The sequence below is a fragment of the Lissotriton vulgaris genome, chromosome 7 (assembly GCF_964263255.1).
Source record: "Lissotriton vulgaris chromosome 7, aLisVul1.2, whole genome shotgun sequence".
NCBI lineage: Eukaryota > Metazoa > Chordata > Amphibia > Caudata > Salamandridae > Lissotriton > Lissotriton vulgaris.
In genome coordinates, this window is record NC_141695.1 from 797,983,575 (window position 1) to 798,055,663 (window position 72,089).

Below are 72,089 nucleotides of genomic sequence, written 5' to 3' on the forward strand. Positions count from 1 at the left end.
AAGATATTGAATTGTTTGTAGATGGCTCATGTTTAAGACATAGGGATGGAGGTCTAAGTGCTGCCTATGCTGTGTGCACTCTAGAAAAGACAATAGAAGCATCCTACCTATTTGAAGTAAAGTCTGCACAAGTAGCCGAATTGGTTGCATTGGCAAGAGCCTGTAAAAATGGGAAAAACAAAAGAGTAACCATATACACTGATAGCCAGTATGGTTACGGGGTTGTGCATGACTTCGGCCAATTGTGGCTGCAAAGAGAATTAATGACTTCCTCGGGTACACCTATCAGAAATGGAAAAGTGGTACAGAACCTACTGGAAGCAATCCAGTTACCAAAAGAATTGACAGTGGTCAAGTGTGCTGCTCACAAATCTGGCAATGACGATGTGACAGCCGGAAACAGATATGCTGACCAAGTAGTCCAACATTGTGCAAGACATAGAATGTCAGTGAATATCAATTTGGGGGGAATAGGAAACAGCTGCCAACTTATGGTGTTTGAGGATGTATCAACTTGGGAGGAACTGAAAGAGTTGCAAAGGGCAGCAGAACCAGAGGAAAAGGAAAAATGGGAAAAATCTGGTTGTCGACCAAGGAATGCAGATGGTGTCATTGTCTGTAGTGATGGTATGCCTGTGTTACCAGACAGCTTGATTGCTCCTATGGCTAGACTGATACATGGGACACACACATAGGGAGAGACGCGATGGTCCGTGTTTTCAAACAGGCATGGTACAATTCGAAGTTCAGGAACATTGCAGAGGCACTTTGCCAGAGGTGCTTAACTTGTCAGCAGTTTAATCCTGGGAAGAAAACAGTGGTGTTGCCAAGTACAATTGTAAAGGCAGAGGGCCCTTTTATCAGACTACAAGTTGACTTTATACAGTTACCCCGTTGTAAAGGAATGAAGTACGTCCTTGTCATAGTCTGCCTATCCTCAAAATGGGTGGAAGCTTACCCAGCTAAGAAAAATTATGCCATTACTGTAGCCAAGTTGTTACTAAGGGAACTGATACCTAGGTTTGGTTTTCCGGTCACAATTGAATCAGACAGAGGTGGGCATTTTGCCAATGACGTAATACCTCAGCTCTGTGAAGCATTCAAAATTACCCAAAAACTGCACTGTGCATATCATCCAGAGGCTTCTGGAGTAGTAGAACAGCTGAATGGCACTATAAAATGTGTAACTCTACTGGATTGAATTGGATAGACGCTTTACCCCTTGTCCTGATGGGACTGAGAAGTATTCCAGACCGAACAACAGGCCTGAGTCCCCATGATATACTGATGGGAAGAGTGATGCGGCAGGCATGGGTACCAGGACACAAACTGCTAAGTATTTCTGATGATTTGGTACTAGAGTACTGCAAGCAACTGGGTGACCAAGTGCGTTCTATCTCTCACCAGATTGGGGAAGACGCCGTCGCCAGGCCAACAACTCCAGTCCATAATCTGAACCCAGGTGATTGGGTTGTTTTAAAGAAACACACCCGGTCGAGTTGCCTTGCACCGAAGTGGGGGAAACCGAGACAAGTAATTCTTGTCACCACAACTGCGGTGAAGTGTGCAGGTGTGCCAAAGTGGATCCATGCCAGTCATACCAAGAGGGTGAAAGAAGAAGAAGCAACTGAGGCTGAAGGTTGTGCAGCTGAAGGGTCTCCAGACGTTGGTCCTGAAATAGCTGATGACGAACAACCGAGCACCAGTCAAGACAAGTGGGTCCCAGCAGACGATCTGACTCTTGATCCAATAAGAACCCGAAGATACACCTACTTAGATAGAGAGTGGGAGAGTGAGGACGAGACAGGATTAGAAGGGAATAATCAGATAATCGAAATCCATGTCAAATCTGAAGAGGAGGAAGGTCAGATAGGGACTGGGCAGGTTATCGACACACCTCCAAGAACACCAGAGACTGAAAAGGGACAGTTAGAAATTAGGGCTGAAGTTCATGCGGAAGAAAATCAAGGGTTCGAAGTGCATGAACAGGATCAGATAGAAATAGACGAATGTGTTCAGGAAACAGAATTTGAAACAAACCAAAGTCACAATCAGCTTACCCCTGAACAAGGCCAGCTTAGTAACCAGGCAGAAGAGACTGAAATAAGACCTGGAACTAGTCAGACAGGAAGGGAAGAAGATATTGTTGAAACAAATGTGCCACAACTAAACAAAAATAAACGACCATTAGAAGAAAGCAAAACCATAGTGCCAGTTAAAAGACTTAAAAAGAAGAAGAGTGAACCAAGATTCATAAAAAGACTGAGACTAAGATTGAAAACTGTAGAGGAAAAGCTAGAAGACAGGAAAAAGGCCTCCAGTGAAAAAGAGAAAGCTGGAGCCAAGCCTAAAAGAAGAAGCAGCAGACTAAAAAGGCAAAACGAAAAGTATCGGAGTCCCGAATGGACTTACCTAGTGCTAGAGGAATTTGAAGACCTCGAGATAAGTGACGAGAGCGATGAAGAACTGATTACTGACCAAGTGTCCGAAGAAGAAGAACCAACCTGAAAGTTACCCTGCGTAAGCCACCTGTGTAAAGTTACAAATAGGGGTTGGAAAACTTCTTTTGAGCCACAATGTCTGATTCTAGTGTGAATGGAAGACCTAGACGAAATTGTTGTAAAACATGCTGTAAAATATGTTTGTGTAGTGTAGCAATAGTACTGATATTATGGATAGGACTAACAATTACAATACCTTTCATGATAAGTAAAGACTCTAACCTGTATCCTACTAAACAAGTGACAAAAGACACAGAAGTTCTGCCGACAGAAGAGACACCACGAAGTGTAGAAAGACGTGAGAAAACATTTAGTCTTAAACAGACAAAAATGGACATAGATGCATCAGATGAGGGAGGACTACATTATCACAGAATCAAAAACAGAACACATTTAAATGTATTTGCAAACCTTTTAGTACACTATGTAGAAGCCATGGAAATAGAAGACTGCTATGTCTGTATGAAGCTACCCACTTCTTTAGCTGAAGGTGTGACCTATCGCCACTTACCCCTAACCTATGGAATTTCCTGTAGTATTTTAGCAAGCTTATTTTATAGAGGAACTTTACAGTATTATTATTCTAACTCTGACGTAATCTTTTCGGAACTTCCTATTCGGGGACACCTGAATATTGTACATACTAAAAGTGACATGACACGTTATATGGGAGAATACTTTCTGACAATAGGTACTATAGATTTAGGTGAAGCACACCGAGACAACTTGACCTGTTCATTACATGAACAAGAGAAAATGTTTCTAAACATGGCAGAGAAAAGAAGGGAAAGTTTCCAAAGAAAGGCCAATGATAAAAGACAGAAAACTCCTAAATGGGCAGAAAACATGGAAAGCACCTCAAATGGTGAAGCAAACCCTGCACTGTTACTGGATTTCGAAACAAAAGGGAAACTTTGTCTTCATAGAGAAAAGACCAGTTATTATAATAATATATTCATTGGTTCCAGTGATGCGAACACAATTACAAGGTAATTGGAGGTTGGGGTTTCAAAAATGGGTCAGAACCTATGTTTCCCGGAATGTATTATATATGTGGAAACAAGGCTTATTTCAAATTGCCGGATCACTGGTATGGAAGCTGCTATTTTGGAATTGTCTTCCCGAAAATATACCATGTGAATGACGCCGCTGGAAGCAATGAAAATACTAATGGTTTAGCGCGTAGTAGAAGAGAAAGTGTAGGAGAAATTTTAGGTGATATATTTAGTGCATTGATACCTGGAGTGGGAGTGGTTCTGAATACACACCGAATTTGCAAATTGTCTACAGTGGTGGATCGGTTATCAACTGACACTGCTGCTGGTTTCCTGCTGGTCAATACTGAAATGGTTGCGATCAGATCAATGGTTTTACAAAATCGACTTGCTCTTGATACCTTATTGGCAAAAGAGGGCGGAGACTGTAGAATGTTGAAAGCGCAACATTGTTGCACTTCCATTCCTGATAAAAGTGTTGAAATTAAGAAATATGTGAGAAACATAACTAATTTGGAAAAGGAGCTCAAACCACTGGAGGTTGACAGTGCCTGGAAGAGACTAACTGATGGTCTCTCCTCAGTAGGTAGTTGGTTTTCTAACATAGGTAAAAGTCTTGTGAGTAAAATACTGATGCCAATAGCAGGAATAAGTGTAATTGTGCTAATAATAATAATTTGCTGTAAATGTCAAAAATGCAAAAAGAAGTATGCTGTGAATAAGAGAGGAGTGAAACGGAATGTTGATGAGCTTGAATTGGAAGAGCTGAATAATCAGATCTATAAAAGAATGAAGAATTACCATCCTAATAAGGATGCAGAAAAAAGGCTCAACAAAAAGTTTGTAGAAATTGAAATGGGTGAACTGTGAATGGGAAAAGTTGGCATCTGGTTCAATTAATAGTGATGATAGTAAATATCATCAAAGAGGGGATTGATGGAGCAAGGATTTGCACGTTATGCGACTTGCTTGTATTAATGAACCTCGAATAACGTTAACGTCATAACCAACACGTTTTGTCTTTTTAAATTTTGCACTTTTACACTACACAGGGGTGTCCCAGTGATGCTTGCCTATGTATTTACTATTCCTAACTACGCTTGCATCTAAAATGGTCGCTGCTATGCGGGATTCTAGTCTGCGCATGCGTCGGTCATACCCATGTGATGTGATGCACTCGCAGTTCTGGAGGGAACTTGTCGCTCATGCGCAGTACTGCTAAAGATGGCTGCTTTGTTTCTCACATGCTCTTCGCTTGCACTGCTGCTTTTGCTCAGCCGTTTCGTTCTGCTTAACTCCTAATGCTATCGTTATTATAAAGTAAGGGATGTAGTATAGCCAAACATGGTACACAGTGTATTAATTTTTTCTGTGTTTCTAAATTGTTTTCGCTTACTTTTCATGTATCGATCTTTGCGGGCCTGGGAGAGGTGTGCCACTCCATCTTTGAAGCCCGTGCGGTACTAATCACGTGATGAGGGAAAAGAGAGTCTCGCAGCAGTGGAAATCCGCCAGCTGACTGCTGAAGCTAAGATGCTCCTGGGAAAGTGACCCATGCCCAGCGAGAAGACTTCAACTCGTACCTGCACTCGATACATTTTATGATGTTTTTGTAAGCTCTATTGTATTCTGAATTTCTATGCCATGGGAACTGAAATGTAAGGGGTGGGTTCGAAAATTGAATATTTAATCTGGGAAAGAGAAAATTATAGGTGGTGTCATGACCTAACCACCTATCTTGTCCAATCCGAAGTTGGGGATCCTTTCACTTGCAACATTGGTGGGTGGTACACTGACCCGAAAACAGTATAACTAGCCTAGGTTTAGCTAGAGAAATTGTCCGACTTGTCCGAATAGCTGACCTGTCACTGACCCTACGAACTCTATAGGTGATTGATACAGAGAGCTGCGGAGCACTCTGTCCGTAATTTCCACAAACTCAGTCTGGGGTGGAGAAACCTTAAGTGCTGGCGAAGCACTTTGCTGGGAGATTCGAGAACCCAATCGGGGTTATTGGCAGATTCCTTGCAGAGAGGGCGTAGCGCAGGCGCTGCATCCGAAGCTGCAGGTGTTGGTCGTACCCTTTGATGAGCCCAGTCCTGATCCAAATCCTTGGGTTATCCTGTCCTGACTGTCCATGAGCTGTACCTGCTCGCCTACTGGCATCCAAAGTCCTTGAGGGTTCTTTCCCGCCTTTCCCAACTGACCCGTGGCCAGGGTTAGTCTCCGTCCTGTTCTAGGTAAATATATCCTGAGTGGGTGTTTATCTATCTAAACCCTCTCTCCCATTTCTTAATTAAAGCAATCTTGCCTATGTCAATTTCTCTGTCATTTGACTCTCACGTAAAGTATTTTTCCTAGCATGTTCCATATCTTTTCCCCACCTTTAGTCAAACACTGAACTGTTTTTCAAATTTAGTATGTTCCACTCTTACCCTTCCTATAGAAAATAAGTACATCTTGAAAAGTTTCATTTTCTTCTAAATCATTAGAATAATTCGAAATCAGCTTTGATTAGTATGTTCCTTTTCCTTACCCGCCTTTAGTAACGTTGTGAAAGTCTGGTAGACAAAATTTAGCGTGTTCCTTATTTTCCCCTTTCCTTTATTTTTTGAGTTATAGATGATTCTTACTTTGATTCATAGCTATATTATATTTCTGATCTTAGTTATTGATGTTTTGATCTGTGTAAATGTCATTCTCATGGCATCGAAAGATGAAGATTAATTAGATAAAGATGTTTAAAACTTCTTGTGTTTGTGGTTATTATAAAAGTACAAACATTTTCAATGTTATATGGTATTTTTGGTTTGTGTTATCTTCCTATCCACTGCTAGCTCCTGATCCGTCGAGATCTTAGGTACCTGTGACAAGGAGTGGTAAGTCAGGTACACGGAAATAAAATTAAGGAAACAAGAATTACTGATAGAGTTGTGTAAGTTACCTGACAAATAAAATACAGTGATAAACACGTTATGGGCCCAGAAGTGCATATTTTGGTAAAATAAGAGTTGGGTGACCTGCGCGCTCTAACAAGGGTGTACGACACTGGAGAAATAAAAAAGGCAGGCACAAATAAATATTAGGCATTCAAAACATAAAGTCAAAACTTACATTGCTTTGACAAGGATGATGCATGCGAACCAATAAATATGAAAGGAAAATGTCCATCCACATTGCATTGCGGCTAGGGTGTTTACAGGTTATCTGACTGAGTGCAAACATATAGACATGTCCAGTGTACACAGGCCGACTGGCTGCGACCACACTCATCCATACATTCCTTGGATGCACAGGTCGGGCGGCTATGTCAACTTCACAGACACAACGCCAGTGCACTTAGAACTCCAGGCTGTGCTACTCTCAGTGGCATTCAGTGTGTCTATGTTTCCTGCCAGTTTGCCGACTCACACTCACACACCCCTTCTGTGCAGGCCTCCAAGCTATGTGTGCGCGCACACGCACACACCGAGAGTTGGGAGAGCTCTTACGTTTATACAATTCAATGCTAAATTTGCTTCAACAAGGAAATCATTGTACTAAAGTGAACCAAACACTACTGATAAAAGAAGAAAGAGGAAATGGTTGATTCATCGGTAACAGAACACACATTCCTCTCCATACGTCTGTGCAACATTATAGGAAGTAATTTAACAACTTTGAAGCTGTGTACTTCCGGTATGTCTGGAATATTGCGCCCCAAGTATATCCATAGAGGAAAACATGTTGTCACTTTTATTGAATAATAATTGCGAAATCATTTTAATGAATGAAAATGTCTATTGTACTGTTTTATTGTATGTATTTCTACATGTACGTCTTATAAATAAATATACTATATAGAAATACTAAAACTGGGAATCAGTACATATGAGAAACAGAATCGTATTTAAAAAACTGTAATATTCCTCTAGAAATCCAAAACAAAAATTGAAAAGCAGACAGAAAAGTATGTTTCTATTATTTTTGTTTACCTGTACATAAAAGAGCAGAATTACAGACCTCAGACTTATACTAGGGGAAAACTCCCAGACACAGTTGTAATTCGCAAGCAAGGTATAATCTAAAACATTATATGTAGATGTTAGTCATTAACCGTCTGCAGTATTTTCTATTAAAAAGATGGTGGTAGAAGGGATTGTTTTTAATCATTACAATTATTTTCCAGAATTTTGCCACAGGTGGCCCTTAGGGATACCCCAGGTAAGCACTGCTAAATCTGTACTAACCCGATACCCTTGGACTCAGGGGTCAAAAAGACAGTGGCAGGTACATAAAGTAATCAAGGCTCTAGGAGCTGTGTTCTATTCCCACTAGCTGCTCAGCAGCAGTTAAGAACCTATAGAGTGGCTAAGAGTTGGACAGAAGGCCCACTATGTGATGTCATTGACCTCTAAACAAGACCGAAATTGTGATCATCCGGAAGAGCACATTACTGCCTGGTGGCCCACAGAGCTAGGACCAATATCGACTTCAAGAACCACGGGGTCATAATTAGGCCTGGGTGGTAAATCCCGTTCCGCTTGCGGAATTTGGGTAATTTCACGTTTTACAGACAACTCAGCACTGCCAAAAATTCCACAATTCACAACTTTGCAGAATTTTTTGCTTGTTCGCGTTTTCTAAATGCATGTTCGCAAGATATCCCCCCCTCCCCCGAGCACAAAAACAGCGTTTAGAAAAAAGCAATCCGAATGGGCGGACAAGCAATTCTGCGTGTTCGCAGAACTCTGCATGCTCGCGGAGATTTTTTACCTTTTTGCAGAGCTTTGCGTAGCGCGACTACCCCTAGTCATCATAGACAGCAAACTCGACACAGCTACCGAAATCAATGACATAACTGCCTCATACTTTCATACCCTAAATATGCTGAGGAAGATTTTCAAGTGGCTCCCAATCAGCACGCGGAAAACTATCACGCATGCCTTGGTCACAAGCAACCTGGAGTACAGGAACACTTTCTATGATGGGATCAACATAGAATGTCTTCAGAAGGCTGCAGATCATTCAGATTTCGGTATCTAGAATCAAACGCAACCTCCTTCTCTACACTCACACCACACCTGAAGGAGTGCCACTGGCTACTCGTTCCCAGACAAGCACAATTCAATCTCCTCACACACACATTCAAGGCATTACATATGACAGGCCCGCCATACTTCAACAATTGCATCTGCCTTTATAAATCCTCCAAACACTTCCTCTCGTCTGGACTCGTACTTGCAGATACCCCACGTATACGGAAAACAGTTAAGCGGTCGAACTTTCTGCTGCATCACTCCTAAAGCATGGAATGACCTGCCGCTACACAAAGGAGCCTTTCACAAGAAGCTGAAGGCCTGGCTTTTCAAATAGCACCAATAGGCCCTAGGTTTGGCTACATTCCTACCTGCTCAGCACCAGGATACCATCTCAGGTGATAGTTCGCCCTACAAAGCTGCATAACATAACATTGAGAGTGAAGCCGCATGTAATGTCACTTCCAAAGCACCAATACCCTGGTGGGTGTGATACCTGAACATCTTTGTCAGAATATCGTCTGACGTAAATATTGTGCTCTAAATGTTGTCCATAAAGTATCTCCTCATTGGAGTTAATAGCAGAAAATCATCACCCACTATGACAATATTTTTGTAAATGACATTTAGGGCACACTATTTAAATCAGAAACCATTTCTGTGAATAAGTGTTCATTCATTTTGGTAAACAGGTTGAGCTGAAGAAACAGGGGTCTAATGAATTTAGACCCTTGAATCTATGTCTATGTCGGGGTATTTGTAAAGCGCAGCTTCTACTCCAAGAAGTGTCCTGGAGCTAAAATGTCAGAAAGTAGCGATGGAAGTAAGAGGGGATTATGGGCAGGAGAAAAGTCATGTTTTCAGCTTCTTCTGAATTACGAGTGATGACTTAATACTTCAAAGATTCAGAGGCAGTTTGTTCCAATAGGACGGGCCTAGGAAGGAAAGGGACTTTCCCCCTGACCTAGTCTTTTTGATACGTGAGTACTGGCCAGGAAAAGATTAGAGGAGCAGAGATTTCTCAGAGGGGCATGGAACAAGATCCTGTTTTTTCAGGTGGCCAGGGCCCATTCCGTATAAGGCTTTCTGAGTCACAAGTAGTATCTTAAAGATAAATATTTTCCTTACTGGAAGCCAATGAAGACTCCTCAACAGACGAGACACATGAGCATCCCCGGGGAGCTTGAAGATAGTTCGGGCTGCAGCATCCTGGACAAGCTAAAGCCTGTCCGTCAGATACCTAGGCATGCCTAGGTAAAGGCACTTCCCATAATCAAGGCGAGATATGATCAGGGCTTGGATCACTTATTGTCTGCAGCCACAGACAAAAGATACAGAAACTTCCGAAGTGGCGCAGGAGGGCAAAGCAAGAGTCCACTACCGTTGGCCAGGAAACCGGGGTCAATTCTCTATATGACACTATAAGCCCCATTAGAGCCAAATAATGCTCTATAATATATGAGGTTCTTGCTGTATGCCTAGTGCTTTCTATAATTACTATGTCACTGTAGCACTTCAATTTAGGAGCCTTTGAACCAGAACAGTGTCTGCCATTGTTTGATGGTGGATTATTTTTCTTGGTGTTCAGTAGAGTGAGGTTGGTCTATAGTTCACATTTAATTTATAAGGGGTGTGTGCCAGTTGGGATGAAAGAAAAAGGAGTCTCCGAGAGTTCTTTGTAGTGTCTTACAGAATCCTTAAAATGCAATTACAGAGGTGCTGGTACTTACTATGCTAGAGTGTTCCTTGTCCATGAAAGGACCTAGGCCGCTGTCATGAATCCCAAAGGGAAAGCTGCCCTACAGGTACACCGTCCCCTTTGCAAATCAAATACCACCCCCATTGAACTGTTCCATGTAACTAATGATTTGACTGCAATTTGCAGTTACAAACCATTGACATATTGCTCTCGGGAAACATCCTTTACGACACAACTTTTACCACGCAGTACCTTTACAACGCAGATTTTTCAACGCAAGTCATTACAACGACTAGGATAGGTAATAGTTTAATTTACTATCCAACACCTTCCCTACTATCCACGGGGACTGGAGTTGGAATAGTAAATTAAACTATTCACTATCCAGCACCCCCCAACGCAAGTCGTTGTAACGACTTCCGTTGAAAAACCTGCGTTGTAAAGGCATGCGTGGTAAAAGCATGCGTTGTAACAACGTACATCCATTGCTCTCCATATCACATATAGGAAGAGGGCATCAATTTCACACCCTTTCCTATTCAAGATTCTGACACAGTTGCAAAAGACCTTTTACGAATCGGTAATACTTTTCCAACTGGCATAAGAGCTTCTGTAGATAGTAAAAAGGTATTTTGTGGTTGCAAATCCTGTGATTTTGAAAATCACAGGCTTTGGGACCACAAATACCTCTATACATTAAGCTCCATATCCCAATAGAGTGTCCAAGAAAGGATCAGATACTACTTGTCACAACAAGTGTCTCGGTGATGTTGGCACTGTTCTGTCTAAATCAATCAAGCTATCTGAGCTATTAGAATGAACTACGAGTTTGGCACCTCTCTGCAACACAGACACTCGATGCCCCTAGAAAACAGAAGACTAGGCAATCATGCTCCAAACATGTTCATATGCCATTATGATGCACACTCAGACACGCACCCGGTGTGTGGAGAGATGGAGCACTGTAGAATTCACACATTCAAAGGGAGCAGGGACTGGTCAATAGATACTCTTAGAGATACAGCAAGGCCCATATTTACTAAAGGTTTGTGCAAGAGATCTTGTGACACAAGTAGCAGAGTAAATCAATTTTTGCATGAAAAACGCCAATGCAGTCAGGCACAGGCAATCGGTATAGTGGTATATTGCTTGAAGTACCTATTTGTACTGTGGGGTTTACCCTGAATCACGCATCTTACATGTCTGATGTCTGTGCTGCTGTCTAAACATAGGAATGTGTACTGGAGGATGTACAGCGAGTACAAATATATCTAAACCCCGAAACTGTTGGTAGGGAGACCAAACTAACAACTAAAGAGGCCTATCGCACCTGGTTAGGCATGTTGAGAAATAGTGAATGTGCGGTATATGATAAGGGAAGGCTGCAGCAGCAGCCTTACCTATCATACATTATGCATACCCAATGGTGTTTTTACTTGACTAGGTTTCGCCTTAACACACTGCATTTTCTTTTTGCTTTTCCAAAGCAAGCGGGGTGGTGTGAGACTACTCCCTTGCCCCTGTAACAACAAAGTTTCACAAAACACTCATTCTTTTTTGTACCCTGTATAATGATCCAAGATATCGGTTTGCCTGTCTTGTTAACTCTCGGATCTCGCTATTACAAAGAGGGATATGAATATTTATTGTCCTTATCAACTCCAGCCATATGTAGTGCTGTGCTTAGCTTTATTAGACTGGCGCTCACTATCAGAAATCAATATTGATCACCATTACTGGAAACCATCGTTATTTTTTGATTTACATCTAGTAGATCAGTGTATAGATTGGTATCCTTGTGGATTGCACATGCACTTTACAATAATCTTTGTTTATATACGTGACTCCTTTATCCTAAATGTATCCTAAATGTATTGCAAATTTAATCTGGACATATAATATGTTTTATGGATGTCAATATCACTGTATGGTCTTTTTAAAATATCTGTGTAATATTCCTTTTAATTTGTTTATACTTTTATGATTCTATCTTTGAATCGAAATAAAGTTTATTGAATCGAATCGAATCGAGTACAAATCTTATGCTAGGCACTGCTGGCTCACTTTTGTGCCATAGTGCGAAGCTGAACACAATGCAGAACATTAAGAATTATTAAGAGGGCCAAGACACCTTTAAGTGGGATCACTCTACTTCCACAAATGTACACTAGAATCATGAAATGGGTTTCCAAAGAGTGACATGGATGGTCACCTCCTCTGCTGTAAAATATAGGCATGTGCAGTGCTAACCCCCTATCCCACTGGCTGTGTGCATAATCAGACACACACATTATGTGTAGAGGCAGGGTAGTGCAAAATCAGAGACAAACTCGTAATACAGGCATGGTGTAATACAGCGCCTAGTGCTTTTATATATATCAGCAGTGTGCACCCACGTGAACCACCTACTGTATGAAACTCTTGTGGCTGTGTGTATGCTTCCAAACCGTGCAGAATTGGGGTGGCGCACACTCAGGCACATACCTAATATGAACAGAGCTGAGTCAAAGCACACTCACTGTCACACTCCTGCTGTTTGTAAGTTTTTTGACTGTATATGCACACCTACTATGAACAGATCTGGCTCTGTTCACACTCGGGCACATAGTGCACATGCTCAGCCAGTACACGCTTACAGACACACACTCAGTGTGCGCATGCCTCATAGACACACAGCATGCTCAGGGCTAGATAGGTGCTAACTCAACTCACAAACGCAAACCTAGTTTGTGCCAGTTGTGACTGTATGCATTCTCACATTTTCAAACCCAGTGCATGCAGGTATCCTGAACATGTGCAAATCAAGCAGTGTGCACCGGCAATGGTAGGTACCACACAATATGCGCATGTGTCATGCTGTGCACCCAGTTAGACACAGAGTATGCACAGAGGGCTGGAGAGGTGTTAACGCACAAGCAGAAAGATAGTTTGTGCCAGTATTATGAACGTATGCGCCCTCATGTTTGCTCACCCTGTGCATGCAGGTATCCTGACTGTGTGCAAGTCCAACACCCACTGTCCACCAGCAATGGCAGGTACACACACAATGTCTACATGTTTCCTGGCAGTGTGAACACTCAGGCAGCGGCAAAGCATTGCCAGTCACACACAAATCGTACACACAAAGCACTCTGCGAAAGCTGCCTCCCCTAATACTCTGTAAAACAGTGTATTTGCATAATGATTTGCATATAGCTCGCGTTTATAATTACACTGAACACGCTAATTACTGCAGCCGATAGAGCTGGCAGGAGGCGGGACTTCTGTTTAGAGAGCTTCTGTGACATGCCCATCCAGCTGAGAGGAGAGGGCATGGGGGTTAGGCAAATCTAGGTTTTACGTCGGGGCGGATGGGGCAAAGTCACCCTACTCTTCCAGACAGACACACCACCAGTATACAACACTGTGTAGGTTTAACAACGTAAACAATAATCATCAAAAGGTTATTTCGCTGCATTCTATTTGCACAACATGCGTGCACACCCACTGATTACCAGACGCTAACGTGGACAACGAAAAAACGAAATGCACGCAACAGCACAAAAGAACTGGCACACATATGCTTACAGTCTGCGATGTATACCTATCTCTGTGGTCATTGTTTGTGCGTGTCTATTTTGCACATGTGTAAACACAGTCGCAGAAAGCACGCACTCGTAAAAGCGTACGCATTTACATTGTCACGTGACTTCGAAAGACATGACCGGGCGGTAATGTAAGTCCATGTCATCTGTCGCGGAATGTAATGTCATATCGCAGTGTTTGGCTTCTACGGTGCCTGTCACCGCGGAGGCAGAGTAGTGTCGCTCCTTCTTTTCCTCTGAGGTACTTTAAGACCTCCGCCGCACATGTTCGCACAGTCTGCATTATGAGCGTGCAACATTTTTTCCTTTTAAGCCCCTGGGACACCGTGCTGCCAGGCGAGAGAAATGTGTTACATGTTTTCCAGACAAAAGTGTTCTTCTTACAGAATGACCTCGTACTGTGATTGTTTAGTGAATGTTGTAAAAAGAAGCAAAGTGCGCCAAATACGTCTCCATCTGCTGACGTGAGCGTTTACAACGCACTGAAATCCGAAAAGTCGCATGGAGACTCTTGACAGCTTCGCTTTTTGATGAAACGATAGTGCCTGAAATAGCCATAGTTTGGGACAGTCCCGCTGTGTGTTAGAAGGTTACTTCCCCGGCGCCCAGCTCAGCGGTTCTATGGAGTGAGCAAGCCTCCAACACAACTGCGAATGAATGATCAGTGCGTGGATGGAGAGTTCTAGAGAAGTTACCACACGCGCTTGCTAAAAAATAAAAAAACACGAGCAGCAGCACACATAACAAAAACGTGTTAAGCAGCTTTCTCCACTGTTACGGTGGCGCCGAGTGTCTTGTTTAGTGTTACCCAACTCAATGGTAATCAGTTTATCGACTTATGAAGGATAACATACTGAGTAGAACCGCCGAGATGTTTGTCCATAGGTCTAACACAGACGAATAAAAAGGTTGCATTAATCCACTGAGCAAGGAGGCCGAGCCTTACCTACTCGTCTCACAGTGTGCGCCCAGAAGCTGCCTACAGCACAACAAACGCACTCATGTGCTAACCGGTACATGTAAATATATATTGTGTGTACGCGTTTAATCTATATATGTAGCCATTTCTCCATAGTTTTAACTACTCGTGATGTTTTGGTATTTCAGTGGGGCGTTTACTAATAAACAGTGAAGGCACCAGTAAATATTGGGGTACCTTATACCTGCTTCAGGGCATACGTTGAGGTACAAGACCCTGTCGGAAAGCGACCTCATTTCTATGAATCGATTTATGTAAACTATGCAGCGGGTCTCTGAAGTCGTGCTTTTCACGGCTCAAACAGCTCGGTATCTCCCGCCACCCCCCTCGCCCCCCCCCCTGCCCCCCCCCCCTCCCTCCCGTAAGACAACGTTTCAACACTTTATGTTTTGGACTTTGTAAAGTGACATCTCCCCCTCCTTCGGCAAGGCCAGTGTGTTTGTTTGCACGTTATTGCACCTTCTCACTGGTTAGGGTCAGGCATCGGCCATAACCGTCCAAGGAGAGATGTTATTTAAATGTTAATAAACACTTGTGATGAAGCCCTGGGCCCCTCCCTGTTTTCACCTTCACAGAGATGCCTCCGAGTTACGGATGTGACTATAATTCGACTTTTTGGGGGGTGGGGCTGTGGGGTAACAACAAACGCCTTCTCTTTCCTAAAAAGGACACCCCGCCTCCCCCTCCTCGGGTCTCGGTTTCACTTAGAACACGAGACATGTATCTGTTGGGAGAATTATACGGCGCCCCTGCCCCTCGCTCCGGCTGGAGGCGGTTCTCGGATAAACCGATCGTTTGTGGCCGGGCTCGAGGCCTCCGCCGAGGGTTGCACAATTCGCAGTTTCGATCCCATATATGGAGCGGCGCAGGCATCGCGAGATCCCGCGGCCGTGCTCCCGCCCTGCGCCGGCGGCGGAGCCGCTCCAGCGCGCCTCTTTGTCCCCCCATCTGAGGCCTCGATGGGACTGGAGTCTTGGGGTAGGTTCAATCGCGGCAGAGAGGGGAGCAGAGGGGTTTAACCCCCACACTCCGGGTTGTAAAGGACACCCCTCCCTCGCGCAGCAGAGCGGAGGATCCCTGGCAGCAGTTGCCAAGACCAAGAAGGGTGATGAGCCCGGAATAAACAGGAAATACAGCAAAACTGAACTCCAGAATACGCATCCACCTAACGTGCGCACACAAGGAAGACACCTCAAAGGCACTTTTTGATGGTCACCCCAAATGAACTCACAAAACACACTAAACACGTGCGTGGAAAGAAGCACACACCCCGGCTAGCTTCAGACATGGGGTTGCAGCCTTTCAGGGTCCCCCAAATCCTGGAGGTGGGTCATTCTGTCAAACGCTAATGAATAGCTGTGAGATATGCGAGACTCAGAGCCCCCCCCCCCTATACACACACACAGACCACATATTGTCGCCCTTTACTGGAACTACTGCTCTACGGCTAAATACTTATATAATACAATGCACTGTTCCACTCTATGCCGCTTTAATTACCCGTTGATGATTAATTGCTATCACGTGCGAGCTATTTAAAACTGCTTTCATGTGACGCCGTGTAGTTGTGTGCAAGGTAAAAATAACGTCACGGTGCTGGTTACAGGCTAAGCTTGCATGCATCTCTACAGGGGCGTATGATAGTGAGGTCCAGTGTACTTTGTGCCCGGAGGGATACACATATGGCAGGCTAAAGCAGTGCATAAAATCGCTTTAGCAGCATACGAGATGATTTTTTGTGTAAGAAGTACCAAGAGCATGTACAAATATCCCATTAATGGAGCATTGGTGGCTTCAGTGATGCAGGGTTCGCGGCCCGTATAGCTGTTCATAATGTACAAAAACAGTAAGAGCCAATGAAGTATTAGATCGCTTCCCTCCAAGGCATAGAGAGGCCAGTCACTTGTAGTATCAGATACTGCACTGGTTTCCACAAGCACCCAACTGAAGGTGATCTTCTGAAATATTGAGAGATTGAGTTTACGTATTAAGCGCTTTGTGGTTGCCCCCACAGTACAGTGATCGTCCCAAAACCAAGCCAGGGTATGAACTTCTCCGGAAGTAAACTAAATGGGGCGGAGTCGGGCACAGATCGTCTTTCAACTGTCAGCGAGGTGACCAGTACTGTCTCAAGCAAACGCATAGATCGTTTAAGGTGTGCAATCGGAGATAGGAGTGTCTTTCTGTCCAACGCGCTCTATGCCTGTTCACAGTGAGCAAGAAAATAATATGCGCTATAACTGTGCACTAACCCCAGGAATGTCACACTGTAAAGTAGTACATTGATCTATTCAATTGCATATGGAGGGAGGCCTGGTATATAAGGCGCTATAATCCCGCTATATAGATGTCCACAAAGTGTTAGGTTCTAAGTCACTGGAGGGATCACTCCTGGGTACGTGAAGGACGGGCTTTACATAGTTCTAAGAGGTCGATGGATCCTTTGCACAAACCATAGTAGAGTTCCCACTTGAGCCCTAAAACCACCCCTCTCACTGCCCACCACCTCTCTAAACCACTTGCCTCAAACCTGATATCTCACCTGTCTCCACCCTGCCCCCTCGTGTCCATTCGTGTCCCTGTACCCCCGTGCCTTCGCAGTCGCTGTGCCTCAATCCACCCCTCCCTCCCGTATCGCTCCCCCAGTCTGTCTCTTTTATCTCCTCCTCGCTGTATCTTCCAGGGCTGCAGCCCTCCTTCTCTCTCGCCCCCTTCTACCCCTCTGCTTCTCTTGCCTCAACCCTACCCCTCCCTAACCGCCTGACCCACTCCAGCCGCCGCACCGGTCACTACCACCCTTCTTCCTCTATCTCTCTTCAGCACCTTCTCTGCAACCCGTTCCCTCGCCACTGTGTTCGCTTATCCCCCTCCCTCCGCCCTCTGTGCGGTCTACACTGCCCCTTTCCTCTCACCAGTTCCACGTCCCTGTCTCCCGCCTGCCCTGCTTTTCACCACAAGCCGTATCTTATTCCTCTTTTTCTACCCCTATCTTCTCCAGGATACAAGAGACCATCTACCCTATTGCACATTTTCCGCCTCGCACCCCCTTTCTTTCGTATTCTGCTTGTCTCTCCCTCCCCCGCCCGTTTTTTTCTGCGCATGTTTTTCTCCCTATTATGGGCCTGCTCTGCCCATTCCCGTCCTGTTCCTCCCTGTCCCCTCCCCTCACTTCCCTATTTGGCCTTCTCTGCTCTCCTGAATGCACAATGTCAGCTCTATCGGGTTCTTTCCCCGCGTGCCTCTCTCCCTTCTACTTTTCCTTGCCCTCTCCCGCTCTGTAAAAGGCACCCACCTTTCCGAGTCACAACCTCCCCACCTGTCAATGCTCTTCTTATTGTTTTCCAATTTCCGTGTTCTTCCTTCCCTTTCCACGCCTCAAGCACCCCCTCTCATTCCGATAGCACACCTCTATCTTTCTCGTATATTTCCTCTTTACTTCTTTTCTCTAATTTCTATGTTGCTAATGTGCCCATTAGCCTCCGTCTCATTTCAAAGCCGCTCGTGTCCCTGCCCTTTCCCCTAGTTAACTCTCCTGTCCAGATGTCTTATATGATCATTTAAAGTGCGTATCGCCCTTGCATCTTTTTTTTATTCTCTTACCCTCTTTTCAGAAGCGCTATCTCTCCCTTTTGCTCTTTTACATTCCTTTATTCGCGAATATCCTTTTGCTCTAGCACAGTTTTCTGGTTTTGCCTCAAATACAGCACTTTGCCTCCCGTTCCTCTTTTCTCTCATTTGTTTCTCTTTCCTTCTTTACATCACATTTTGTTTACAGCTTTTCTCATTTTCTTCCCATCTGTTGCATCGTTTCTTTTGAGTTCATGATCTCCTTTTTCATTCAATATCTCTCTTTTCAGCTGCATTTTATCCCTCGCTGCATCTTTCATTACATCTTTTGTCTTTTTAGTTTCCAAGCATAACTATTTCTATTCCTCTTGTTCCCTCCCTTTCTCTTCCTTCTTTTCTACATCTCCATCCTCCTTATCTTCCGCTGGCATGTTTCTTTCATTAGTAGATTCCCGCTTTCCTGTTTCCTTACGCTCCTCTTTTTGTTTTCCTTCCCTTCTTTTTCTTTTCTTACTCTTGCTCCTCTTGTACGTTCTTTAATTTCCCCATGCATTTCCTTCTTTTCCTCTTATATCTCTCTTCCCCCATGTCTTTATCTTTCTCCTTTTTGTTTGACCCTCCCGTTATACTTTCTCATGTCTTCTCTTACATTTTCCAAATTTCCCTTTTCATGGATTCGCTTTTTCTTTCCCCAGTTTCCTTCCTTCGTTTTGCTTCTGGGGCGCAGAAAGAGTTGTGTGGTGTACAAAGTGACTCTTCTTTCCTCCCGTCGTGCCCACTTTTTAGTTATTCTATTTTGCTATTCTCTTTTCCAGATATAGTTAACACTCCCCTGTTTATTAGCTTCTTCTTCTCGATTTTCTGCTTTTCTACCTTGCCCTTTCGCCATACTTTATTGACATCCCCCTGTCTTCCCCTGTACTTGTCTCATTTCCTGATTTCCTATCTCGTTGCCATCCTTTCTTTCGCTGAGTTCACCTCTCCATGTTTGACATTTTTTTCTCGTTCTGTCTATCCCATTCCCACTGCCTTCATTCTCCCTCCATCCCAGGCTGTCCCTTCCTTTAGCAACGCACCATCCTCACCACTCTTCTCGCTGCCCGTCCCCGCCCCTTCAGATCAGCGCCTAATCAGCTGCCGCCAAGGCCACGGAGTGACAAGTAGGCGGTATTTTGACGTCACGCGTCGGGTCTGCCTGAGCTGCACTGCAACCGAGCTTCAGACTAGCCGGAGCGCTGCGGGCGGGTTCGAGTCGGTGGGCGCGTTGGACTGAAGGGCAGCGGGCGGGAGGCAGCGGATTACAGTCTCCGAGGGGGCGCGAGCCAAGAGACGCTGCACGAGACACTGCCCCCGGCACGCGTAGGAGGACAGCGGCGGCGACATTCCTTGGCCCGAGCGACTCCAGCCGGGCAGCGGGCTCCGCAGCAATGGAGCTGCCCGCGGCCGGTGAGCACGTCTTTGCTGTGGAAAGCATCGAAAAGAAGCGGGTCCGCAAGGTGAGTCTCCGGATATTTATTTGAGGTGTGGAGCGTGATCGGTGGGGTGGTGGTGGGGCAGGTGCACGGAGGTCATTGGCGCCGTACCAAGTTCCCGGACGGAGTTGTGACGCTGCTTTTAACAGTAAAATACGAACCAGCAATAGCTGCCCTGTGCAGTCGTGGCACTATACAGCCCTTACTGCCTCCATAGTCCCAGAGCCTATTTGTGGGCTACCTGGGGAACGACAGGGCGCATAAAGGGGTGTGGTGTACAGAGTAACTTGTTTTGGGGGAAGGAGGGTGTGTGCAATGCATGGGGGATCCAGCCGGCATAGCGAGAACGAGGACAGGGAGAAAGTGCTGCTGAGCATAGGCGCTGCAGAGGGCGTCCATGGGATGCCCCAAGGTATTTTAAGTGTTCAGAGGATAGGTCTATGATTTGGGATGCGAACGTTCTGGCCTGTGGACAGAACACTCTGGGGTGCACGCATGTTCCAACGACACTGAGGTTAAGGTACACGACTGGGGGCATGGAGGGCGAGGTGGCTTAAGTGCACGCCTAGTGCCGAGTGCATGGAGGAGGTTCATGTGCACAGGCGCATCACTAACCGATTATCGCTTCTCATTGCAGGGCAGAGTGGAATACCTGGTGAAATGGAGAGGATGGTCCCCCAAGTAAGTATGACCTGAGCATTGAGCTTGGAAAGGTTGGGATTAGAGGCACCTCTGCGGCCTTTCGAGGCACTTGGTTTTCTAGGCTGCATACTGAAGAGCTGCACCCACTGATGTTTTTAGAATGGGGCGTGACAAGGTGGTAAAATAGGGGAGGAGCAGTGGACATCAGGAGAACATGGCTTCCCTGCTTGAATATCGCGGCATTAGCTGCGCAGTAACCGTAAAACGGATCCTCTACCATGTAATCCTTAAGGCATCCCCCTGCGTGGGATCCCGCGGGTGTTTCCGTCTTGAGAGCCCACCGCCCCCATTCCTACAGCGGTGGGTGCAACCTCCTTTTCAGTTGATCTTGACTGGTGTGACATCCCCGTTTTTGCTTAGACGTGTATTTTGCGGGAGGGTATGAGGGACCGCCTTGGAATCTGCTGCATAAAGCACGTCACTCTACATCCTGGAGGGTACTGTCAAAGTAAATACACCGGATGGGTAAAGTGATGCATACATTACAATAATGCTTCTTGTTCAATTTAGCTTTGCTGTCACTCGAACCTGCCGCCAGAGGGCACACTCCGCAGCAGGTCACGTGGGACTTTGCGCCGTCATTTAGTGGCAACACCTCGGGGGTTGGCCCCTACATAAAATGACATGAGCGGGAGGGGGTGTGGTCGGCTCGTGATGCAGGAGCAGGTTCACTCGAGGAGAGCAGGATGCTTCTTGGTCATGTGTGAGCGCACAGTGCTCGGGTTGCTTTGAGGGCTGCTTCTTGAATTGAGATGAATTCTTGATTTAATCACGTATTTTATTACCCTTTATCTATTACAGGTACAACACTTGGGAACCAGAAGAAAACATCCTCGATCCCCGGCTCCTCATTGCCTTCCAGAACAGGTGAGCAGCAGCATGCGCCTTAACTCTTCGACTGTTACCAAGCGCTATGCCAGGCTGTGGGTGCTGGGGGGTAGGGTATATGAAATCGAGCTGCGGGGCCGGCTGTAGCTCTGTGCACCGTTGCTGGCGGGTGCAGGTCGGCTGTGTGCTGGGATGGTCGGCGCTGGGCCTGGTGGTTGTATCTCAACACTGCCTTGGGATTTGTGTACATAGGTCCAGAGTTGGTTGCAGAATGGTCCTGTGCTGTGCGGGTGGTTGGTGTACGTCGGCCCAGACGGTGCGTGTTGTCATCGAGCTGGATCCTGTCGCTGTGGACAATGTTAGTTGTGGTGGCGAGTCGGCCCTGTTCTGCTGAATTTTGGCTGCAGCCCCTTGCGCAGCAGGCCGGGTCTGCCCTGCCGTAGTTAGGGAGGATGAAGCTGTGCTGCGAGGGCTGGGGCAAAAAGCCCCCTGCTGCTCAGGGGTAGGCCGGCCGTGCGCTGTTAATTCTGGGGGAGGTAGACCAGTCCTGCACCGGGATTGGCGCAGGCCGTATGGGTGCACGCCTGCCCCGTGCTCCCGCATGTCCTTGTTGCTTTGGTAACCGTGCCTCCTTGCAGTTGCCTGTTTTGCTCGTTGCAGCAGAAGCCTCGGCGCTGGGGCCGGGTTGCGCAATACTCTGCATGTGCTGATCGGCGTCACGAGTGGAGTTAACTCATTCGAGGCTACGTTATCGTCATGCAGCTATCCAGCCTGTCTGTCTGAACGTAAACACAACTGCAGATCGTGTTACCATGGAAACATCCAGACTGTCTGTACCATCGGATCCCATGCAGCAACATCGGCAGACTTTACTAGTTGATTCTGTCGTTTTGGACTTACACATGCGATTGTGCCATCAGCTCCTCTTAACAAGAACTAACTCATTCACAGCCTGTTCCTATTGGATAGCGTAACCAGCGTTCTTATCCTGCACCTGCCGCTTTGGAGTATACTGTCCAGTCATACTGCAACACCAAAGACATTGTGATAATAAATAGACCTGCCAATGTTTTCTACCAAACGCTGTCACCCTCCAGGGATCTCATGTGCCTTTCACCATGGTATAGACCACTGGAGGGATGGTCATGCAATGAACCAGCCTGAGACCGGCACCAATGCCACCCGAGCCTGTGCACATTGTACAATCCGGCGGGCCTATATATCGTCAGAGGTAGTCGGCGTGAAAAAACCTCTCCAACTTGCAAGACCCACGCGCATCAACCTGCAGCGAGCCAGCTGGTTCACCCGTGCCGGGCACCATGGACTTGCCCATCCAGTTTGCAGCATCAAGCCTGTACTCCCCATAGGATGACGGAGCAGCCCGGCTGCGATAAGAGTTCACCGGTGTCATACTCCTGCGCATTCATGTGCCCGAATGACCTGTCGCTACCAGCTATCTGTGCATTTGCTTGCACTGCTCACTGGTTCTTATATTTGTATATAACATTTGCAAAACGTATAATCCGAAAAAATCGCATTTACCTCTTTCAAAATCCTGCCAGCAGATAGCATCTCAGAAGTTATATACCCTTTTATCCCAAGTGGCCGAATCATTTGGGAGCGGTCTGTTGCAAACCGGCATTCAGGCCTTGCTTTCGAAGAATGCGCCTTGAATTCGGGGAAAATTAAAGGAACACGTGTAGTCTGGCCTGCTGGGGATAGACGGAGCTGTCTGTGGGGGAGCTGGGTCTGACCCCAACCCTACTGTATTTTTCAACATCGACAGGGGCCTGTCTGGAAATGCCCCCTTTCCTATAGGAGAAACTCTACTTCTGCACTCTTTGGCAGAAGTGTAACATCACAATGACGGGCACCTGTAGAGAGAGATGTGTGTGCACTGAGACGATTTTCTCTTGGGAGTACCATACCATTTCAGGCTGGGCATCCACTGCATGGACTTAATGTGACCCCTCAACCCACTCTTTCGAGAGGAGCTGGTCTTGGCTAAATCTGCGAATGGTGCATGGGTGTTATTGTACATCTGTAGTCTCTTAACCAGTGTGGCTAGACGCCGCCTCGTTGCTCTCTTAGTTCAGTTTCTGCTGCAGAGATCTGTGTATTGCCTGCGGTCACATGTTATAATCCTGAGAGGGCTCGCTCAACCCTTAATGTTTGCTAGTTTGACAGCATGAAACCGAGGCATACAGAATGACACATTTTAAGAATGAGGTACTGTGTGCAGACATAAGATGGTATTAAGAAATGTGGAGAAACACAAGATATGCAGTTCTTATGGTGGGGGTCTGGAAGGTCAAAGGGTGTGGAGATTCCAGGTGAGAGAAGAAAGATCGGAAGTCAAGTCAAGTCAAGTCAGAGAATTTATATAGCGCACTACATACCCAGAGGGTCTCAAGGCGCTTAGAGAGGGGAGGAGGATTACTTGTCAAATATCCACGTTTTAAGTTGCTTTCTGAATGCTAGGTGGTTCTGGGTAAGGCGAAGGTAAGCGGGGAGTGAGTTCCATGTTTTAGCAGCCAGGTATGAGAAGGATCTGCCTCCCATGGTGGTCTTGTTGATGCGAGGTACAGTGGCGAGGGCTTGGCTGGAAGAACGTAGTTGGCGGGAGGGGGTGTAGAAGGACAGTCGTGAGTTGAGGCATTCTGGTCCGATGTCGTAGAGTGACTTGTGTGCGTGGGTTAGCAGTCGGAAAGTGATTCTCTTATTGACGGGTAGCCAGTGGAGGTCTTTCAGGTGACCAGAGATGTGTTCGTTGCGCGGGATTTCCAATATGATCCTGGCTGAGGCGTTTTGGATTCGTTGGAGTTTCTTCTGGAGTTTAGCGGGAGTACCTGCGTAGAGGGTGTTTCCGTAGTCCAGTCGGCTCGTGACCAGAGCATGGGTGACTGTTTTCCTTGTTTCGGTGGGGATCCAGCAAAATGTTTTTTTGAGCATGCGAAGGATGTTGAAGCAGGATGAGGATCCGGCGCTGACTTGTCTGTTCATTGAGAGTGAAGAATCCAGGATGACGCCTAGGTTCCGTGCGTGGTCTGTCGGGATGGGTGCTTTTCCAAGGGCTTCCGGCCACCAAGAGTCGTCCCATGCAGAGGGGGATGTACCTAGGATGAGGACTTCTGTTTTGTCTGAGTTCAGTTTCAGACGGCTTTGTTTCATCCATTCGGCAACTTCTTTCATTCCTTCGTGTAGGTTAGTTTTGGCGGTGCTGGGGTCATTGGTGAGAGAAAGGATTAGTTGAGTGTCATCCGCGTAAGAGATGATGTTGAGGTTGTGTTGGCGGGCGATGGCCGCGAGGGGGCTCATATATACGTTGAAGAGGGTGGGGCTGAGTGAGGATCCTTGTGGTACACCACAGATGACTTCAGTAGCCTCGGACTTGAATGGTGGAAGGCGGACTCTCTGGGTTCTTCCGGTGAGGAACGAGGTGATCCATTCAAGTGCTTTTCCTTGTATTCCGGTGTTGTTGAGGCGTTGTAGAAGGGTGCTGTGGCAGACTGTGTCGAATGCTGCAGAGAGGTCGAGGAGGATGAGGGCGACTGTGTCTCCATTGTCCAGTAGAGTTCGAATGTCGTCTGTTGCTGCGATGAGGGCGGTCTCAGTGCTGTGTTTTGCTCGGAAGCCAGATTGTGAGGAGTCGAGGGATTTGTTGGCTTCGAGGAAAGCGGCGAGCTGGTTGTTGACAGCTTTCTCGATGACTTTGGCCGGGAATGGAAGGAGCGAAATGGGGCGGTAATTTTTGAGTTCGGTGGGGTCCGCTGTGGGTTTTTTCAGCAGGGCGGTGAGTTCAGCGTGTTTCCAGTCTTCCGGGAAGGTGGCGGAGTTGAAGGAGCAGTTGATGACGTCTCGGAGGTGCGGTGCTATGACGGAGTCTGCTTTGTTGAAGATGTGGTGAGGGCAAGGGTCTGTGGGGGATCCTGAGTGGATGGAATTCATCAGGCGGATTGTGTCCTCAGTGGAGATTGGGTTCCAGACGTTAAGGGTGTTCACGGGGGGAGAATGTTCAGCAGATGGTTGGGTGGGTTGGTCTCCGGGTTGGTTGTCGGAGCTGTTGTGGATGTCTGCAATCTTGTTGTGGAAGAATGAGGCTAGGGAGTCGCAGAGGGCTTGAGAGGGGGTGATGTCGTTGGAGTTGGCCGAGGGATTGGAAAATTCCTTGACGATGTTGAAAAGTTCTTTGCTGTTGTGGGCGTTGTTGTCAAGTCGATCCTTGAATGCTGTTTTCTTGGCCTTTCGGATTAGTTGGTGGTGAGTGCGGGTGGCGTTTTTGAAGGCGTCCTTGGTGCTGGTGGTTGAGTCTTTTTTCCAGGCCTTTTCAAGGGAGCGGCAGAGTTTCTTAAACTTCTTAAGGTCATCGTTGAACCATGAGGCCTTCTTGCTGTCAGGTTTGCTTTGACGTTTTTTCAGTGGTGCTAAGGTGTCGGCGGTGTTGGATAGCCATAGGGTGAGGTTGGCGGCGGCTTGGTTTGGGTTAGAAGAGTGGGCTGGGGTGTTTAGAAGGAGCGATGCGGAGATTTGGTCGGTGGTGATTTTGTTCCAGTTTCTTTGCAGAGTTGGTTGGAGGTGGTTGGTGGGTTTCGGCTTGTTGTAGGTGAAGTGAACGCAGCTGTGGTCAGTCCAGAGGAGATCCGTAGTGTGGCTGAAGGAGACATGATTGCTGGAGGTGAAGATGGGGTCGAGTGTGTGACCTGCGATGTGGGTGGGGGAAGTGACCAGTTGTTTAAGTCCGAGGTTGGCGAGGTTGTCCAAGAGGGTGGTGGTGTTGCGGTCGTTGATCTTTTCAAGGGGAAAGTTGAGGTCTCCCAGAAGGATGTAGTCTTTGGAGGGGAGCGCGGGATAGCTCCAATAAGGAGCTAGTGCCCTCACACACCCAAGGGTGTCATGCTTCATCATAGGGCAGCTCCTCGTTGGGCCGGGGCTGCAATGCAATGATTTGCCTACAGGCCCTAGAAGATGGGGGGTTGGAGCGGATATGTAGTGAGTAGACTAGGAGTAAAAGTGAAAAACAGCCATGAGTGTCCAAAGATACTTTATTAGCTGGACACTGATGTTGTGGTTAAAAACTGACTAGGAGGGTCGTGGCAGACGAGGGAAATTAGACCTGCTGCTGCTCAAAATGTGGGGTGAAAAGTGAGAGTGGTCAGTGGGTTGACATGTTTGCTTTCCGCGATCGTTTTGCTCCTCAATGTGCAACTACAGGATCTACATACTCAGTCACACATCTACCTATCAAGCTTGACGCTGTGCTGTAGAACTCAGCCAGCCTCCCTGCAAGTGGGGCATGGTGCCTTTGTAAGCCTAGTCACTGGGGGTACATGTCTATTTGCGCTCCCTTAACTGTGGGGTACTTTAGCGATCCACCTCGACATGTGTTCTAAACCCCGGGGCACTTTGCTTATCCATAGCTGACTTTATCAGTATGCTGATGATTCCAAACTCTGGTTAGAATTGTTGTCCTGGGAGTGCTCCTAACACAACATTTACTGAATGTGGTGTTTCCTATTTACTCGACAATAAACCCATCCATAACATTCAACTGTATTTTGGAAGAAGAAATGTCAGATCTAAGGTCTGACAAGCCTTAGATTGTCAGTCACTAAATCACCACTATAAATCAATTTCTTTCACTGGGCTACAAATTCATTAAGAACATTTTGGGAACGAAGATGAGTATCTTGGTCGAATCAGTCACTGGACAGCTCCTGGGGAAGTAATTTTTGGGATGAGATCATCATATTGATAATGTACCTACTGGCCCTGGCTTGAGAAATGCTGTTGTTCGGGCACGGCAACCTGTGTGTGGACATCCAAGAGCATAACATGACTGAACATAGCAGAGAGCACGGAAGCCTTACATTGTATTGTAATTGCATTTATATAGCACTTACTACTCCTGATGAGGCGTCTAAGCGTTTTTTTGGCGAGTAACACGCTACTCCAGAACCCATAAAGGATTAGTGGTGAATCAGTGCTGAAAAGCAGCAAGCTGGGCATACATACTGACCCAGTGTTCACATGTACTCGTTATAGACATTCTAATAATCCAATCCCAAATTTAGTCTAAGCATTCACTTACCACACTCCACATCTTACAAACCTGATCGAAGGTCCACAACAACCATCACTTATCCTTTGCGCTTTTACTCTCCTTTTTCCACCTGCTAATTGAAGGTGGCAAATACTGATCGCAAAATCCTCGCCAGGCATCATGATATAGTTGAGCTATGCCACTCATGCTCTGGAGATACTTTGTACATAGCCAGGTTGGCACGTTTTGCTTTTGCTGTTCCATTTTAACTGTTCTATTTTCCAAACAGTTTATGAAGGGGCTATTCCTTTTGCATAGAAACACTCCATTCTAGACATTATAGACCAGGCATGCATTTGGTGTCGCTTCCCCATCATCTCCAAATAGAGGTGATCCCAATTGTGGCTGAATTAACAAGGGTTTTCATATATCTGACATTCTTGTAATTCATCACTTAATTTCAATTCATTTTAACATAGCACTAGTAAGTAGCCCACACCCCCAACCCAGCAACACTATACTTTAAAATTAAATTTCCTTCTGTCTATTCACACGAAGGCTAAGCCACCCATGTGTCTGTTCAGTGTGCAATCGATGAGAGGGCAAGCCAGCCCTCGAACCATCCTTTCTCTGCCTCACCCTCCAGGTAATGGAGTTCACTTCTCCTGATGCCCTGCCCAAGTCTAAATCTCATCGACTCAACCACTGTGGGGAGATGTAGAATAAAAAAAGCTAGCCAATCAGTGTTAATAAGCGGTATTTAATAGGAACTTTTTCTTCAGTTGTTCATTATAGAGAGCCTGTACTGCCACAGGGATGTCGATGACAACCAGGGTGGTAACCCTCGCAAGGGGACGCAAAGACTCCACAAACACATCGGTGCTCTAACCTGATAAATGCACTCCATAATGTTGGAACATGTTTGCACCTCTGCTTAACGTATGCAGCATATGTCTGCTGCACAGCTTCACCATTTAAGCATTAAGACGCCTCACCTAATCATTCAAAAACCTAGCTGGTATGCTTGCTCCCTACCTTCTCATGCAAATCGTATCAGAGCACGCTACGAGTACCATCATGTCCGTTTACCTAACCAAGGGATTCACATAACCTTTTTTAACCTAATTTCGCCAGATCGTTGATGCCGAGTTTGAGGATAAATTTGTTTTGCGACTGGAGCACTCACAAGATATTGACTTAGAGACTGTCCTGCACAGCTATGCAAACCACAAATCTCAGTTGTCAAGCCACTTGAATGTCTTACCGGAGAGCTTCATAGCTCATATCATCTTAGACTGTCAGATCCTTGCTGCAGTATATGGCATACATGAGTGGCTCATCACATAGACACAAATGGAAACCACAGCACACTAAAATAAAGCACAGACAAAGTTGCTAGAAACACATTCAAGAAAATTATAGCAGTTCAATACACACATAATGTTGAAGACCACAATCCCAACATCTTCTCCTGACTAGAACTGAATCCGGCCCTTTTGATTGTCACCTTTATCGGGAACGCAAAAAGTTATTTGGATTGATGCAGATCACGGACATTGCAAAAGGGAAAACGTTTGATAAATGATAATGGCGTAATACAACTCAGTTCTTTTGCATTACTAAAAAGGTGCTCCGCCGCATTGCACATTTCAATGGAATGTAAGAATAAGTAGACAACTGAGAACTCCACTGAAGACAATGAAGTAGCTCCGGGCTTTGTAATAGCTGGTATAAGCCTGAAACTCCAACATTCCAATGATTGTCTTTTGTTTCTCCCCTTTTGATTTAGAATATTCAACTCGTATTTGGTGGAATGTTCTAATAGCCCTTCCGCCTCGGGCTATACTGGTTGTTAAAGGCCCTCGTTATAGGCCTCGCCTGGGGTTCTGGCCTATAGTTCTGATTCGGGGCCTTTAACAACCGATATAGCAACCGGTATAGCCCTCAGCAGCAGACTATCAGGCTGTAATGATTCTCTCCTTGGGGTAATCTCACATGACAGACTGTGAATCGGTACCAATCCCTAAGAAGACAATAGATGTGGAGGGATTAAAAGCCTTGTCACCCGCTAGTAGTACTCACTAGTCTTTGTCTTAAGTTGAATGAAGTCATGTAATGCTACTGTGCACTTGTGAGACGTATGGGCATCCATGAGAAGGGAGGAGTCAGACTAATTAATGGCATTGTTTTAACCCATGTACTGGCAAAACACTGCATTCAATGAATGTACTGCACTTTTCAAAGTATGTGCAAGAGATTGCATAACCCATCATGATACGTTTGTCATAGTAGAGCGGACTCTCAAACTGAAAAACGTGCAAGTAGAAATCACTTGAAAGCACCCAGATCTAATCTTAAGGCTGGTTCAGTGTTGGTGTTTGGTAACGGTGTGCCCTGATCCAACTTTCAATTTCTCTATGGCTTGAACAAAAAATTAGTACATACTATATACGGTGTGGGTCAATTACATAATTAACAAATGTGCTTTTCGGCAACAATAGTTTGTAAATCAATCCTAATTTCTATGGTTCTTTTTTTTCCCTCCCACCCAAACTGTAAACAAACAAGCCCATCCATAGAGGGTTTTTCTGAAGGGTACCGCTATATTGCATTAACCCATCTGCTCTCAGTATTTGTTCTTGTCATACCTGGGTTAGCGGACACAGGTAACTGGTTCTTACAGCTACTGCTACCCTACATGCTGATAGCTAGAATCCTGAAACCTTCAGAAAACCCATAATATAATTCCTTCTGGGTCCTGTGATCTAAGTATTGATTAAGCCATGATAACGAAAAATTCGATCTTTACAGTGGATGGCACATTGCCGTGTTCGGTGGAACTAGTTCATTGGCTCCTTGTTCTTTCGACTTCTCTGAACAGTGAGATTCTGGGTGATGGCAAGACCACAGAAGAACAAGTGTATCTGATTTTGCAGGTGCCTGCAGAGGGGGCGGGAGGCCAGGACTTATTAAATGCCTACTAAGCACATTTCTTGTCACCCCATGTCGAAGGCAATTCTATCTGTGGGAGTCCTGAAACAGTCCAACTATATTGTGCCTACTGTGTTATCCCACATGATGCCTATCTAAAATCATTATCATAATTGAGCCATGATGTGCCCCATAATTTTGCTGTGCCTTTAAAAAAACGTGTTTGAGTAATAGAGAAGCTGTACGACCAGTTCAAAGTTGACTTATGCACATGGAAAGCAAGCAGCTATTTAGTAATATTGTCCTCCACTTCCTGTCTTGTATTCTGCATACCCTTTGGAGTCTGATGATTCCACCCTCCTCCACTTTGCCCTTACTAAAAGGAAGATCTCACAAAGGGCCCTTCCAGAGCTTCTCTTTAGGCTTCAGAGTCACTTGGATAGAATAGACGTCGACCTTTCTGTTATCTGGCTCTCATCTAGTTCTTCTGATCCCTACTTTTTTAGGTTTAAAGTGTAATGAAAATGTTTTCTATACAGTCTTTCTTCTTTGGTTCAGCAACCTTCAGCCATTGCCTTGCAACATTGTCAATCACATCTTGGATCAGCCCACAGAAGTATTTAGTTTGCTCTCTCTGTTGGTTCTTTATGCTTCACCTTCCAATATAATACAAGAGAGACTATTTTACATCTGAAAAGTATACTCTCACATTAGGCTTTAAATTAATTCTCATCCATGCATTTTATAGGAAAAAAGAATACTTTTTGTTTGTTTTGCGGTGCAACATGCATTTTTTAGTCACTTTTGTAAGTGCTCGAGTGCAAATGTCAAACGTGTTTACTTTGTTAATGCTTTTTGTCTTGCTTTGCGTCAAATTGTCCTGGGAGCCACAACTGTCTGCTTTCAAATTATCCTCTTCCTTGCCCGGCTCCTTCTACAGTTGAGCCACAACACATCCATCCTCTTCTGTGACTGGCATCTGCATTAAGTCCTAGTGATCCAAGCTCTGTATCACTGGAGCGACCGATTGCTGTAGTTAAGGCAGGAGTATGGGCAGTCGCTGACCTTGTCGAGCCATTAAATATGCCCACTGGAAGAGGTGTCATTAGGCCATTGCGAAGGAAATAGTCAAGTAAGCTGAGCCAATACACAAGTCTGCAAAGCTCTATTTGAGGAAGAGATACTTCCTAACTTGAATCTTAGGTGCTAGGATTTGCTTCAATATAACTTACTGTAGGGGGGGATGAAGTTTACAACAGTCGCCAACAAATTTGATATCTGCAGTGGCAGAGTGCTGTTGCTCTGTCTGTGCTGCAAGAACATGCTGCTGCTAATGAGATGTGCATGGTGCCTCCAAGATCAGCAGCCATGGTTGCAGGTTTTTCCATCAGTGCCCCTGCAATGAAATCTAACACCACATAGTTGCTGCCAATGCTGAGTTCGAAATCCTTTCACTATGAAGAATATCCTCTTCACTTACCAGACTCACTGATGAGAAGTAATCTTTTCATGGTGTCTCAGCGCACAGACTTCCTTGATATGTATAGGGCGATTTCACTATAACTCTTCTTTCTGGCTGCTTTCCTTGTCTTCTTAACTGGCTGAAAAGGAACATCATGCACATACGACAATGCATTTGGCTTCTGACCAGAGTCCTCTATCCTGGCCTTTTTCCAAGCAGTAATTTGAGAATCTAGGTCAAGTGAGTTTAGTTAATTGACTTGACCCAAACTCTTGGTTATGCTAACCTAATTCTGCTATCAGAGGCTCTTCTACTAGTAGCCAGATTCTCCTCTGCCCACCACCCGAAAAAATGTGTTCAAGTCTCTTCAATCAGCCCACAATGTCTGCACCTGATTTCCCCCATCTCACCTCTATCCGTCAGTGTGCAACCGACCGGCAAGGAATAGGCCCTTATCAGGCCTGCAATCGGGCAACCAGTCGGCCTTCAGAAGTCTTGAAGACTTGTCCCACTGAAAGCAGAGGTAACCACCCTGACTTCTATTCACCCTTTGTACCCCAACACTGGCTTGTTCAGCAGATGTGAGACACTCTTGAGGGCGACAAGATTATAGTACCAAAAAGAAACCCATGTGTTAACAGTGGCTTTGGGTCCATCCTAGACCGTGGAGAAAGGTTTCGGTTATACCACTGTGATCTGGTCATGCTATGGTGTCCCACTTCGGACCTGAACTCTGCTAACCCTGCTTCCTAGAAGCAGAACTAATCCTCGGGTGCAGCTGGGTGACAAAAGAACAAACACTTGTTGTCCTAGAAGGAGATGTAGACTGTGTTTCAGGTGTCCCTGCTCTCCTAAACTTTTCGACCAAAGAGTCTATAAGGAGGAGGGGCAGCACGGCCGCACCTTAACCCAACCAAAATCCGATGGTCCGTATCCCGTTAAGATTTAAAAAAGTTATTTTGTGTCGGAGTAAATCGCCCCAAAGTTTGGTATACCCTTCCGCCAACCATGAGGGTATAGCCATACTGTTAGAAACACTCCCAAAAACGGAGATGAGATTGAGATTGAGATGTGGCCTATGTGCCAGAGCTGCTGACTTTGGAACAGGGAACCAGGTTCGGGTATGTTTACGGTTATCTCCAAGTGTTCTGAGGCTGTGCTTTTTCTTTAAGCCTAACCTTTAATGTTCTGACAGTTTATTGGATGTTTGATGCTATTGTTGTACCTTTTAGAGACTGAATTGGGCATTATGAGGCTGCACTTGGCATTTTTAAGTGATAACTGCACTTCGTGATGCTGCACTGGGCATTTGAGGCTAAGCCCAAGTACAGCACTCTTATTTGTGCAGTAAGTGTAGTGGCACCATGTCTAGTGATATTAGGGGCCCACCGCACACTGCACCATACTTTTGGCTATTTCTTCAACTACCCAAGAAAGGGGGCGGGGACAGTTTCTTTGCTTGTATTTGGATCATGGCACCCTTGCAACATCACTGGCTATACCTGTGCATGAGGCTGCGCTAAGTGTTTTAGCTAATTGCTTTTCATTATGTACAACTAATGGGTATTTCAGATGCATATAAGAATGTATCAGTGCATTATGATGCAGTACTGGATATCTGTGACCACACCTAATCATAGCATGGTTGCCCAGGACATTTGGCTGTGTACCCGAGATGAGTTGCCTGTGCCAGGGAATATAATGGATGTGCCTGCGCTTTAGAGCTTTGAGCATGTGAGACTATATTTGGGCGCATGCGTTTGTACTTGTTGGCATGTGAACTGTAGCTGGGTATATGATGCAACACTTTCTATGGGATCGACGAGGGATCAAATAAAATGTTCAACTTTCGTTGTTATTTTATATCTCACTTAAAGTAGTTTTCCCACTTGAGTAATTGATGCCTTTGGTATCATCAGTATCAGATACCTAGTGAGATAATGTCTCTGGCGCCATCTTGGCTGGCATAAATATGATGGTACTCCTGTTGTATCGAGGTGAGTGAAGTCACTATGCTACCCTTGGAATGTTGATGCATTAACTTCCATTGAAGGAAACCCACCTCTCCCTCTACCCAATGCTCACTCTCCTGTACAGCTGGAAGGAGCTGATCTTATCTTCTCGTATCTACTCGCCTACCCTCCCACCACACTGCATACACTCAGCATCACCAAAGGCCTGTAACCGTTACAAGGCTTGCAGATTCTGGTGCGAGAGTACCTGAAGGGTGGAATCACTGATACCCGTAGCAAATTCCGAAAATTGAGTGTTTTCCAGGAATGTGGAATAACCACAAGGCCCCTGAAATACCTGGCTCTTTTCCCTGTGTTTTTCCAGAGGGAGAGGGTGATAGAACTGGACCTTCCGTGGGTTATATCCTTGAGCGTGCTCGAGGCTGAGGTGCGAAAGGGCCAGGCATGGGGAGGGCCATTACCCCAGGGCCCCCCTGCTCAGCCCGGGTCAAAATTGACTTTTAGGGTTCTAGCAGCGTTTCCACCGTGTCATTTTCCATTAAACCACTGGGTATAGATAGAGTGGTATTAGGTAGACGGTGTAAGGTTTTCTAACCATTTTACTGTATCCGACACTAGTGTCGCTGACGAGATATCTGTAATTGTTGAACAATCGCATCTTGCATTCGTCCGGGCCCTTGAGCTCGCTTTAAACCCGGTGTGGCTTTCTAAATGGCAGTCAATTTCCGGCTGTTCTTTGGATGATGATCTGAGCAGCGCTCGCCCGTTCCAACCCCCTCTGTACGTGGAAGCTAATTTTGCTGCTGAATAAATAGATCGGCGCCCCTCCCCCTCTCTGGGCTGAGGTGGTGCTGTTTCAGGCAACGACTCGTTATGTGAATCGTAATGAGGTCATTAGCATGTTGGCGGAGCTGATGGAGGCTCTCCTTGTATTTGGGATTGATTAGGCCGTTGCCCAATAGGGCGCCTTTTCCCTGTGGATGGGTCTGGTCTCTCTTCCTGGCATTGGACAAGCTGCCCCTTGGCGCGCAGGTCACGCATACTTTCACCTCCAAGATACGCCTCTGTCTTTTTCCAGTGCTGGGAGGAGTCTTGGAGGATTGATACAAGCTGCCCTGAAATAAAGAAACATTTTCTTGATTGTGTATAAGTGATATAGCTTTGAGATTCTCAAATAAGTTTAATTCGTATATGTGTTGAAATTACATAAAACCGCCCGATAAAAACCTTTTTTTCCCCACGGCAAACCGTGTATAAACCCCATTATCGACGTTTTTTCGGATGTAGAATTCAGATAAATAAACCCATCTCTGGCTGCTGACGGCTCTCAGCCCTCCTGCCCCCTTTCATTACTGCTGCTGGAAGAGTCCTGCCCTGATCTAGCAGTGATGTGTTGTTGGAGTGTATTTGCTGTGCGGTTAGCTGCACTCCCCCCATCCCCTCGGAGCCCCCCTTCATAGGCCGCTGATGTGTTAGATGGATTGTTAAAGGTGGTTTAAGGCTTTGCTGCGGTGTTGGAAAGGTTGTCTTAATTGCATTTGTTATTGATTTTTTTCTTCTTTCTTTCTGCAGGGAGCGGCAGGATCAGCTGTTGGGGTGCAAGAAGCGAGGGCCCAAAGCCAAGGCGGTGCTGGTGCAGGTGAGACTGTGCCATAACATCTTCCTCTAACACCCTGTTGTATATATGTGGTGTCTCTTATGGTGTTGCAAAGCACACTCCAGGGGCCAGTAAAGCTGTGGAAGCGACAGCCGGGTTTCTGGCTCGCCTAACTCTGTAAGGAGGGTAGGCTGGGTGAGTGAGCATAGCCTTGCTTGGTTGTGTGGGATTTTATAGAAAAATGAATTCCTAGAATATCGGTTCTGGGAAGCTATTTCATCCGAACTTTTAATTGACAATTTCTAAAGGAATGGTATTTGCCATTTGGTAGAAACCCATTATGTATATTTTCTTTTCGAAATTGACATTTACTTGTTTTTAAGTGTTTTGTCTCTTGTTTTTTCTGCCAAGTTTTTATTTCACCTCTCTCCCAAATCCTGGTACTGGGTGGTCTCCTGTTGTGTGTTTAAAGAGTTAACTCACCAGGGCTCTGTGTTCCCAATCGCCTTCCTACTGCCCACGGCCCCCTCCATATTCTGTCTCTCTTAATCTCCTTTTTCCATCCCTACCCAGTTTATTTTCTGGAGGTGAGTGGAAACCCTATTTAAACACCTTCGTTTTTCACCCCTTTCCATGCTCCCTCCTCACACTTTTGTGTCTTCCTTCCATACGTATTAGTTACATATTTTTTCCAGCATTGATATTAAATCCATGTTCTTTATCAAGATTCTCAATGGTACCCAGACATTTTTCCATTTAACATATATTTTAAAAAATGTTTTTAGTAATTAGATCTTTTTAACTGTTTTTACGTTGTTTTTTATGTTGATCATATTCCATTGCCTTTAGTTTGTTTTTCTTTTATCCTGGTTTTTGGTAATTTGGTTTGTCTGTACCTAAATTCATAGAAAACTAACATTTAAAAAGCCAGCCTGACTGGAAGAAAGCAATCTGCCTCTATGGCTCACCTGCCTCTGATAGGCCGACAGGTCTGGGGAAGTGCCAGGAACAATGGCACATGAAAGGCTGGTGGGGCTGACCTATGACTGGCCTAGTCACATCGGCAAACCTAGATGTTTCGCATGGGTTTCCCCCATATCCTGTCAGCAACAATGCAAATAGGATAACATGAATGTGAAGCATATCACAGATACTGCTTTGAGGGAGTGCGCTCTGAGCTGTGCTCTGTTAGTGCACCTCAGATGTTCTTGAAGAGGTCCAGCGGGTGTGTTTGCTGAGCACGCTGTTAGCTGGGCTCTGCAGCTTTAAATGTCCGTGCCAGGCCGATCCCGCGCTTTGTCACGGTGACTTCGGCAGATCTTGTTTCACGTCGAACAGTGCCGGGCCTGTCTCTGCCCAGCCCCGCAGTGTGTCCTAGTGTAAACAGGCTGCTGTGCGGGAAGGAGCCGTTCTCTACTCGGAGGGAAAGAGTGGACCTTGTTCCTCCGAATGAGATGCTTTTTCCCTGCCCCCACTCCCCCTTGCGGACACCGGCCGGCCCGGGAGTCGGGGACCAGCTATCTGCCTGGCTAGTCTCGTGACTACAGCCGTGGTTGATGTCGTCCCTGCGCAAATTAAATCTCTCCCCGAGAGCTGCCTGGGCATGCCAGACATCTGAACTCAGCAGAACAGCTCGCCAGACTGCTCGGAGAACGAGTCCGTGGATGCCCTGCTCCCTCGGATGGATTATTTCTGTGAACGGAGCATTTCAATGCTTTCAGAGCCAGGAAGGCTGTTCCAGCCACCCCGGGAAGTGGAGGGGGCTGTAAAGGCCTAGTGCGATTTACCCGAGGGTGGGGTTCTGACAGGGTAACGGGCTGTGGCCGACAGTCGGTCTCATGTCAGGAGAAGCCTCCCATATGACTGACTCCCCCTTCTGTTTTTCAGTGCAGTTCTCTGAAACTGCGTGTTCTGATTGGCCCCGCCAGCAGGGTGTATCATGGCGCTGAGGATGGCTGGGCCTGCCCCTCCCGAGACCGCCCTGCCTGGATAAATACACGCCCTCATGTATTATTGACAGATCTGTTCATGTATCAGTGGCATCCCTTGCGCTGGTGAAGCCTTTCCTGTTGCAAGCAGCTGTCTGCCCCGGGCACCTGCTCCTGGGGGGCTCGGATATTAGCCATGAATGATTTACGTGTGTAAGGAAAGCCTCTGTCGCGCGGAATGGCTGCTATCCCTGACCTCAGGTGGGTACTGGAACAGCCCAGGGTGGTACATCATTTCTTTATTGGACCGTGGGAATGACTATCCTGAAGGGGGAGGGGTGTATCCACGCGGTGCAGCTCTGAGAACACAGTTGCTTCAATGCACATCTTGGCTTGAAGGAATGGCCGCCCTGGAAAGTCTGAAAAGGTGGGTTTTACTTCTATCATCTGCTGGAGTTACACCTGCCTTACCTCCTGAAGCCTGTGTAGTACTATAACAACCGCTTTTCATATAAGCCATGACAAAGCAGCTTTAGCCATCAACAACGGGTTCTTAACTCCCTAAGCCAAGGCCCCTAGTACGGGTATGCAAACTAGTATTTTCTTTTTCTCGCAAACATAGTATTTTTCTTAAACTCTAAAAACTACACAGGGATTGCAAAGTGGGGCTTGCGCAACCATTTTTTTGTAGGCAAGTGTAATTCGTGTTGTCACTCACGAGAAACGGCTAAGCAAAGTAAGCATTCCCGTACAAAATACTTATGAGTTATCGACACCATCTCTCAAGCGAATACCATGGAAGTACGTAATATTACGAAAAGAGGACAACTCCGCGAATAAGGCTAGTAACCCGTACCTGGGTGAAACCACGCTAACCTAATTAGAACTTTGCACACTCCTGATGTTTAGCACTTTAGAAAGTGCATCCATGATTTTATAAACATTAATTTACAGACCATGGAACAGAGGGAGAAAGTGGTTTGCCCACACTTAGCTTTGATCTAATAGTGGAAAAGCTAGGATTATAATGCCACTCTCCGGGCAATACAGTTGACAACTGTCTTCTTGTTTTTTCTAACTTCAAGCAATCCTGTAATAATTGCTTATTTTGTATAATAATTGATGAGATAGGCAGATTGAGATACATTTTGATTTAGCAGTTAATGTTTGGTTTGATGTTTAATGAAACAAATCTGGAAGTTATGTGTAAATGTTTGCAAAAGTAATTGATATAACTTTTAAAAAGCCTTCTGAAGTGCCCAAGTGCGACTTGCATGCCTCCTAAAATGCAGATAATCTAATATATATTTACACAACACATGAAGGTCTGCAATACACGTGTAAAAAGTTAAAGGGAATATCCTATTGCAATGCAGCTCATAGGTTACAGTATTGTCGTCCTCCAACTCCTATTGGTAGAATTGCACATTCTTTACCACCCTTTGCACTTCCCATGAAGCCATGTCAATCAATTCCCCTCGGATGAATTTTCATGCAGACTATTCCTACTCGGAGCTTTGCTCTACAGAACTCTCCTCATTCATTCTAATCCAAACCATATCATTGCTCATTCAGGTAATTTATATATAGAGTGTACCCAATAACCAGCCATACCTTCCAAACGACAAATCTCCCGCGTGTCACCCGTTTGTGTCAGTTGCATTTGTGTCAGTTTCATCCTATTCACAAATAAACATCTCTGTAAACAGTTCAACCAGAATTCATATTTTCAGAATTCTAAAATATCTGAAATGCAAGACTGCATGTCACTTTGGATGCATGAGCTGCATGATTCACTCCAAAGTTCATGGTCTGTGGTATCAAAAAGGCACGAGCAATCCAGAAAATGTAAAGCTTGTCCTTTCACTTCATGGTGAAAAGTGTGTACTGCCACCCCTGGTTCAGCAGTATGACCTCAGAGTTCTGAGAGTGCCTGTCGCAGTCTGCCAGTAAGGAATCTGGTATGGATGACTCTTCTGACTCCTCCCTTCTTCAGTCAAATCTATTACCTTTAGCTCTAACATCTTCCGGCTCCTCCCCTTGTTCACGTGCAGCCTGTTCCATTCAATACCTTCCTAATGCTAGCATTAATAGGGAAGTCCAATATCTGGTGTATCTGTTAATTTCTGAATTAGCACTGCCCAATCTTTTAAATCCTCAGCAAGCTTAATTTGGCTAATTCTTTCCTCAAAAGTCAGTATTTAAAAATCTTTATTTTCGAAAGAAGAGTTGATGCCACACCCCTGATTTATTAATTTCAATAATGTGCTGAAATAACACAATTTCTGAGATTTTTCGATTTTATGAAATGGGCAGAGAATTAGACACGTTCTGATTTCCTTATGAGAATCTCTTTAATTTCTACACACAGTAATGCATTTAGATAACAAATGCCTAGAATCACACTCCCAAAGTTAATTAATGCCCTTCAGATAATCAGCATTTGTTCCATAAAAGCTAAGCAGATCTTTACATGTTTCTAGGGTACGGAGTGAGTTGATATAGTAGGTTAGGCCATGTCTCCTAAACTGTGTATTGCTCTGAATGTAGGTACTCCATTCTAGAGATAGGATCTGGCTTTTTCGTGGTGGCCTTGGTAATCAAGGATGTTTCTGAGGGGAATGTCTTGTGTCTCTAAGCCAGACAAACTGTGGTTCAATCTCATAAAGGTGTCCTGGCAGGTGGTACCACACCGAAGTAGTTCAGTGATTGGTGGATTTGTTGAAGTGCAGTAATTTGGTTGCAGACTTTCTCATTTGTTAGTAGTTTGAGATGTTACCAATGTTTACGTACAATGTGATATATGGGTTGCTGCCATTAACAAGCATAGTAATGTGCTGGTAAAGAAAACCTCATTTAGAACGTCAGCGGGATGTGGTTTCCAAAAATCTTACAAATCCATTAGGTTGGAGTGGACTTGTGGCATGTGTTCGAACTAACTCAATAGACTTGGAAACAAACAGTTTTTTTCTAAACCACTAATTATCTGGACAGACAAGTACAAGAAAGATTCCTTCTACCTTCTAGTCTCTGGTGTTAACTTATAGCTTTAGTTCACATTAGTGAAGGACTGGTCTGTCTAATATGATTTGTCACACATTTTGGTGGCCAAGCAAGGATGATGAAGTTCAGCAAGCAGCTAGAAATTGGTCCTGCTTTTGATCTGAGTGACGAGAAAATTACACACTACACCATAAAGGCATCCAGAGATTCCTAGAAAGGTTTGGGAAACGTATCAATTGGTATAATATGATTTTATGGTTTTAGAAAGAGGTGCATAATATGTTATTGGTTTGGTAGGCTATTGTTCATAATGGATTGAGGTGGTGTTTATTAGAAGTGACAGCCCAAGCTCTGAAGTTCTTGGATAAGATGTTATTCGAGAAGGATTACCAAAACAAATCGTGTTTAGTTTTGTTCACTAGAGATTTTGGACTTTTTCGGTCACAGGATTATCCAGCAATTATCTATGGCATATTTTCATCCTCCGTTCACTGGCTTGAACGAGCAAGACAATTGATAGTTAGAGGGTGTTATGCAGCTGGATTGAATGCTCAAAGTTTATTATCGAAAGCTTTGGCACATGTGAGTGGACACTCCAGAGGGTAACTGGGATAATAACATTTTGAGAAGAGAATGTTGACTTCAGACATTGTACTCAAAAGCACTCAGATCTTCTGTCAGCCTAAAAGGGTGAAACCTGTGGAAAGGAATTAAGCATTTAGGAGCATAAAACGTGCAATACTAAGAGTTTCTTAAAGTTTATGGTCCGCTCAGCTTGATTGTCCATTGCGTACTTATTTTGGTACCTCAAAATGTGTTTTTTGTTGCAGGAGAGGGTGAGTTTGTGAGTGGATGCAATGACTCCGGGGTTAATGTTAGTGTTTGAGATCGTTTTCTCTGTTAAGAACTGGTGTGATATGTTTGTGCTGTAAAGGAATGTCCTGTTCTTGGGTACGCTATGAAGCTGGGGTGGGCAGCTGGAAACTGAGCTGCCCAATGTTATGATAGCGCAAAGGTGGAAATATCACTTGTACAGACCTGTGCTTCTTACCACAGGAAAAAAAATCTCCTTTAAAATCCATCCCACTGAATAATTGAACATGTTCTGTTCTTTCACCACAGACTACCAAACCCCTGTGTCTAGTATCTTTTGTTTTAAGCTCGTTTGTAGATAGCTGGTACAACCATGTGTTTTATATTTAATCGTTTTTTAATAAAAGTGTTCCTATTTGTCAATGTAACTGCACCAAAATACACATTGAATTTAAAAAGAAATACATAGGCGGTAATTTTGTGTTTGTTAAAAATATTTCACCGCAGGTTTTTTAATTTGTCCCACTGGTGACATTCCACTCTTGGTGACTTCTTACTTTCTTTGGTTTAAAGATAGAAAATGTAAGGGCCAACATTCCTGTGAACTGTAGTGCACTTCCGGGTTGTTAGCAGAGTAACTATATGACTCTTGGCTGTTGAGTATCCTGTCTTAATAGCTGTGTAGCACGTACCTATATTTTGCATGTTTCGTCATGTGTGCGTCTCACGTCATGAATCCTAGGCATGGCATAACGCTTACCCATATACCAGGATCGCCTGTGGTTAGCAGGGGCTACTATCCTCCTAAAAAGAAGGATTTTATTTGGAGCCTTCTTACCAGTAGCCTGGTTACAGTTGCAGCACAGCATAAAGCTTTTATAAAACCCAAGTGTGGAAGGCCTTGAGCTTCTGTCCTGATTTGGCAGCAAATGTTGGTCGAGGCCGCTCTGGGCTCGCTAGATGACGGAGCTGCACTGGAGGGTTGCCTAGTCCTAGCAGAAAAAAGGGTGCCTTTAAGTGGGGGCTGTCGGTATGAATCATCCAGCCTTCAAGTTGTCCTCCTTATTCATTGATTAGCGTTTGTAATTGCAGTCCGAGGGCGCGCGCAGAGTTAAACTGCGAGAGTCTCCTGCCCCTGCGTCGCGGTGCGTCGAGCCGTGCTGCGTCAGCTGCTCTCTGTTTACAAAGCAGAGACGGGTTTCAGGTTACACGGCTCAGCGCTGGGAGCTGGAACAGTTTAACCCTCTGCTAGGTTCTAACGGGCACCTTTGATGTTAGGCGATGGAGGCAAATATGAACTGGGGCGTTTAGCCAGACGTAGAGCCGAGTAAACCGTGCCAACAACATGCGCGATGCCTGTGGGTGCATTAGCCCGCTAAGCTGTCTAACGCGCTTATAAACAAGGATCTGTGCGGCTTGGACAAATAAATGTATCTAAAAGTCCTATTTGGGGTACAGCAGAGCAGTATTGTGGAAGGGCGTGTGAGTTGATAGGTATAGAAAGCGTCTGTCTACAGCAGTAGTGTTCACGTTTTTTTAATGACACACCTCGTGTAAAACTATTCATCGCCCCGCCCTACAGTGGTACTTTCTATTTAAATTTTCCCAACACATTGGGAGCGCTAAGCATATTTAATCATCCAAATATTGTGGGTATGTTAAGTTTTCCCGCCTAAAAATGCAAACAACTACATGCCGTGGTCCATCTGCTCACCCTGAAGAGTAAACGTATCCAGTGTTATAATTTTTCAGAAATTTAGGGAAAGGACTTTAGGGTTTATTTGGAGCCCTCTGCCATCCATTGACATCTCTTCTCAGTCAGAACATTAGTGACAGATGGTGTCACTGATTGCCCATTACAGAGTGGCTCACTGTCTATGTTTTTCTTCACTAAAACACAGCATTGCGTTCAGCATCCCCATCCCCGAACAACCTCCCGAGGAGTTCCTTGCTCCCGCGACCCAATAGAGCCAACCACAATCTATCCTCCACAGACATTACCAACCTATTGGCTACCTACAAGACCATCAATGTCATTTCCCCTACACTCACCTCTCATAACAACTCTACTCAATTTGCCATTCATACTATCTTTTCCGTCAGAACTTACCAGCCTCCCCCTCAAGGGGCACCCTCATTCAAGAATCTAATCCCTATCCCCCTCATCAGTCCAGACACTCACATCACCAAAACAGTTGTGTCAGAGCTACACTGTATGCTCCATAACTGCAGATCTGCAACCAAACACAAACTGGAAATCTCGGACACCATCACTCACCACAATCTCGACATGCTCTTTCTCACTGAGACCTGGTTTAACGACTCCTCTCACACTTCATTTGATCTTTTGTTACCTACTGTCTATTCTATTCTCAGAAACGACAGACCAGGCAAGATCGGGGGAGGTGTTGCGATTATCTTCAGAAACACCCTCCAAATCAAAGCCTCTCCCACTACCCTCTTTCGCATCTTTGAATGCCTCTACCTAGAATTCCAAGTTCATCATGGCACACCCTTCATGTTCCATACCATCTACCACCTGCCTGGAAATTGCTCTTCCTTCATGGAGGAATTCATTGACTTCATTAGTGACCAATATTCACAGAGCGACAAGCAGATCTTCCTAGGTGATTTCAATCTCCACTGTGGCTCTTTGGAAGACTCGGCTGCCAACAAGCTTGCAACCTTTCTTTCCGCTAACGATCTTGCACAACACTGCTCGGAAATTACACATGCCAAGGGCTCAATTCTGGACCTTTTGATTTCCAAATCAGACCAGATTACCACTGCTTCACCCATCCATGTGGACTGGTCTGACCATTTCCTCATTCCCTTCTGTTTTCACCTCTCTCACATTTTAACTGTTGGCCAACCCAAAAGAGCCTCTACGTGGTTCCGCAACACAAAAATCATTGATCTTGAGACTCTATGTGATTCTGCTATGCAGTTTCTTCCTAGTCTAGACCCAAATACGGATGTCAACGATCTCACTCCCCTTTGCCTCTCAATCCTCGCAGTCGAAATCGACAAGGTTGCTCCACTCCAAAGGAAAAGACCCACCCCATCAGCTCCTTGGTTCAACAAAGCTCTCTATGACGAACGGAAAAACCTTAGAATCTTAGAGAAGCACTGGAGACAATCTCCATCCACCCCAACCTCTCTTTTACATTCAGCAAGATCCATATACCACAAACACATCTTCCAGGAAAAAAGATCACACTTCAGATCCCTCCTCGATTCAGCTAAAAACAGACCCAAAAAACTTTTCGACCTCATCAAAAACCCAAATTCTTCTCTCCAAACCATCAAGCCTGAGGATGCATCAAAGAAAGCAACTGAGTTCGCTATATTCTTCGATCAAAAGGTAAAATCTCTGGTGGAACTGGTCACCCACTCCACCCCCATCGAGGAGCGAAAATCCTTAGTCACTTGGCAGAACTTTGCCGCCATCTCAGAGGTTGATCTCCTCAAATGCATCCGCAAAACCAAACCCTCCAACCATTCCTCTGATCCCATTCCCAGTGGCATCGCCATTGATTTCTATACTAACACTCTCTCCTATTGGACCAGGCTAGTCAATCTCTTCCTCAGTCAAGGATCCCTCCCAAGTGTCCTCAAAACAGGACAGGTTACCCCCCTTCTAAAAAAAACCCTCTGCAGATGCAAATGACCTCAATAACTTCCGCCCCATCACCAATCTCCCTTTTCTTTCAAAGATCACAGAAAAATGTGTCGCAAAAAAACTGTCCCAACACATTATGGACAATAATCTCCTCAACATGTTCCAGTCAGGCTTTATTCAAAACTGCAGCACTGAAACAACCCTGCTGCAAGTGATCGATGATGCGCTGCATATTCTCGATTCAGGGGAATCGTGCCTTCTGATTCTTCTTGACCTCTCTGCAGCTTTTGACACTGTTAATCACAACACCCTCCTTAACATTTTTATATAGAGAATGGGCGTGGAAGGCACAGTACTCAAATGGTTTGCCTCTTTCCTCACAGACAAATCCCAAATGATCAAGATTGTAAATAGTTTCTCGTCTCCACTGGTGGTTTGTCAAGGCGTCCCTCAAGGTTCTATTCTTGCTCCCACTCTGTTCAATCTACCTCAAGGTGTCTTCCCCTCATGATCTCTCACTACTCAGCTCTACTCTCAACACTATTCACAACTGGATGCTAATTCACCAACTCCTTCTCAATCCCTCCAAAACGGAATTCCTCCTCATATTCCTCTCTCTCTCTCCTCCTCCTGTTCAAGCCTGGATGGATCAATCAAATCTACTCAACAGTAAACCCATCATTGTGGACTGCGCTAAATCATTAGGTGTCATACTTGACAAAAGACTCAACTTAATCTCACATATCAACTCCATGGCCAAGAGTGCACGTTATCAACTGCGACATCTATGGGGGATTTGTCGGTTCTTCCCGGAGAATGACCTCAAAATCCTGGTCCAATCGCTAGTTCTCGCTAGACTTGACTATTGTAATTCTCTTCTGACTGGCCTTCCCAAATCTCACCTCTCCCCCTTCAAATCTGTCCTCCATTCAGCAGCTCGCTTCATTTCAGGGTCCAAACAAGTGACCACATCACTCCTATCCTGTCTTCTCTCCGATGGCTTCCCATCGAGGCTAGAGCTATCTACAAAACAGCGTGCATCACCCACAAAACTTTGCACTCTTCCTCCCCTCGCTATCTGGCGAATAAACTCAAACTGTCTGGAGGCTCAAGACCTTCTCGGAAGGCGGAAAAGTTCCTTCTTGAACCTCCCCTCCTTCAAAAGAGAAAAACTGTTGGCACAGTCGTTCTCAGGTAATGCAGTGAGAACCTGGAACTCGCTTCCTCCTTCGCTACGTGCCATCACCTCCATCCAGATCTTCAAAGTGGACCTCAAATATCTTTTATTCCAAAGACACTTTCAGAACTAATTCCCTCCTTCACAGACCCTGCCAGGAAGTTCTTTAGTCATTGTAAATTTGTCACATATGTTTATATTTTTGCTTATACATCTTGTGCTTGCTGTGTTTGAAATTGTGTTCCTTTTGCCTGCGTTGTTTTGATTCTATGGCCTGCTATTGTTCGCCAGGAAGTTCTTTAATCATTGTAAAATTTGTCATATTTATTCATACTTTTGCTTGTACAGTCTGTTCATACTATTTTTGTTAGTTCTATTCCTGCAACAGTTCTCTTTTGTAACGTAACTGGTTCTATTGTACAGTGCTCTGACACCTTCGGGTAAAGTCTGCGCTTTATAAAAATGCATTCAATAAATAAATAAATAATCGAGTGAGCACAGTTTGAAGTCCCATGGTCTAGAGTGTACAGTCGATGTATTCGACCTGCACATTGTACTTTTCTCAATAGTTAATAGTATAGAAAGTATAAATAATGCCAGTCAAAGAGGGTGCATAACTATGAGAGGCCGTAGTTTGTAGGAGCTACATAGTGGACAAGCCTTCCCCTGTTACTGATTGGTTATGAAAATTGGGAGTAAACTTAATATATTGACACGTCTGAATTTTCCATCAAGTTTCAGAGGGCCTCACCACTTTCCATTCATGCGGATCGGGTCTTGGGTGGGCTGCCAACTACCAGAGAGATTTCAGTATTGACAATATTTATGTCAACTTTACGATTTTAGTTATTACACCATTATGCATCTACAAGACAAGTAAGTAATCTGTGCTTTTGTTTTTCTAATCTTCCTAGGTGCCCTCCTTTGCACGGCGCTCCAACGTCTTGACGGGCTTGCAGGACTCTTCTCTGGACAACCGGCCGAACATTGAGCTGAATTCCACAAACAAGAGCCAGTCGCACCAGTATGAGCTGAACAGTAAGAAGCACCATCAATACCAACCCAACGGCAAGGACCACTCTGTCAAGCATCACTCAAATAGTAAGCGAAAATACTACTACCAGCTGAACAGCAAGAAGCACCACCACTATCAGCCAGACCCAAAAATGTATGATGTTCAGTATCCCACTATAAAGGAACCTGTGACTCAGCCCTCAACTGACTACAAAAGAAATCAATTGGCCAGCCATGTGGATAAGTGGGGGCAGGCTACTGGTAAAACGTGCTCGCCACAGGCAAAGGACCTTTCTGTGGATGCAAAAAGCACTGCTAGCAGCCAGCTTAATGGCAGTGAGAAGAAAGGACTATCAAATGGAATCAGTGTACCCAAAAAGGAGGTGGTGACTACCAATGGCATTGGGGGCAAAATGAAAATAGTGAAGAACAAAAACAAAAATGGCCGAATTGTGATAGTCATGAGCAAATATATGGACAATGGGATGCAGGCAGTGAAAATCAAGTCCTCCGAGGACAGCCATGAATTAAATGGCCCAACAGTGAATGGTGATGGTCTGGAGAAACCTTCTGGCGAGAGGACTGTGCAGAAGCCTGCAGACAAGCCAGAGCATTGGAAGAAACGAGTCGAAGAAAGGATCCGAATAAGTGACTCCAAAGGGCAGGTCTCAGAAGATGCTGATCGGGATGCATCTCAATTAGAACGGCTCAAACAGACATGCACTACCACAGAGCCAATTTCAGACCAGCCGCTTCAGTTGACAACCAAACGACATTCAGTACCCTTGCCTTCCTCAACAACCACCTTAAATGGGATTTCAGTGCCCAAGGACACAGGTTGCCAGTACTCCATTTCAAGAAAGCGTTGCCTCTCTGAGACTGAAGTCGAAAGCGAAGTATGTAAGAGGCTGCTTCCCTGCCGGAGCTTCAGTGCACCTAGCAGCCTGGACAGCTCAGCTCAGGGTCCTGTGAATATGCAGGTGGCTCACCAGCCACCAGACATCATCCTCTTGGACTCTGATCTGGACGAGCCCATAGACTTAACATGTGTGAAGTCCAGGCGTAATGACGAGCGGAAGCAGGAGAAAGTGGAGGCCCCAGCAGAAAAGCTGCCAGAGCCAGTGGAAATGCGGATAGAGCCAAAGGAGCCCACACCCTCATTTAAGCCTTTTTTTGGGAACATTATTATAACGGATGTCACAGCAAACTGCCTGACTGTCACTTTTAAAGAGTACATAACTGTGTAAGGTGGCAGTACATTGATGGAGGTTTCAGGTTCCAAAAGGCAACTACAAAGGTCAGACCTGTGAAGAACAGAACTCCAGAGTCCAGTGTAAGCACTGAGAGAGCTTGAGGTAGTCCTTGTGTAGGGAGCACCCTGCTGTGAATGGACTAATAGACCATAACCAGGATATTCTTGTCTAGTGAGCCCCAATTGACTATATTGTTAAGGGGTGTAACCCAGAATGTTCCATTCCACATTGTCCCGCAGGACATGTTGAGGTTTTGGGATGTCTACCTATAAGGAAAGTGGCAATAATAATTCCTGCATTTCCTTTGGAAACACATCCTGGAGGTTGGACTGGCTGGTTCACTCTACAGTACATAATTGGGGGTTTTGTGACTGGTTTGATTCTGTTTGCGAGGATTGAGTCACTGGCTATCCTGCTCTAAGTGGGTCAAATGACTGGTCCTCTCTCAGTCTGTTTGGTTTCAGAGAGAGTACCTTCTCTCCATGCCTACTGGTGTCATTTGTCAGTGTGCCACCATGTTGCTGCGCTCTTGTGAAACGATGGGCGCCAACCTATATCTTATCTGTGTGAGTCCTCTTGTGAAACGATAGGCACCAACCCATGTCTGACCTGTGTGAGCCTGTAGCCTTATTCTTCCTCTTATGCTATGAGGGGGAAGTATAGGGAGTCATGCCACAAATCTCCCCATCCCCAGGCACAACACTCTCTCTGTTTTGTTCTGTGAGGCTACGTTCCGAATTCAGGCCAACAACCTTCATGACTGCCATCGAAGGAGCCGTAAACGAAGCACTTATCGAAATAAGATTATGGTGTTCTATATTTTAACATTGCAAACTTGTCAAGTGGTGGTCTGACCCCGTTTGTATCCGTGGTGACCTAGAAAAGTGTGATCAACATACGATCACCATATTCCTCTATTTATATGTAGGTATTTATACAAAAGATATAACTTGTCTAGGTTTTTGAAATACTTGCTCTAGCTGAGGCACCTGCATTTACCCCGTCACTTTTAATTTTCCTTTTTTCTATCATGCAATGGTTTTGTTTCATATGATGTCACTGTGTCATATATGAATCTGCAATCCACACCATTATTTCATGAGCTGTAATGTCATTTACTTGGTACATATATATATAAATATATATATATATATATTTTGATACTGATGGATGTCGTTTCTATGTGCAAAAAAAGGTCTCTATAGGTGAAAATAGCTTCTATTAGGAAATGCTGCTATAGAACCCTTTTAAAATATAAGCTTCCATTTAACGGCTTGAATGTAAATATAGAATGGACCTGAAACGTTTTAAATGAATTTGGCGTCTGACTTGGCCAATTAGTTGTTTCACAGCTAATTTTCCAATCAGATCACATCAACATGCGCTTTATCATGAAAACAAAATACTGTACAATGCAGTCATTTCAAAGATTATGAAATAATCTCTGTGAGAGCTGTGAGTGAATTTGTTAATATAATGTAAATACATGAAGAGCCTTCCTTACAAATACAGAATATTTGGAACGATTACTTTGTGTGGGTGTCGAGCTTGTTTTAAATGTAGCAGAAGCGAATCGCCATGCTTTGCCGTTTCTCTATCGATTCCTGACTTTCTTTATATCTGGGTGCATTGATGTGACTACTTCTAGTCTGGGTTCGGTGCATTCGGAGATCGCTTCTGTACAGCTCTACAAAAGCACATGTTGTCAATCGTAGTGTTAGTGAAACCGTACCTCGTTTCACCTGCATCTAAATGTAACTGTCTTCGTCTCTTTTGGTACCCGCTTGATCAACGCTCTCGTTTTACCATCTTGCCTCGTTTACTGGTTTGGTTGGTATGTGACCTGTCACCCTGCGGGCAGAGCACAAGCCTGTAAATGACTTTGTCAGCTGTTGTGATGGGTGCGTTGAATGGGAAATGGAGGTCGGTCCTTGTGATTGGTGTTTGTGTGTAACCACGCCTATCTTTCTGAACGTTATGTATGCCCCATTTTGCAGACTTTCTCGTATATGGGTATTTTATACATGCATACATACACACACACGAGCTCACATGTACCTGACCTGCGACTTTCGAGAGACCAGACAGCTCTTTAGCTCCAAAGTTGACCCATGAGTGTAGCAACCTACACTTATAAAAGATGTATGCAGTTTGATTTATTGCAGCATTTGCAGTGCCGTTAATTCCATTGCAAAATAACGTTTCTTATTCCGTTAATGCCGCCTTCTCTCAAATAGCCGTCAGACCCTGCCCCTTATGCTCACATACTGCACCCTCTTCTGTGACCCTTCTGCACATTCACTGCCCCTGCCTTCCACCTTATGCACGCCCCTTCTGCACCCTGCCCCCTCTACTCACACACTGCTCCCTTTGCATCCTGCTCACTTTGCTCACACTCTTCTGTTCACACACACCCCTCTCGGCTGCCTGCCCATTCTTCTTGCTTGCACTCTGCCCTCGCTGCGTCTTGCCCAAACACAGAAGTCTCTGCCACTTCTGCTCACACCGCATCCTTTGTGCTCCCTGCATGTCACTCAATTTGCCCCTTCTGTCTATCTTCTTAACTCAAACAGTGCCATCTCTGCTCACTGTCCCTCTTCCTCACACCGCACTCTAGTCTCTGCTCATTCTCTGCACGCTGCCCCCTCTGGACTCTGTTCCTTCTGCATGCGCTCGGCCTTTTCTGCTCCCTGTCCGTTTTGTTCAGGCTGCTTTGTGTGCATCTTGTCCCTTGCGCTCACACGCTCTTTCCAGCAGTCTGCTCCCTTAGCTCCTTAACGCCTCAGGTCTCACACTACACTCCCTGCTCCTGCTGCTCACACACTGTGTGCACGCCCATGCACATATACTGCCCACTGTGCTTAAAAACTCTTACAATCTCTGCTCACCCACTACCCTATTTAGGTTCTGACCGTTTCCACTCGCACACTGCACCTTGACCACTCAGCTTATTCACTGCCCTCCCTCACCCTGCTCCCTGCCCCTTCAGCATATTGCAAAACTGGAGCTGAAATATTTCTGGAGCCCAAGTCCCTATACCCCACAGATATTGGCGTTTATGGTGCAACTGAGCAAGTTGCACACACCATGATAAACACGCTGATCAACATCAGCAACGGGTTCCACATATGATTCTGCCCTCCCAAAAATGGTAATTACTGCATTCACAGCTGCATCTGCCCCCACACTCAGTGTAACGCCCATGTGTCCTCAAACCCCTGGGACCTGGTAAAACTGTGAAATGTAGGTCAAATACACCTTCAGTCTTGTGCTTTGATGGGTAGCAAAGACCCTAATGCAAATTCGAGCGCTTTGTAACCTTGCAAGGTGTATGCAGAGGTATATGAATACTGCAAACAGATCTCATTGAAAAACACTTAAATGCCTTGCTAGAAGTCTGGAAATCGCTAAAGAACAAGTTAGTTGCCTTCGGTAACGCATTATCTGGTAGAGAATCTGTGTAGCTGCAAATTGCTTACCTGACACCTGGGAAGTTCAAAGGTAAGGAATCTGCAGCAAGAAGTCTCTATCAGATTAACCAAAGCAACAGAATTACGAGAGAGATTCAGAAGGTTACTAGATATTGTTCTGTTCGTCAGTCTGTACTTTTTTTTAATGATGCTACAAAGGGTTACGATAAGAAACATCATTGTTCGAACTTGAGCTAATATTCTGGCAAAGTACAAAGGCGTGTTCTTTCTCGACCCCATGTATCTTAAAACCAATTCAAGAATCTGCCTCATCTGATATTTCTGGCAAATACTTGGTACCCATGGTTGTAATCCACTGCTAGGAATTTATCCAATGTAGTCATAATAATGGAAGGAGACTAGTCGCTTGGTCTGGTGGCAAATGCATTCACGGCAGGCAGGGTCTGCGTGTTATCTCATGGTAACCGGTTTTAATCTTAGAGGGTCCTCCATTGGAGATCGATTGAATTGCTATCATTGAGTTTGGTAACAGTGAACATATGTTCTTTCAGTGGCAAGATACAATTTTTGGTAAACTTGTGCTTTATAAATGCACTATGGCCAGGTACGGCCTAGACCCCCTCTTCCTAAGACTGTAACCGCATGGCCCCTTTCACTGGTGCCATAAAATTGCCCGCCTCCCATTGACCCCTAAGGGAGCAAATAATTTATCACAGGGTTTTTTTTTGGGATTAGGGGTCGTTAAAACCCCGGCCGTATTTTTTACAAACTAATAATCAAAACATTTTTATATACATTATATACACGATATGCAGAAAGTCCATTGTATTATATTGATTACATTGATAGTTACATGTCATATTGCTAACCTTGTGGCGAGGAGGTGTGGGGAATTCCCACACTGAATCCTGTGGGTGCTCCTGTGGAGGTGGCTACCTCAATTTCTTCAAAAAAATTCTCAAATTCAACAATCCAATTAGTTCATCATGATTTTAATCCAAGGAGTCATATATCCATACTCATATAGACTGTATGGTAAGGTTCAGTTCATTCATCAAAGACGTTTTTGAGTGCCAATGTCCCTATGCGTTTCGAGACAAAAGTCCCTTTATCAGGGGAATAGGGTTTATCTGTGGAGGAAATAAACACTGTTATAGGAAGGGGACTATTCCCTCAACATCCGAAAGAGAGTAACTGGGAAATAAAAGTGACTAAAACATTAAATTTGCGGGTGATAAGTGGCAAGGAAAAAATAACGGAGTGCAAGTGGAAAGTTGTGCTATGCGTTCGTATATAACATGGGAAAACACCTAGGTGAGACCGGAGACAAGCTTGTGAAACAGGAAAACTATGTGCATAGCCGAAACAAGAAAGTAAAAAGACAGTCGGAATCCCCAAAGAAAACACCCGGTTGGTGCGCATACCTTGTGCGACAATGTGTAATCGGAACCGACATTCGAGTGAATGGTTCTTACCGGAAACGTCCTGAGTACAGCGTTCTGTGACGGTTACCAACTCAGTAGCATGGAGTGCCGGAGTACGGAAGAGATTAGTGCAAGAGCATAGATAACGGACCAAGTGGAGCCAGTGACATAAAGAAAGGACTATAAACAAAGTTTTCGCGAGTAATGTCGAAGCGGAATATACAATTGTGAAGACGACCCGAGGGTTCCATATAATAATATAATGTGACCCGAAAACATAACCATTGGAAGCAAGATTACCAAAGCAACTGAAAATGTGCAGTGATGGAGTGCGAGAATGAATGTAATCCGGCCGGTGTCGGCCATGTTGGATTGGGGAAGTTTCGGAAAATGAACAGTACATGGGAAAATGATAATTACAAAGTTCAAAATAAACATTGAGCAATATTCAATTCAATATTTCTCTAAGAATGTAAAGGCAGGAATATGAAAAAAACAAAAACTAACAGTATTAAGGGCAAAGATAGAGGAAAATGAAGCCTTTTAACAAGGGTGAAAAAAAACATTTAACTAGGGAGAAAAAAATAATAGGAACCAGTGGAGTGGGGATGCATAAAGACAAGGGTAATGAGGGAAAACAAATTTTAGGTGGAAGGAAACAAAGAGTTGACAGAAAAAGCAGGTAAGGTGAGCAAAAAGCAGACGCATGTTTTTAGAGGAAGCAACTATATTCAATCCGTTAATTAAGTCCTTTTGGTTGACATGATTCCAACAATTTGATCCAGAAGAGTTCACGTTGTAATAATCTCTTGCGATTATCAACGCCCGATCTCATTGGGACAACCTCTAGTACAAGGAACCTTAGTTGGCTGATGTTATGTTGGGCAGATATAAAATGTGCTGCTAAAGGAGATTTCAGATTCTTGTTCCTTATAGTACTTTTGTGTTCCGTTAGACAGACTTTGAGTTTCCTTTCAGTCTTTCCCACATAGGGTAAGCCGCAAGGCCACTTCAGCAGATACACCAAGTTCATGGAGTCACAGGTGGCGTTGGTTTTAAGTTTGATTTGTTTGCCAGATAAAGGATGGTTCGTGGAGTTGCCTCTGATTATATTATTGCAGTGACTGCAGTTGTGGCATGGTTTGGTGCCAGAAAAAACAGAGTCTGATGGTTTCGGTTTGAGTTCCAGCATGTTTTTCAAATTATTTTCTCTTTGGTAGGCGAACAATGGAGTACAGTTGAAAATGCCTTGAAAATCTGGTTCGAGTTGTATCATTTGCCAGTTGTGTAAGATGATGTTTTTGGTCGTTGGATTTCTTGAAGAATACTTGTACACAAATACTGGTCTTTCAGTTTTGTGCAGGCCCAAATTGGGAGTTAGAAGGTCTTTTCTGTCTTTGAGCATGACGCGTTCACGGGCAGCCAACAGGGTGGCTTCAGGATATTTCCTCTCCCTATAATTTTGCAAAATGTTTTTTTCAGTATGTGAATATTCTTCTGGTTCAGAGCAAATCCTTTTGGCCCTAAGTAACTGGGAAAGGGGTAAATGTTTTTTCAAAGGGGTAGGATGTCAACTGGTATACAAAAGAGCATTGTTCCGATCAGTTGTTTTCACGAACAATGACGTTTTTAGACTGGCATTTTCCAAGGTGACTAGAATGTCCAGAAAAGGTAGACTTTTCGTATCTGTGTTGTGAGTAAATCGAATGTGGTCATCAACTTGGTTAATGTAAGAAATTAATTCTGTAATCTCCTCTGAAGGTCTGGCCCAAATTAGAAAAATTTCATCGATGTATCTCCAGTATGTTTGAATTTTGCTGCGCCACTGGACATTTTCCAAAATGTTATCAATTTCCACTCGATGTATGAACAAATTCGCGTAGCTAGGAGCTGCACAATTGCCCATTGAAGTGCCCACTAGTTGCAGATAGAACTCGTTATTCCAGCTGAAATAACTGTGATATAACATGAATTGCATAAGCTCGAGTAGTAGCACTTTTAGGTCATCATTCATGGGGTTTAGGAGTAGAAAGGATTCCAAAGCTTCAATGCCCTTGTTGTGTGGTATTGAGGTGTATAGAGCACACACATCGATGGTAACCAGGGTATATTGGGTGTTTGGATTTAACGTCACTTTGTTCAGTTGATTAAAAAAATCAGTTGAGTCGCGTATGTATGTAGACATGCACCTCACGATGGGCTGGAGGTACATGTCGACAAACTACCCTGTAGGTTCGTGGATGGAATTTTTTGTAGACACAATGGGTCTGAATGGCGCTTGATGTAAGTTTTTATGAATTTTAGGGAGCATATGGATGCTGGGACATTTAGGGTGAGGATGAATCAAATATTTCAGGTCTTTTTGTGTGATGGTCCCCATTTCCATGGCATTTTCCAAAATAGTTCTCAGGATCTTAGAAAAAGCTTCAGTGGGGTCAGAAGCCAGTTTCATATAAAGTTCCTTGTCATTCACATGAGTGGTTACGTTTATTTGGTAGAACTCCTGGTCCAATACGACTAAGGCTCCTCCTTTATCAGCTTTACAACAGGTGATTTTTTTGTTGTCGTGATTTCCCTGAGTGTTCTGTAGTCTCTTGTGTTGAAGTTGTTGACCTTAGGAGGGTTTTTTTTAAAACTTTCTTTCAAAGCATTAAGACTGATGGTTTCATAGGAATCCAAAATCTTATGACTCACAGGAGCCATGAAGGAGCTCTTGCTTCTTAAGTCTTTACAAGTATGTTGTACTGGAGGACCATTAGAAGGGTTCACATTGGTGAAGAAGTGGTGTAGTCGTAGATTACGCATGAATTTGAATGAACACATTTCTCTCTCAAGTTCGTTGGTGTGGTAAGTGGGGACAAAGGATATCCCTTTTTGTAACACATTCATCTGGTTGGTAGACTATCGTGTTTGCGAGATGTTTATGACTAGGTTCTTTTGCTCCTGGTTGCCTGAGCTATGGACGTTGTTGCTACTGCGGCTGCGGTTTCTGCCCCTCCTGGTTCTACGGTGACGACTGGGCCTTTCTCTAAAAAAGGAACACCAGAAATTGTAGGGATGTTCTGAATGCTGCTTTCACCCCCTTTGTCTTGGGGGGTCGTTCTTTGCGGCCTGACCTGTGGTTGGCCACGTCTTTGAGTGGTTGATCCATCAGAAGAAGTTTCGTCGGATGACTGGTTGGTGAATGGTCTTTGTTGTCTCCGTTGGGCGTAGACCTCTGCCCAACTATAGACTTCCCCCAGTTTGTTATCCATAGTGTCTCTTTTATATTTTCTGATCTTCCTGTCATTGATTTCTTTGGTATACTTATCCAACTGGATATTAATGTCCTTAAGAGCTTTGTCTAACTCCTCCTTATTCATGTTTTTGTCAAGATTCTGTTGGATCTGACCTATTTCTTTTTTGAGGTCATTAATCACTTTTGAGAGTTCTTCAACGATCAGAAGAATTAGGTCCAAGGAACAACGGTTCAAGATGGCATACCAGCGTTCCGTGAACTTCGGGTTGTTCCTACAGGAAGTGGGTTTTAGGGCAATACGTAAACCTCTGGGGATGCGTTGGTCTTTGTGATATCTGATCAATGTCCCCGCGTGCAGACGCTGGTTAATGATTCTTTTGGACATATATAGTAGTTGCCTTAACATGCTTGGGTTGGAAAAGGTACTGGTTGAGGTTGGGTCCACCTCCTTGACAAGTGAATAAATCCGTTTGGTTTCATCTAGGTCAAACCCAAAGGTATCGGCACGATTTGCCGTGATATTTGAAATTTCCTCGTAAGACATCTTTGTAGGGTGCTCACACTGGGGTAGCCAGAGTTTTGGAACAAAATAGATGGTGTGGCACACCTAAATTCTAGTACAAGTTCAAACAAAAGTAGTCCTAAATCATATTTGTAAGTCGTTTCTGGGCGCCTCAGGAATGGTCTCTTCTGGCTGATGAAAGACTCAAATTTGAAAACTAGTGGTGAGGAAGTGTGGGGAATTCCCACACTGAATCCTGTGGGTGCTCCTGTGGAGGTGGCTACCACAATTTCTTCAAAGGAATGCTCAAATTCAACAATCCAATTAGTTCATCATGATTTTAATCCAAGGAGTCATATATTCATACTCATATAGACTGTATGGTAAGGTTCAGTTCATTCATCAGACGTTTTTGAGTGCCAATGTCCCTATGCATTTCGGGACAAAAGTCCCTTCATCAGGGGAATAGGGTTTATCTGTGGAGGAAATAAACACTGTTATAGGAAGGGGACTATTCCCTCAACATCGGAAAGAGAGTAACTGGGAAATAAAAGTGACTAAAACATAAAATTCGCGGGTGATAAGTGGCAAGGAAAAAATAACGGAGTGCAAGTGGAAAGTTGTGCTATGCGTTCGTATATAACATGGGAAAACACCTAGGTGAGACCGGAGACGGGCTTGTGAAACAGGAAAACTATGCGCATAGCAGAAACAAGAAAGTAAAAAGACAGTCGGAATCCCCAAAGAAAACACCCGGTTGGTGCGCATACCTTGTGCGACAATGTGTAATCGGAACCGACATTCGAGTGAATGGTTCTTACCCGAAACGTCCTGAGTACAGCGTTCTGTGACGGTTACCAACCCAGTAGCATGGAGTGCCGGAGTACGGAAGAGATTAGTGCAAGAGCATAGATAACGGACCAAGTGGAGCCAGTGACATAAAGAAAGGACTATAAACAAAGTTTTCGCGAGTAATGTCGAAGCGGAATATACAATTGTGAAGACGACCCGAGGGTTCCATATAATAATATAATGTGACCCGAAAACATAACCATTGGAAGCAAGATTACCAAAGCAACTGAAAATGTGCAGTGATGGAGTGCGAGAATGAATGTAATCCGGCCGGTGTCGGCCATGTTGGATAGGGGAAGTTTCGGAAAATGAACAGTACATGGGAGAACGATAATTACAAAGTTCAAAATAAACAATGAGCAATATTCAATTCAATATTTCCCTAAGAATATGAAAAAAACTAAAACAGTAACAGTATTAAGGGCAAAGATAGAGGAAAATGAAGCCTTTTAACTGGGGTGAAAAAAAACATTTAACTAGGGAGAAAAAAATAATAGGAACCAGTGGAGTGGGGATGCATAAAGACAAGGGTAATGAGGGAAAGACTTTTTACGTGGAAGGAAACATAAAGAGTTGACAGAAAAAGCAGGTAAGGTGAGCGAAAAGCAGACGCATGTTTTTAGAGGAAGCAACTGTATTCAATCCGTTCATTAAGTCCTTGTGGTTGACAGGATTCCAACAATTTGATCCAGAAGAGTTCACGTTGTAATAATCTCTTGCGATTATCAATGCCCGATCTCATTGGGACAACCTCTAGTACAAGGAACCTTAGTTGGCTGATGTTATGTTGGGCAGATATAAAATGAGCTGCTAAAGCAGATTCTTGTTCCTTATAGTACTTTTGTGTTCTGTTAGACGGACTTTGAGTTTCCTTTCAGTTGCTCCCTCTAAAAACATGCGTCTGCTTTTTGCTCACCTTACCTGCTTTTTTCTGTCAACTCTTTGTTTCCTTCCACCTAAAATTTGTTTTCCCTCATTACCCTTGTCTTTATGCATCCCCACTCCACTGGTTCCTATTATTTTTTTCTCCCTAGTTAAATGTTTTTTTTCACCCCAGTTAAAAGGCTTCATTTTCCTCTATCTTTGCCCTTAATACTGTTACTGTTTTAGTTTTTTTCATATTCTTAGGGAAATATTGAATTGAATATTGCTCAATGTTTATTTTGAACTTTGTAATTATCATTTTCCCATGTACTGTTCATTTTCCGAAACTTCCCCTATCCAACATGGCCGACACCGGCCGGATTACATTCATTCTCGCACTCCATCACTGCACATTTTCAGTTGCTTTGGTAATCTTGCTTCCAATGGTTATGTTTTCGGGTCACATTATATCATTATATGGAACCCTCGGGTCGTCTTCACAAATGTATATTCCGCTTCGACATTACTCGCAAAAACTTTGTTTATAGTCCTTTCTTTATGTCACTGGCTCCACTTGGTCCGTTATCTATGCTCTTGCACTAATCTCTTCCGTACTCCGGCACTCCATGCTACTGAGTTGGTAACCGTCACAGAACACTGTACTCAGGACGTTTCGGGTAAGAACTATTCACTCGAATGTCGGTTCCGATTACACATTGTCGCACAAGGTATGCGCACCAACCGGTTGTTTTCTTTGGGAATTCTGACTGTCTTTTTACTTTCTTGTTTCTGCTATGCACATAGTTTTCCTGTTTCACAAGCCCGTCTCCGGTCTCACCTAGGTGTTTTCCCATGTTATATACGAATGCATAGCACAACTTTCCACTTGCACTCCGTTCGTTTTTTCCTTGCCACTGATCACCCGCGAATTTTATGTTTTAGTCACTTTTATTTCCCAGTTACTCTCTTTCGGATGTTGAGGTAATAGTCCCCTTCCTATAACAGTGTTTATTTCCTCCACAGATAAACCCTATTCCCCTGATGAAGGGACTTTTGTCCTGAAAGGGACATTGGCACTCAAAAACGTCTGTGATGAATGAACTGAACCTTACCATACAGTCTATATGAGTATGAATATATGACTCCTTAGATTAAAATCATGATGAACTAATTGGATTGTTGAATTTGAGCATTTTTTTGAAAAAATTGAGGTAGCCACCTCCACAGGAGCACCCACAGGATTCAGTGTGGGAATTCCCTTCACCTCCTCGCCACTAGTTTTCAAATTCGAGTCTCATCAGCCAGAAGAGACCATTCCTGAGGCGCCCAGAAACGACTTACAAATTTGATTTAGGACTACTTTTGTTTGAACTTGTACTAGAATTTAGGTGTGCCACACCATCTCCTATATTGCTAACCTTAACATATCTCTAATACATAGACATTCCTATCCGAAACTAAACATTTCATAATTAAATAACGTTTATCTTTCTGTGTATCCCTATTTTGAGCCTACGGCAAGGTCAATGACTGGCGCCAGATCCTGATCCCACTATGCCCGCAGTCCAACCGGAGTGCGCATGCGCAGGTGAGGCCCGTTCACTGGGATGGTTCTTCTCCCCCGAGCACCCCCTACACCCTGCATATTATCTCCATTAGGGGCCCTTGCAGTTATGCGCAGTTTACTTGTGCCCTTGTGCACGTGTTGGGTGGCCAACCAGCCAACCGGCTGTAACTGCCCCTGGATTTCCTTGAGAGACCACTTCTTCCTCCCCCTTGAGTGACCCCATTCAAGAATGGCGCCGCCCTCTAAGGACCTTAAATTTAAAGCTCACCAATCATGACCGTACTGCCACAGGCCTGCATAGTTGCCCAACTATCAGCCCCCCCGCTCTCCCCTTCCCACAATGCTCCATGAATGGTCCAGTCCTGTCTCTTTCCATAAAGATTTTGTTACCCAGTTTGGACAAATGGACACCGTCTTTTAAGAAACACGGCTCCCCCCCGATGCACCCATGGGCGATTGTCTCTAAATGTGGAGCCCTGAACAACCTTTCCATTTTGTTGTTAATCCTTGTCACCGGGTGGTTCAAAGCTCTCACAGACTCTCCCCACTATTGGAATCTCTGGACCACCTGTGACCAGACTAGGATGGACCCTGGACATAGCCGTGCCAACCAACCCACTTCAGTGATCAGTGTTTCCACCAGGCCCCTTCTACCCAGATGTACCAGATCGGTCCCTCCCAAGTGAAGGATAATAACCCTGGGGTGAGTCCTTTCACTCTCTACCAGTCCCCTGAAATGGTAAAATTGCAGTCCACCCTGCCCATGGAATGATAAGTTAAAACCGACCTGCCTTACTCTTGTCTCATAATTGCCTGACATTTTTTTTTTACATAAACGTCTCGCGTATGAATGGCCAATAACCCACACAACGTTTGTTCCATGGTCCCGCGTGTGTACCCGTTCTCACGTCGATCCAGATTGCTGCGTCTCTGCCACCATTTTTCCCCTCGTCTGACCGGCTTGAGAAACTATAAAATAATGAACAGAAAAAGAACCCAGCCTCAGAAAACCGTCTGTGCAATTCGTATAGCATATGCAGCAGCATATAGCGCTTATAGCAATTGTAGGACCACTTGCCACTCCTCTGCACCTTGTTATTGTTGAAGCCTCTTGCTGCTGCCTCAGTGGCAGCCCCTATCGTGAATGAATGTGTACCAAAACGGCTGGGATCCAGACCAGCCTTCTGCACTGCCATATCCATGACCCTTTGAAATTGAAACCTTGTGAGTGGGGTACCATCAGCATGAATTAACAATGGCCCCCCTGTACCCCTGTGCCTGTGCTTCAGAAAAGCCTCTAGATTGGTGATAGGTCAGCAAAGGTTCCCCTATACCCGGCGCAGCACCACCCCTTCCCCGCGGGCCTCCTGATCAGTCTTAGATCTCTGGGTTGATATGCCCAAGGAGTCACCTAGGATCCTGACATGACTAAACTGCAATCCACCCTGCTTACCTTGTTTGTTTTTTGACACCAGTTCTCCAATCCTAAAGGCGCCGTAGAATGCCAGTGAAAAAGCGGCACTGAACAAGAACTTCTGTCTCTGTGTTGCAAACCTGGTTAAGAGCCCAAGTATTGATGCCAGGATCTTAACCCCTATAGGCCGCCTTGGGCCTGGTTGCAACCCTTGCAGGTGCTGCCACACCTTCAGAGCTTTCCTGACTGTGAAAATATTAGTAGGGTCCCCTCTTCCCCTTGCTTGCGTGAAAAAAGAGATCGCTGCTACATGCCGTCTTGCTGCTGCCACTGAGCGCCCCTCCTCTTTCAATGCTCCCAGATAAGAGAGAACAGCCCCCTTGCCATGCCAACTCTCCTCCCATTCCTTCCCCCCCAAAAATTACAATACGCCCAACACGCCCCTTCGTATGCCCTCCTGGTCCTGGTTGCTAGGCTAGCTGCCACGAGGTCTGGTAGTTGGGGGCACCAATCTGCCAAAGTCATTCTGGGAAGGGTGTCGGGTTCTCTGCTGCTGCTGGGAAATGTGCCCTGAATACCTGCATCTGGAAGCGAGAGAGTGCATCAGAAGCATGATTCAACACCCCTGGGACATGCTTAGACCTAAATAGCATATTTAGTTTCATGCATATCAAAATTATTTCTTTCAACAGACGAAGGATTATCTTACACCTTGCCGCTTGCTGATTGATGCGTTCCACTACTGTCATGTTGTCTGACCAGAAAACCACTCAGAGGCACCCTCATCTACAGACCCACAGGACCCCGCACACAATTCAGCGAAGACATTGCTGACTTCATCAGCCCACATGCCCTCCCATCCGAGAACTACATTCTACTGGGAGACCTCAACTTTCACCTGGAAAAGAAAAACAACAACACCACCACCACCCTCCTGGACAACCTGGCCAATCTCGGACTCAAACAACTCGTTGACACCCCCACCCACTTAGCCGGACACACGCTTGACCCTATCTTCACCTCCAGCAAGCACATCTCCTTCGATTACACCACAGCTCTCCATTGGATGGACCACAGCTGCGTTCACTTCAACTACATAAAGTCCACGACCCACAACCCACCACAGCCCATTCCCCGAAGAAATTGGAACAAAATCTCCACCGACCAGCTCTTCACATCGCTTCTCCAAAACCCCCCTACCAATTCATCGGACCCTAACCAAGCAGCCACCAACCTCACACAGTGGATCACCCACAGCGCCGACGAACTAGCACCCTTGAAAATCCATCTAATCAAGCAAGGTAGCAAAAAAGCCCCCTAACCTAAAAAAATCCAAGAAGCTCTGTCGTACTCTCGAGAAAACCTGGAGAAAAAACTCGACCACTGACAACCTAGCCACCTTCAAGAACGCCACCCGCAAACACCATCAACTGATCCGATCCACCAGGAAATCAGCATTCAAGGATCGACTCAACAACAATGCCCAAAACAGCAAGGAACTTTTCAACATCGTCAAAGAATTCACTAACCCCTCCGCCGGCACTACCGACATCACTCCCTCCCAAGACCTCTGCGACTCTCTAGCCTCATTCTTCCACAACAAAATCGCCGAAATTCATAACAGCTTTGAAAACCAATCCGAAGACCAGTCCACTCCACCCACCTCCGAACCTAAACCGCACTCTAACAACCTTTGCGCCTGGAACCCACTCTCTACCGAAGACACCATCCGCCTGATGAACTCCATCCACTCAGGATCACCAACCGACCCATGCCCCCACCACATTTTCAACAAAGCAGACTCCATCATCGCACCCCATCTCCGCGATGTCATTAACTGTTCCCTCAACTCCGCTACCTTCCCGGAAAACTGGAAACAGGCCGAACTCAGCGCCCTTCTGAAGAAACCCACGGCAGACCCAACCGAACTTAAGAACTACCGCCCCATCTCGCTCCTCCCATTCCCTGCCAAAGTTATTGAGAAAGCCGTCAACAGTCAGCTCGCCGCCTTCCTCGAATCCAACAAATCCCTCGACCCCTCACAGTCCGGCTTCCGAGCCAAACACAGCACCGAAACCGCCCTCATCGCCGCAACTGACGACATCCGAACACTACTGGATAACGGAGAAACAGTCGCTCTCATCTTACTTGACCTCTCCGCAGCCTTTGACACAGTCTGTCATAGCACCCTCATACAACGTCTCAGCAATGTCGGAATACAAGGAAAAGCATTGGACTGGATCATCTCGTTCCTCACCGGAAGAACACAGAGAGTCCGCCTTCCCCCTTTTAGATCAGAGGCAACTGAAGTCATCTGCAGCGTACCCCAAGGATCTTCACTCAGTCCTACCCTCTTCAACGTATACATGAGTCCCCTCGCCTCCATCGCACGCCAACACAACCTCAACATCATCTCCTACGCAGACGACACCCAGCTGATCCTCTTCCTCACCAAAGACCCAAACACCAAACCAACTTACACGAAGGAATGAAAGAAGTAGCCGAGTGGATGAAGAACAGCCGTTTAAAACTAAACTCGGACAAAACAGAAGTCCTCATCCTAGGGCCATCCTCCTCTGCCTGGGACGACTCATGGTGGCCTCCGGCCCTCGAACCGCACCCATACCTACGGACCATGCACGTAACCTGGGCTTCATCCTGGACTCCTCCCTCTCGATGACCAGACAAGTCAACGCCGTCTCATCTTCTTGCTTCAACATCCTACGAAGGCTCAAAAAAATCTTCCGTTGGATCCCCACGGAAACAAGAAAGACGGTCACCCACGCACTGGTCACAAGCCAACTGGATTACGGAAACACCCTCTACGCCGGAACCACAGCCATGCTACAGAAAAAACTCCAACGCATCCAAAATGCCTCAGCCAGACTCATTTTGGACATCCCTCGGCAAGCCCACATCTCCGGCCACCTGAAAGAACTCCATTGGCTCCCTATCAACAAGAGAATAACGTTCCGTCTCCTCACCCACGCACACAAAGCCCTCTACGACCTAGGACCCGAATGCCTCAACACGCGTCTTTCCATCTACACCCCCTCTCGACTACTACGATCGTCCAATCAAGCCCTCGCCGCAGTTCCGCGCATCCACAGATCCACCATGGGCGGACGATCCTTCTCCTACTTAGCGGCCAAAACCTGGAATTCTCTCCCCACCCACGTCCGCCTTACACAGAATCACCTCTCCTTCAGAAAGCAACTAAAAACTTGGATATTCGATAAATAAATACTCCTCTCTCCCTCAAGCGCCTTGAGACCCTCTGGGTGAGTAGTGCGCTATACAAATTTTGGAACTTGAACTTAATTGCTCAGGCCACACCGCCAATGCCACAAAGATGGGGAACAGCCCTAAAAACCCAATGTTGCCTGTCAAACCGTTTTGCACCCACCATGCCGGCCACCGCTGTGCCACCCACTCAGTATCCAGGATAGCTCCAAATCCTTCACTACCCGCAGAGTCAGTCATTAAACCTATTTCTGGAGCAGATGTGAACGGACAGGGCCATATTGTTGTGCAGTTGAAGTCATGCAGGAATATTATCCAAATTCGCATATCCTGCTTAACCTCGCCAGACAGCCTGATGTTGTTTCTCTTTGAGACCAGACATGGCTTGTGAGATTGTTCGAGAGAATGACCATGCCATAGGGATGACCCGCAATGCAAAGTTCAACTGACCCACTGTCTGCTGCAGCTGATGCAGGGTAACCTTTTCTTTTGCCAAGCACTGCTTCAATGCTGATCTGAACTTAGCAATCTTCTCCTTGGGTAGCCGAGAGCAACCCTGAGCCGAATCCAACTCTATGCCCAAGAACTCAATCATTGTGGATGGCCTGACCGTCTTTCCTTGAGCCAATGGGACCCCAAAATTCTGCATGAGCGTGCAAAACTCGTGCTGTGCCCCCCACACTCCTGGGAGCCTGGTGCCCGGAGAAAAAGAAGTCCTCAAGGTAGTGCAAGACATGCTGGTGCCCGTCACCTGTCTAAAAACCCCTTCCAAAAATGAACTGAATTTCTCAAAGTACGCACAGGAGACCGAACAACCCATAGGCATGCATTATCCATGTAAAACTTCCCTTGGAATTGGGAACTCAGAAGATGAAAATCTAAAGGATGGCCAGGCAACAAACTGAACGCTGACTCAATGTCTGACTTTGCCAGCAACGCGCCAGGGCCCAAACCCCTGAGCATCTCAACAGCCTGATCCAAGGATGAGTACTTGACGGTGCACATCTCATCATGTATAGCATCATTCAAGGACTGCCCCCTAGGTGCAGAAAGGTTATGAATCAACATAAACTCCCCAGATTCTTTTTTAGGGACCACCCCCAGAGGAGAACAGACAAAATATTTTACTGGGACGTTGTCGAAAGGGCCTGCAACTGCCCAGGCGCCGCTCCTTCTCTATTTTTGCATCATTGTTTCCATCAAATTCTCCATGCAAGAGCGCTGCTCGCCCCGCTTTGCCTAATGTGCATTTACACCTAGCACAAACAAAAAATACCTGTGAAGGGATGTCACCAACTACCCCAAATTAGCAGTGCCCTCCACGAGCTTAAGGCACCTTTGGAGCAGACTACACCAACACACCCACCCACCAGCTAATCCAGTGGGTCAGGTGAGATTCTCAAACCCGCGTGGCTCCCGGAAGCGCTGGAATGCAGGCCTGTCCATGTCTCCTTCCAAGGCAGCCCTAGTGCTGGTGTCCCCAGAAAAAGTCATTGATTGAAAACTAGCCCCAGTACACCAGCTATTCCTGTCGGTGACCATCTAAGGGAGAGATGTACCTGTTCGGTGCTGCCTCACCTGCTGAATGCTGCCCTAAAAAATACAAAAGGTTATCAAGTGAAGCCTCCAAGTGAGGCTGAGGAACCTTCTATGCCTGCTGCAACAGAGACAGCTGCCCACGCTGCACCTAGCCACCCAGTGCTGGTGCTACTGCCCCCTCCCGCTGTTTCTGCCGCTTTAATGGCAATGGCCCTTATTCCTGCCAAGGCTCCACCCTGCAAGACAAAAGGAGAATGTCTGGTGAAGCCTCCTAACAAGGCTGAGGTGGCTTCTATACTCCAGGAAAACAGCACACACCGACCCTGCCACCCAACGGGGTAGTGCTCCCACCTGGTAAGCCCCTTTTTCCCGCCGAAGGCACCCAACCGATTGTAATGCCCCCGATAATCAAAGGCCGGGCATTAGCAAACTCCCGCCACAGTCACCCAACGAGGCAGCCTCCCCCTGCGCTCCTGCTGGGTTATGCCCTTTGCTACAGCCGATGGCAACGCCTTAATGCCTCCCACGTAAATTGCCAAAAAACTATCCGGCTTCCCCGCTACACCTGGGGAACAAATTGGGGCTAGTCTGCAAACTCCGAAACAACCGCTACACAGCCCCACTCAGCTGTACCTCCACAGAACGGATTAGCCCGATGCCAGGTAACCGCACTCCGCTCCCACCGTGTCACCTCTGACGACCACAAACACAGCTACCTGACGACCCGACACAGATACCGCCACAGCGCGGATTAGCCCCTATACTTCCGGTTGGTAACTGCACTTCGCTCCCGCTGGATCATTCCTGGCGACCACAAAATCCTGACAAAGCTACCTGCAATAAAGAAAAAAGCGAAATTAAGTGCAGCCTGTTAGCGAGGCTGCTACAGATCTCGTTGTGTAGGCAGCGAACCAAGAGGCCGTTTCCGCTGCTCCCCCAGCCTTTTATTGACGTTACTCAGCCAGGAGCCGGTTCTAACCGGACCCCTGCGTTTGGCCGACGCGCGCTCCGGAAGTGATCACTATCACTTCCGGGGCACAAGCTGGTGGACCAATCGAGAGTGAGGCGCACCCATTGCGTCACTGCTGCACGCAACGGGCCTGCCTTCCTGTGGCGTCATCGGGGTTCGGCACGACCGCCATAGATGCGGTGTGTCCGATGCCGGCCCCTGCCCTGCTATTCGTTAGCTGTAAGTACCATACTGGAACTAAACCTATTATTTTGGGGTTTGATCTCAAAGTGAATGTGTTTTTTGCAATGTGTGAGTGTACATGTATTGACCATCCAATCTTCCTAGTTGGTCATTTGTTCCCATTGGTGGTCGTGAATGCGCTTTTTGCTTGTAATACCTCCCAGTTCGCTTTGTTCTGTGGCTTATTTGCATATCCCCTTTGCTTATCTGCACAAACCTTGCCTAGGTCTACCCACCTGTTTCAAGAATGGCCATAACTCTTTGTACCCTTCTACCTAGCTCTGCGTCTGAATGCCTGCAGTTTCTTTAAAAAAAAGTCACAATTAGCAGAAAATGGGTGTTCAGTGTATCTTTCATTAGATACCACATAGATGTCTTTCATGCTGCCCCAGTAGGGGGGTTAGGTTGCCTCCATTGGCGAGCGACATCTCATTTTTGCCAATCACAAGGCCCAGTCGCAATTACGTTTTTTCAGCTTGTGTGAAGCCCTTATTGTACACTATACAAAGAAATACTCATCCTTTAGCTTTCTTCAGTTGGAAGTACTTTCGCATTGACCGCTAGTTAAATACATTTTATTCTAAACAGAAACATAATTTGAGGTGAGACTGAGTTCATTTTTCTGCTGCCTTTTTTCAATTCGGTGGTTTAAATGTTTTTATTTAGGACGTACAGTAACATGCTGCTTTGAAACACACAAAGATATAATTGAGAGTTCGATGGTGGTCTGGCTGTATGCATTTGGCTGTGATGGGAGGTGGGTTGGACATGCTGCTCTCCATGTCCTCTGCCCTTAGTATGAGAAAATGTGGATTATGTGAATCCCCGGTCCTCCACTTTGACACCTTCAGGACACAAGTGTCAAGAACATTACTGATGGCCGGCCAGTTACAGAGTGGCTCACTGCCACTCTGTTTTCTGTCACTACAAACAGCACTTTTTTCAGCTTTATGCTTGTCTTGATTCACCAGGGGCACAGTAAGTAGTTATCTTGGTCAGATCCTGGTGTCACCCCCTGGCCTATTCAGGTTCCCTGGGGGCCCTGCCCCATGTTTTGAAGTTTTCTGTCTTGCAGTATCAGCTGTCCTGGCACTTCCTTGGGACACTTGCCTCATTTTAGTGACGTGACCATAGATTTTTAACTCTGACCTCATTGCGGAGTTAGTGCCACAAGGTGACTCAAATGGTGCTGCCTCTTTCCCTAGTGTGTGTCTGTAGTTTGAGTTATGTATCGTCCCTGGTCAGTACTATGGAAGGACTCAAGCCATGGAGTGGTGAAAATGAGTGGCTGTGTCAACAGTGGGTTTGCTGCATGCTCATCCAGCCTCTTGTGAGGACGTTCATCTGGGCACCTCATAAAACTGTTGAGCTCTTAGAACATCTGGGCCAATTCCATTCTGTTTGAATGGATAGTTTGGAGTCTGGCCTCTGAAGCCCAGTATGGTGCATCAGATACCTGCACTGCAGACACCTGAATGGCCCAGTCCAGAATCCAGAGGACATCGAACACTTTTCAAGTGTATCCTACTTTGAAACTATTAGTCCTTGCTAACCTAGAAAAAGATTATAGGAATGTATTCTGTTCTGACCTGCCTTGCAACCAAATTAAATAATTAACTGAAAGTGATAGGAAATGAGCTCCCTTCAGTCTGCTAGCTTCCTGCCTATTACTGACACTCTGCCCTTGCAAGGTTTACAGGTTTAGTGGTGTATACTCGGCACAGGTCTTCTCTTGCGGGGATTGCTTGAGCTTGTTATTTTTCTTGACTTGTCCACATCCCCAGGTATCCCAAGAAGCCAGATAGTACTCACCTAACTTTTTCAGGGAAATGTGCTCAAAACATCAATGCTTTTTGGTGGTGATTAAAGCTGGGAATCTAACTTTTCATACCCAGACATGCAACTTAACAGCAATGGCAATGTTTTGTGTCTCGTCCTTTGTGCTCCTTCTGACGCCGTAACATTGCAGTAGATAAGAGCCTTGTATCTGAAATGAATATAGCATGATAATATACTTTGCTGATAGGATCATTCTTTGAATTCAATATTTCATGTGTTCTTGTCTTCTTGTGGACCTCAGTATGGTTCTACTGGAAATAGCAAAGACTGAGATCTTGTTTTAGGGAAAACATTCTAGTGGAGACAATTCTAATATCCACCTTAATGATAAACATGACCATGGTACCCTCCGTAGCAGTGAGTGTGATTAATGGATTGTAATTGCATCACAAGCAAAATGTGTTTGATTAGTTCAACAAACAGGAGGAGCACATCCGGTTTTACTATTTTTCATGTGTCCTTAATGGTTTCCTACCTCCTTGTGTTTTTTAAGCTCAGAGAGGTTTATTCGCAAAGCTGGGTCTTTGGCCTCTCTGTTAGCAGAATGCTTTACACTTGTTATTTTATTTTGGTCCATTGAGAAATCTTTTTAATTTTAATGATACTGACAATCCTATCGTGCCACGAGAATGGCAAATAAGTTTTCTAATAATTGTTGAAGGGACAGTTGATGAGATGGGAGGCTCTTAATGTCATAAGAGGTTGGATTCAGACCTTTAAAAAAGCAAAAGCAGGAACACAATGAAGTAGCATTGATCAAGGGCGTGGCTACGGAGGCGACCAAGATGGCTGCATCCGCATAGAGCTCCGCTGGTCGGGCCTTTCCAGCAGCCATTGCTTGGCGTAGAGCGAGCAGATCCACATGCTACCATCTCCCCCTTATGAGCGCGGAACTCGGCTGCCGAAAAATGTCTTTTCGTCACGGCTGCGGCGCTCCTGGGGACAGTGTTTGAGCCTGATGACACCAGGCCTACACTGAGGCATTGCCTGCATCGCGCTGGGGCAGTCTAAGCCGGGGTGAGTCTTCGCCTGTTTCTCTGCCCGCCCGGGCGCCTCGCCCTCTGCTGCTCTGGTGACTGTCCCTGTCTCCTGGCTGCCCCTCCCTGCTGGGCCCCCGCGACCATTACGGTGGTTCTGGCCCTCGGACCTACAGCATTTTTCGACACCGGGGCCCACAGTTTGAGGGCCGGCCTGGAGTGCACGTGGTGCGGGTTCGGCGTCCTGTGGTGGCAGAGTGTTGGAAGGTGGCGGTGGGCGGGTGGGGTGAGGGCGATTAGGCTCCCACCCCCCTTTTGACACCAGGGGGGCGCTCTGTGACCGGCGGGGGTGAATCGGCCTCGTTTTCCACCCTCCTCCTGTCCCGGGCCCTCCCTCGGCTACGCCTAAGCGACTGGCACACCCGGCAGTGAACTCTGCGGCCATCTTGCCCAATCTACCAGCTGCCTCTGGCAGGGGACCCCTGTGGGCTGCTCTTTTGGATCTCACCAGCACCTTGTCTTCTCCTGTTCGTGGCCAGCCACAGTGCACCTACACTTACCTGTGCCCTGGGGACCCTAATTTGCGTAGTGACTCCTCTTGGCGCTGTGTGGTCCTCGACAGCCTACTCGCCCTGGTGACGTCCCGGCTGGGCCTAGCGCGCTGTGCGCGAGGTCATTTCTCACGATCTTGCCCACGACGGCCCTTCTGCATCCTCCCTTTGGCCCAAGGACTCGGCGCATCTCCTGCTGGCCGGCTGCTTTGCACGCTTGCACGCCACAAACTGCGTGGCGCCTCCTTGGCACCAACTCACCTTCCACAATGGTTAAAAAAGACCCGAGACAGCCTAAACTCCAATTTGAAAAGTCTCCTGATACCTCGGTGGACCCTGCGGCTGCTCCCCCTCCAGAAGGGTCCAATTCGAACCCACTGGCTACCGCCATGATAGCCGAAATGAGATCTGGCTTCAAGGCCCTGGAAGCCCGCTTTGATGACCTCGATAAGAATTTGGCCAACATGAACGCGAAAATCCAGGGTCACGACTGCAGGCTTGATGTGGTGGAGTCCAGGGTTTCTGACCTAGAGGATGGCGCCTCTTCCTCCCTGAAACGGCTGGAAAGAGTCGAGAAGATCCTTAAGGAAGTGGCTTTGAAGAACGAAGATTTGGAGGCAAGGGGACGCCGCAACAACATACGCCTTCTTGGCGTTCTGGAGACGACGGCTACTGGTCGACTGGACACGTTTGTGGAACAGCTCTTGTCGGACCTTTTTTATAGGGAAACCTTCACCCAGGGCTTCGTGGTTGAACGAGCACATCGGTCCTTGGGCCCTCGCCCCAACCCCAGCCTGCCCCCCAGACCGATTATCGCAAGGCTTATGAACTTTCGTGATCGGGACGCTGCCCTCCGAGTGGCCCGTGAGAAGGGCGACATCCAATGGCAGGGCAGCAGCCTGTCCTTCTTCCCGGACTTTACGATCATGGTGCAGGAAGCTGGGCGAAAGTATCAGAGTGTCAAGGCCATGCTGAGAAATTTGGGACTCCGTTATGGTATGCTCTACCCGGCCCGACTCAGGGTGGACATTGATGGCAAATCGAGAATTTTTGATACCCCACATGCCGCACAGGAATTTTTCCGCAACTTCAAGAACAACAAAAGTGGTTCGCCCAGTGGCTCACAGCCACACTCCCCTCCACAGCAGACCTCACAATCCAGCGTGGACCTCTTTTCCCAGTCCGATAGTGGCTGAATGACTATTTTGTTCAATCTCTTGGTTCACAATATGACTGGTGGTTTTTGCTCATTCGAAAGCATATTTACCATTCTACTGTTTTAGTTCTTTGAATGCTGG

General features: G+C 45.7%; 1 protein-coding gene across 1 annotated transcript; it reads left to right on the forward strand.

The window, feature by feature from the left end:
- The first annotated feature begins 19,496 nt into the window (after window positions 1-19,496).
- CBX4 (chromobox 4) lies at window positions 19,497-49,680 on the forward strand. Its single transcript, XM_086931057.1, has 5 exons — window positions 19,497-19,839; window positions 20,453-20,496; window positions 21,319-21,384; window positions 35,324-35,390; window positions 46,806-49,680. The coding sequence occupies exons 1-5, from the start codon at window positions 19,771-19,773 to the stop codon at window positions 48,150-48,152; spliced, it is 1,593 nt and encodes a 530-aa protein (XP_086787183.1). The 5' UTR covers window positions 19,497-19,770; the 3' UTR covers window positions 48,153-49,680.
- The last annotated feature ends 22,409 nt before the right edge of the window (window positions 49,681-72,089 follow it).

Coding starts and splice junctions, on each gene's coding strand:
- CBX4 (XM_086931057.1), top strand. CDS start 19,771: ATGGAGCTGCCCGCGGCCGGTGAGCACGTCTTTGCTGTGGAAAGCATC. Junction 19,840..20,452: donor AAAAGAAGCGGGTCCGCAAG/GTGAGTCTCCGG, acceptor TTCTCATTGCAG/GGCAGAGTGGAATACCTGGT. Junction 20,497..21,318: donor TGGAGAGGATGGTCCCCCAA/GTAAGTATGACC, acceptor TATCTATTACAG/GTACAACACTTGGGAACCAG.